At 46.9% G+C, this 52,577-nt stretch overlaps 1 protein-coding gene across 1 annotated transcript; it reads right to left on the reverse strand.

The window, feature by feature from the left end:
- Positions 1 to 39,693: 39,693 nt before the first annotated feature.
- Positions 39,694 to 46,634, reverse strand: LOC125347963 (cytochrome P450 4F3-like). The gene is made up of 12 exons (XM_048340897.1): positions 46,437 to 46,634; positions 44,818 to 44,962; positions 43,740 to 43,793; positions 43,527 to 43,654; positions 43,029 to 43,150; positions 42,274 to 42,544; positions 41,846 to 41,912; positions 41,553 to 41,682; positions 40,901 to 41,034; positions 40,757 to 40,821; positions 40,556 to 40,638; positions 39,694 to 39,912 (listed from the first exon to the last, which is right to left on the reverse strand). Exons 1-12 carry the CDS (start codon positions 46,632 to 46,634, stop codon positions 39,735 to 39,737), a joined length of 1,575 nt encoding a protein of 524 aa, XP_048196854.1. The 3' UTR covers positions 39,694 to 39,734.
- Between the last annotated feature and the right edge of the window lie 5,943 nt (positions 46,635 to 52,577).

Below are 52,577 nucleotides of genomic sequence, written 5' to 3' on the forward strand. Positions count from 1 at the left end.
GAATCCCTGGGTTTGATTCCTCAGTACCATATATGAACAGAAAAAGCCAGATGTGGCGCTGTGGCTCAAGTGGTAGAGCACCAGCCTTGAGCCAAAAGAAACCCAGGGACAGCACCAAGCCTCGAGTTCAAGATCAACAATTATTTATAAATAAATAAAAGCTGGTAGTGGCCAGTGGTATAAAATGGATGATCATAGGTCACCTGTAATGTTTCATCTGTGTTGAGCCAGCGTCCCTATGTCCTATTTGTGTCCTCCCAGACATGATGGTGATGTGTCAATTAGGGGTCCAGGGGCTCCCAAGGCAGGAGGAGAGCAGGGAGCAGCACACCAACTGAAGTTCAAAAGGCACTCAGCTTAAACTTTTGGGGTCACAGCCAGATGGGGAAAGTCCAGCATGGCAAGAAATCTCCTTAGACATGGAGAATTCTTCCAGGAACAAAACCAACTAAAGTCTGAGTTCAACATCAGGGAAATAGAGTTCATACAAGATCCCAATCTAGTCGTGATTCATCCATCAAAACACAGGGATGAGATGAGAGAAATAAATTCTGATAACGAAAATTCCTTACCCCAAAATTGTTCTCAGGAGCTGGTAATGTGGCCTAGTGGTAGAGTGCTTGCTTAGCATACATGAAGCCCTGGGTTTGATTCCTCAGCACCACATAAACAGGAAAAGCTGGAAGTGGCGCTGTGGCTCAAGTGGTAGAGTGCTGGCCTTGAGCAACAAGAAGCCAGGGACAGCGCTCAGGCCCTGAGTTCAAGCCCCAGGACTGGTACAAAAAAAATTGTGGGCTGGGAATATGGCCTAGTGGCAAGAGTGCTTGCCTCGTATACATGAGGCCCTGGGTTCGATTCCTCAGCACCACATATACAGAAAATGGCCAGAAGTGGCGCTGTGGCTCAAGTGGCAGAGTGCTAGCCTTGAGCAAAAAAGAAGCCAGGGACAGTGCTCAGACCCTGAGTTCATGGCCCAGGACTGGCCAAAAAAAAAAATAAAAATAAAAAAATAAAGAGCAGTCAACAACAATCCTTCCAATAAAAATATTTTTTAAAAAATTGTCCTCAGAAGACAACAGGTCAGATGCCCCCAAATAGTGGCCAACATCCTTGTGAGGGAACTAGGGCCAGATTTAACAAGGCAAAGAACAAGCAAAGAAAGGAGTACGTTTTTGTGCTCTCATAAGCCCATTTTAAAAAAGTGGTGCTGGTTATGGCTCTTAAACTTTGAAATCTAGAACTTTCCTGAGTTTTTTCCCCCTCAGGACTAGTGGTATGTGATGAGCCACAGCAGCATTTCTGCCTTTTTAGTGATTAATTGGATAGAAGAATCTCATGATTTTTTTCTTACCCAATCTGGTGTTTAACCCTAATCATCAGATCTCATCAGATCTCAGCCTCCTGAGTAAGTTGTGTTACAGGCATGAGTCACTGCGACCTTACTGTGATCTCAGTTTTGGAAGTGAGCATCTCCCATATTGAAGAAGAGAAAATTTACCAGGTGGGGAATGGAGATGAGAGTGATAATAAAGTGATGTGAACAGGATTAAATCACTTACATATATCTGTGAGGATATGAAGATGAAACATGTCAGTAAATGTATAAACGTAAAAAGTGAACTGTAATTAGGTAGAAATGACCATGTTCACAGACACACATGGGCACAGTGGAAGACAATGTTGGTAACATTTTAAACAGGTTCTGGATAGTACTGTGAGCCAGAAAATTCCTCCTGGAGAAAAACTGTTGCAAAGTCCTGTGTGTGGAAAGTTCCTCACGGGTCATACATCCCCAGTATGAAAGATGGACATAAATTGTATAAAGGGAGACAATGTGGGGAAACCTCCAGTGACCCCCAAATCATGTGAGAAGTATAAAACAACTCACACTGGAGATAGACACCATGTGTGTAAACACTGGTGATCCTTTCGCTTATCCCAGCTTGCTTCTGGGTCCCAGAAGAACTCACTCTGGGGAGCATCCCTCGGCCCGTGAGCATTGTGAGAAAACCTTTGGTATTTTGAGTAATCTTCAAAAGCATGGCGCAGCTCCCACTGGATAGAAATGCCATGCTAGTGAGGAACGTGATGGAACCTCTGTCACCTCAGTGTCCCACAGAGACAATGAGGCCCTACCGGAGGAAAGACCCACAGATGTGGGAAATGCGGGGAAGCTTCTACTTGCACTGATTTTCAGCAATGTGAATGATCTCACACTTGAGGCTGCGGACAGACATGAGAAATGTTGCAAACGTTGCTTCGGATCCAATCACCTTGAGCAGCACAGAAGAATCCACCCTCGGGAGAATCCCCATGTGTGGGAGCTGTGCAGTTAGGTGCACTCCAATAACAGCTCTCCGTGCCACATAGGGGCTGACACTGCCGAGAATGCCTGTGTTCATAAGAAACACGGAACAGCCTTTCCCTCCATGAGTAGTGAACACACACTGGAGAGAATCCTGTGAGGGTAAGAACTGGGAAAGCTGTCTATGGCACTGTCACTACCATAAAAACATGCTGGGATGAAACCGTGTGTGTGCGCACATAATAACCTCCAAAAACTTGAATGAACTCACACTGGAGAGAAACCCTATGATGAGAGTTAGAGACATTAGGAGAGCCTTTTCTTCTTCCAGTGACATCCAAAAACATGGAGAGATATTTCTCTGGTGAGAAGTGTTATGTTTGCAAGCAACGGGGGAAAGTTTTTTTACTTATTTTGCTTCTTTTAAAAACATGAAAGTGAGCCAGGTGCTGGTGGCTCACACCTGTAATTCTAGCTGCTCAGGACGCTGAGGTCTGAGGATTGAGATTCAAAGCCAGCCTAGGCAGGAAGAGTCCATGACACTATTTATTTGTTGGTCATGGGGCCTGAACTCTGGGCCTGGGCGCTGTCCCTGAGCTCTTCAGCTCAAAGATAGCCCTCTTCCACTTGAGCCAAAGTACCTCTTCAGGTTTTCTGGTGGTTCATTGGAGATAAGACTCTCAAGGACCTTCCTGCCTGGGCTGGCTTTGAATTGCAATCCTCAGATCTCAGGCTCCAGAGTAAGTAGGACTACAGGTGTGAGCCATTGGTGCCCAAGAAGAAGACTTAACAACCATAAGCTACTCAGAGAAAGCTAGAAGTGATACTGTGGCTCAAGTGGTAGAGTGCTAGCCTTGCATACAGAGGCTCAGGAACAGTGCCCAGGCCCAGAGTTCAAGTTCAAGCCCCAGAAGAGGAAAACAAAGAAACATGAATGTGGCCAGGTGAAAATGGCTCGTGCTTCTAATCCTAGCTATTCTGGAGGCTGAGGTCTGACTCATCAAAACAAAATTACAACAGAAGAGCTCACTGAAAAGAATTCTTTTGCCAGGGAGGGAGGGTGCCAGTCCTAGAGCCGGAACTCAGGGTTTGGGCACTGTCCCAAAGCTTTTTACTCTAGAGCTCTACAACTTGAGCCATATCTCTACTTCCAGCTTCTTGGTTATTAACTAGAGATAAAGAGTCTCATGGACTTCCCCCTCAGTCTGACTTCGAACTGTGCTCCTTAGTTCTCAGTCTCCTGAATAGGATTCAGGTGAGAGCCACCCAAACCTGGCTTTTACCAGCAATAAAAGAAAACCCCTTCAGTTTCTGACTACACTGCCTTTTGTTTGGGGGACCAATAGCTAGTAAATATAGTGGAAATGTACTCCCCTCAGCTAGATACAATAATGAAGGAATTTTTATCTTTCAGAATCCTGAGCTCTTGAAAGCTCTAACACAGGAAATGGAAACATAATTCAGAATAGTGCCATTCTGTCCTTTCAATAAGAGAATTTGCTTTCTCTTTTTTAAATACATTACTGGGGCTTAATCTCAGGGCTTTGTACACTTGCTTGCTTTTCTCATTCAAGGATGGTTTTCTACCACTTGAGTCACACATCCATTTCTATCTTTTGCTAGGTAATTGGTAATAATTGATAGCAGTTTCTGGAACTATTCTACTCTGGCCTGCTTTGGACCAATTAATCACCAAAAAAAGGCCAGAAGTGGAGCTACGGTTCAACCGGTAGGGAAGTAGCTTTAAACACAAGAAAGCTTAGGGGGGCTGGGAATATGGCCTAGTGGCAAGACTGCTTGCCTCGTATACATGAAGCCCTGGGTTTGATTCCCCAGCACCACATATATAGAAAACGGCCAGAAGTGGCGTTGTGGCTCAAGTGGTAGAGTGCTAGCCTTGAGCAAAAAGAAGCCAGGGACAGTGCTCCAGCCCTGAGTCCAAGGCCCAGGGCTGGCAAAAAGAAGAAAAAGAAGGAGAACCCTGGTCTACAAAAAGAGGACCCACCCCCAAGGTGCTAATCAATAAAAGGCTCCAGGAAACCCACATCGGCCTTCCCCAACCCCAGGTACTTGAAGCAGTGGCAGAAACTGTGGTCGGCTTCTTTGCTCACCAAGTTTCCTTTCTGTACTCCTAACAAACCCTTGTCTCTCCTATTCTCTCGTCTAGTTAAATTACTTTACCTACTAGAGTCGTGGATGCCACAGAGGGAGCCTCAGCAGCGGAAGTCTGTAACTCCTGTCAGCTGCAATAATGACGGGCTCGTCTGTCATTCAGCTCAATGGGGAGGGATAATTCTAATGTTAGCCAATCAGTCGCCGCGGGCTGTCCGCCTGTCCAATCAAGAGTGAGTTTGGGGGTGGGTCCGCGTGTCACCGGGAAAAGTTGCTTTCTGGCCTTACCTTTATTACGTCACAGACGCGACGAGGCCTTGGTCTCCGGGCGACCGGTGAGTGCCAGCCCGCCGCCACTGTTGAGGGGAGCGACTCCCGGGAACCCTAACATGGTGAGGGGAGCGCGACGCCCCGGAACCCCGACATGGGGAGGGTGCGTGTCGGAGACGGGCGACGCTGCCTCCTTAGCGCCGTGTTCCCCGCCGTACCCTTGCCCCAGCTAGGGAGGCCCGGTCGGGGCTGGCGGGCGAAGCCGTGCACGGGGTCCTCAGGCCCCCTCCACCTCCTGAGGGAATCCGGAGCGCCCCTCTGCCGGCAGTGAATGCCTGGGGCCCCGCACGGACGCCCTGCGGGGAGAGGGTATTACATACCAGATACCCATGTGGGCCTCGAACCCACAAAAATAGTCACCAGCACTCAGACAATCGGGCTAGGAGTCTTAGCTGTGCACAGCATCTGCTTCCCATTCTCGGGATGGTGACAAACAGCGCTGGGGCTACGTAGGGCCGGGCTTTTGAAGATAGTCATCATAGTTACCACACACAAGCAGGTGGTCCAGGAGGAAGAATCACATTTACCACATGTAGGTGGTCTGGCAGGTTAGGTAAAGCAACGAAGCAGAATTACTCTTAGCGATTACAATCCCTGTAAACCCCAGCAATCAAAGTAATACAATTCCTGGTCTGTCACTACTTAGCCTTAGGCTTTCTCTTCCTAAAACTTCCCCTAAACGGAATGGTCTTCCTCATTCCTTTCTTTCTTTCTTTCTTTCTTTCTTTCTTTTTTTTTTTTTTTTTTGCCAGTCCTGGGCCTTGGACTCAGGGCGTGAGCACTTTCCCTGGCTTCTTTTTGCTCAAGGCTAGCACTCTACCACTTGAGCCACAGCGCCACTTCTGGCCATTTTCTATATGTGTGGTGTTGGGGAATCAAACCTAGGTCTTCTTGTATATGAGGCAAGCACTCTTGCCACTAGGCCATATTCCCAGCCCTCATTCCTTTCTTTTGCCTATGCCTGGGCTCCTGTTATTCTGCTTAGGTTTTCCCCTCCCCAGGCCCACTACTTTGTCTAAGCCTAAAGGAGGGGATTCCCCTACACTTAGTTTCCACAGAGGGGTTCCCATGGTCACTCTGGTATTCGGAGTAGAGATGCATAGCTCTGACTTACTGGCCCTGACGTGTGTTGGCCTTGCTTTGAAAAAAAACAAAAGGAGGGCTGGGAATGTGGCTTAGTGGTAGAGTGCTTGCCTAGTATGCATGAAGCCCTGGCTTCCATTCCCCGGTACTACATATATAGAAAAAGGCAGAAGTGGCACTCTGGCTTAAGTGGTAGAGTTCAAGCCCCTGAACTGGCCTTAAAAAAAAAAAAAAAAAGAAAGAAAGAAAAAAGGGTTTCCTTGGTTTTTCCCTCTAGATGCAGATCAGGTGTTCACAGTATTCAGGACAGTCCCCTAATGCTGCGGCTGAGGCATGTTTTTCTGTAGAAATTCTCTTTAATTTGGTGCAGTATTCTTTGTCAATTCTTCCTCCCATTCTCTGGGAATCTGGAGTCCTCTTCAGAGAAGAATTTACCTGTGCTAATATCTTCCAGTCTTCTTTCCTACATCTTTTTTTTTTTTTTTTTTTGCCATCCCTGGAGCTTGCCTCAGGGCCTGAGCACTGTCCCTGGCTTCGTTTTACTCAAGGCTAGCACTCTGCCACTTGAGCCACAGTGCCACTTCTGGCCGTTTTCTATATATGTGGTGCTGGGGAATCGAACCCGGGTCTTCATGTATACAAGGCAAGCACTCTTGCCACTAGGCCATATTCCCAGCCCCTCTTTCCTACATCTTCCTCTAGTAGATTTAAAGCTTCAGCTCTTACATTGAGGTTTTCTCAACCAATGAAAGCTAATTTCTGTACACGGTGAGAGAAATTTTGTGTTGTTTAGTCTTTGCTTTTCTAGCATTGACCACGGGTTTGTTTTTTGCAGTGGGCAAAAGGGTCATTTGCCAAAGAATTTAAAAAACACTTAGGGCTGATTTTCTTTCTCTTTCTTCCTTCTTTCCTTCTTTCCTTCTTTCCTTCCTTCCTTCTTTCCTTCCTTCCTTCCTTCCTTCCTTCCTTCCTTCCTTCCTTCCTTCCTCCCTTCCTCCCTTCCTCTTTTTTTTTTTCAATCATGGGGCTTGAACTCAGGGCCTGAACCCTGTTCCTGAGCTTCTCTCAAGGTTATCACTCTACCACTTTGAGCCACAGCATCACTTCCAGTTTCCTGGTGGCTAACTGGAGGTAAGAGTCTCCCAGACTTTCCTGCTTGGTCTGGCTTCAAATCAAGATCCTCAGACCTCAGCCTCCTGAGTAGCTAGGATTATAGGTATGAGCCACTGGTGCCCAGAAGTGTGTAGTCTTATTTGTGGATCTAAGACTAATAATGTGCCATTATTCCTCTTCTCAGTTTTTGTGCCAATACCATGCTATTTTTGTTACTCTGGCTGTATAATTTTAGGTGTACTGCGAAACCTCCTGCAGTACTCTTTATTACATAGGAATGCTTTTGCTCTTTGAGTTGTTTTTTTTAAGCTCCATATGAACTTTGCCACACTCCCAGCCTTGGCTTCAAACTTTCAATCTTCCAACCTCTGATTCTCAAACATCTGGGATTTCAGGTGTGCACCACCATGCATCTCCTTGAGTATTGGTTTGTTTTTGTTGTTATGTTTTTGTTTTGGATCAGTTGTGGTTGTTGAACTTGGGGTCTGGGCACTGTCCCTGAACTTTTTTGCTCAAAACTAGTGCTCTACCACTTTGAGCCTCAGCTCACTTCTGGCTGTTTGGTGGTTAGTTGCAGATATCTCATGGACTTTTCTGTATCAGCTGACTTTGAACCACAGTCCTCAGATTTCAGCATCCTAAGTAGCTAGGATTACAGGTGTGAGCCCCCAGCACTTGGCCTGTGTATGTTTTTTAGGTATTACTAATGTCCTTTTTGGTTGTTTGTGGGGTTTCAACTCTGGGCCTGGGCAATGTCCCTGAACTCTTGCTCAAGGATAGTGCTCTACCACTTGAGGCACAGCTCTTCGGCTTTTTGATGGTTAACTGAACATAATCTCACAGCCTTTTCTGCCAGATTGCTTAGGACCATAATCCTCACATCTCAGCTTCCTGAGTAGCTAGGAATACAGTGTAATGAATTCCAAGGCGGGGTGGGGGGGGGGAGAATCCCCATCCCTGCAAGAGTCCACCACTCAGAGACAGTCTCAAGTAAAAAGATGGATTTATTGGGGCAGCAAAAAGCGAACTGACTGGCCAGAGTCATGGCCAGGCTAGGGAGCTGGGACCACAACTCTATAAAGGCAGGCTGGTGGGCCAGGGCCACAGCTCAGACTTGGAAGCTGGGACCTCGCACCCTGGGCTGTGCTCGGGGTCGGGTTATAAAGGCAAATACCACATGGTCAAGCCTGCCACATGCAGGTAGCCAATGAGGTTACAATACTTACAGAGCATGCCAGGTCATGTGCAGTGAAGGGGAACTTCCCTGGATAGGGCAGGGGAGATCTTAGTGAAGATGGAGTCAGCTTCTGCTCTCTTTAACTAATTTGAGATGGAGTCAATCTGAGACCCCTCAATAGGCAATGATTCTGCTGGCCAGATCTGACCCCATCGCCAGAGGCAACCCAAACCTGGGAACTATTTCTTCTTAAAACCCTTTTACCACCACCCCAGCTGTCTCATGTTTAGAGGGAAATGCTTCCACCCAACCTACAAACACCAGCAAGGTCATTTCTGTGAAATCCACTTCCCAGTAAACTCCCAGTTCCCTGCCTCTCTCCTTTTCTCTTCCCATCCTAAATCCTCCTACATTTGCTGCCTGGCACTGGACACGGACACGCCCCTCCACTTCATCCTGAACCATCCTGCCAAGTTTATGAATGTGGTACCCATAAGTCCCTTACTGGCTTTTGCAGGCTGGCACCGCACTGGATTTCAAAACAGCTTTAGGCAATGGCTATAGTAATCAGATATTTCCAATAAGGCTAGAATTTTCTAGGCTGACATAGTGTAACCATCTCTCACAAGTGCAGTCTCCACTTTTGTGCACTTATTACTACTGTTTTCCATGTCTCTAATAAGTTATCCTTCCTCATCCTTTAAAATGACTCTGGTCCCTTAATCTGATGAGTGAAGATCATCCATCTTCTGTAACTTCTTCAGGCTGTCCCAGGGGTGCTAACCCTGCCTAGCCAGAAACCTATGGAACCTTAGCCTACTTTACCAAGGGGTTGCTAGGACTAGATGTTACTAGGAACTTTCCTCCAAACTGGAAATTACAATAGTTAACTTTTAACAACTGCACAGACCTCTTCTTGGGCTACAACATGGTAGTCTTTTAGCACTCTGGTTTGCAAAAGCATTTTCCTGACTGGCTGGGGAACTGATCTCTGATGCCCTAACAATGCCTAAATTACCTTTGCAGGCCTTAGATCTCAGTAAAGACACAAGCTCAGGTCCACAAGTTGTTGTTTTTTTCCCCTGAACAGATATGCCAGCTCAGAATTCTCACTGCCAGTTAGGGCTTTGAGCAGATGTAGGCGCCGGGATTTTTAAACTATCCTCCCATTTAACAACTTAGCTTTACTACCCACTATCACAGATGACTAGCAAGTTCCTGCCTAGTAGACAGACATGGGCATTAGAAAGGCATGCTTACATCTACTACAAGGCCATCATAACAAAACCAGCATGGTATTGGTATAAAAACAGATCAGAAGACCAATGGATTAGAACTGAAGACCCAGAAATAAAACCGCACTCTTACAGCCAACTGATATTCGACAAAGGAGTTAGAGACATACAATGGAATAAACATAGCCTCTTCAACTACTGGTGCTGGGAGAACTGGGCAGCCATATGCAGAAAACTCAAAGTAGACCCAAGCCTATCACCATGCACCAAGATCAACTCAAAATGGATCAAGGACCTCAATATCAGACCTGAATCCTTGAAACTACTGAAGGACAGAGTAGGAAAGACACTAGAACTTATAGGCACAGGAAGGAAGTTCCTGAATTGAGTCCCAGGGGCACAACAAATAGGGGAAAGACTCGACAAATGGGACTACTACAAATTAAAAAGTTTCTGCACAGCTAAGGACATAGCCACCAAAATAGAAAGACAGCCAACGATATGGGAAAAGATATTTACCAGCACAGCAACAGACAAAGGCCTGATATCTGTCATCTACAGAGAACTCAAAAAACTAAGCCCCTCCAAGCCCAATAAACCTATTAGGAAATGAGCAAAAGAGCTAAAGAGAGACTTCACAAGAGAAGATATAAAAATGGCAAAGAAACACATGAGGAAATGCTCAACATCCCTGGTAGTAAAGGAAATGCAAATAAAAACAACCCTGAGATACCACCTCACCCCAGTTAGAATGGCCTATACTCTGAACTCAGGCAACAACAAATGCTGGAGGGGATGCGGGGAAAGAGGAACCCTTCTCCATTGTTGGTGGGAGTGCAAATTAGTACAACCACTTTGGAGAACAGTATGGAGGTTTCTCAAAAAGTTCAATATAGACCTACCCTATGACCCAGCCATACCACTCCTAGGCATCTATCCTAAACAGCAAAACCTAAGATATCAAAAAGACATTTGTACTTCCATGTTTATCGCGGCACAATTCACAATAGCCAAAATATGGAAACAACCCAGATGCCCCTCCACAGACGAATGGATCCAAAAAATATGGTACTTATACACAATGGAATACTACATAGCGATTAGGAATGGTGAAATATTGTTATTCTCAGGGAAATGGTCAGAACTTGAACAAATAATGTTGAGTGAGACAAGCCTAGAACACAGAAAACAAAGAGGCATGATCTCCCTGATATATGACTGTTAACAAAGGGAGACGGAGAGACAGTAGAGACCAAGCCTGTGAATACTATATATGTTCTTGATACATTGTATATTGTATATATGTCTACCTGACCTAGAGAAGGGATAGAAAAACAGGACGTAAGATATCACAAGAAATGTACACACTGCCCTACTATGTAACTGTACCCTTTTTGCACAACACCTTGTAAAAAAAAAATTGTGTTCAATTAATAAATAAAAAAAGAAATATGCAAAGGAAACAAAAAAAAAAAAAGAAAGGCATGCTTACAAACTATTCTTCTAGGACCTCCCGGCTCTGATTAACTTTTTTTGTTGTTGTTGTTTTGGGTTGTTTTTTTTTTTTTGCCAGTCCTGGGGCTTGAACTCAGGGCCTGAGCACTGTCCCTGGCTTCTTTTTGCTCAAGGCTAGCACTCTGCCACTAGAGCCACAGTGCCACTTCCGGCCTTTTCTATATACGTGGTGCTGAGGAATCGAACCCAGGGCTTCATGTATACCAGACGAGCATTTTACCACTAGGCCATATTCCCAGCCCTCTGATTAACTTTTGAAGGGCCAAATACACATGACTCTAGGATCTGACACCATCTCTGCTATCCAATCAGTGGTTTACTGCCTCTGGAAACTCCCATCACTTTTATCCCAAGAATGACTTTTCCATGCTAGTATAAATGCACCTTTGGCATTTCTCTTGGTCACTCGTTGGACTTGGACTCAGGGCCTGAGTGGTATTCCTCAGCTCCAGCTCAAGGCTAGCACTCTGCCACTTTGAGTTCCAACACAACTCCATTCCCAGCACTCTACCGACGGATTAGAGATGACGACTCTCACAGGGACCTTTCTCTCCCCGGGCTGCTTCTAACGAAAGGCCCCTTTACTCCAATTAAAAGCAGCAAGGTTGTCCACATAGAAGTAGTTTTTAAGCATGCTCTAACCTGGAATTTATTAAGGGCCAAAGTTACACCTGACAGACTTGTAGGAATCATCTGTCCTTCTCTGTGAACCTGTCTACAATTTTTACAGAAAACCTGTAAGGCGGGCTGGGAATATAGCCTAGTGGCAAGAGTGCTTGCCTCATATACATGAAGCCCTGGGTTCGATTCCCCAGCACCACATATAGAAAAAACGGCCAGAAGTGGCGCCGTGGCTCAAGTGGCAGAGTGCTAGCCTTGAGCACAGAGAAGCCAGGGACAATGCTCAGGCCCCTGAGTCCAAGGCCTAGGACTGGCAAAAAAAGAAAGAAAGAAAGAAAGAAAGAAAGAAAACTTGCAAGGCAAACTGGAGTAGCAATCAATCATTTTGGTAGCCATAATTTTCTTTTATCCAATTTAAAATAAACATTTAGGACAAGTTTTATTTCCAAATCTCATACCTAGAAATCCATTTTTGATCTCTAACGTCTATTATTAACCTCTGTTTTAATCATTTACACTTTAGCTTTCAATTGTATTTGAAAAACTCCGAAATCTGGAGGTACTGGTCACAGTCCACTGCCTCAGGGTGGCTCGTTAAAAAAGGCCATTTTTTTTCAGTCTGAGTTACTGCATGAAGACCTTTGAACTCAAATGATAATTTTCTTAGTGCAAAAATTACAATCACTAAAAGGAAATACCCACTCAGCTTTCCAATAAATAAGTGAAAACCTTAGCTCATTCTGCCATTTCTTTCTGTTTTTTGTTTTGTTTTGTTTTGTTTTGTTTTTGCCAGTCCTGGGGCGTGGACTCAGGGCCTGAGCACTGTTCCTCGATTCTTTTTGCTCAAGGCTAGCACTCTGCCACTTGAGCCACAATGCCACTCCTGGCCGTTTTCTATATATGTGGTGCTGGGGAATCAAACCCAGGGCTTCATGGATAGGAGGCAAGCACTCTTGCCACTAGGCCATATTCCCAGCCCCTCTGCCATTTATTTCTACATACTGAGAGTTAATGAAAATTGTTTACTTCTATCCCCATTAGTTTAATATATATACTTTAAAATATTTGCCTGATTATATGTAACTCGAGAGTTATAAAGTCTTACTATTACATCATAGTATACACTTATAATATTCAGTACCTAGATCATTAATACCCAAAATAATTTGCAGCAAGAGTATATTTAACACTGTTCACCAAAATTAAAACACAAGAAATCCAGACTTAGCATCTTTGCTTTTTTAATACATTCAAATTGCACAATAGCACAAAAATCAAATTACATCAGGTAAATAAACTTTTAACTCTCCTTTAAGACTTTTCTAATTTTAATCCATTTTAAGGGGCAGTTTTAAAAAAATACCAGTCAGGGGCTGGGGATATGGCCTAGTGGCAAGAGTGCCTGCCTCATATACATGAGGCCCTGGGTTCGATTCCCCAGCACCACATATACAGAAAATGGCCAGAAGTGGCGCTGTGGCTCAAGTGGCAGAGTGCTAGCCTTGAGCAAAAAGAAGCCAGGGACAGTGCTCAGGCCCTGAGTCCAAGGCCCAGGACTGGCCAAAAAAAAAAAAAAAATACCAGTCAAATTATTCATTTTTACCATCTAGTTTTCATTGTACATCAGCAAGGAAAAGACAAATATGGGGCTCCATTGGCCCGTCTTACAGAATAAGCATATGCCCATCTTACTCCTTGGGGCTTGATGAATTGTCTCTGTGCCAGCTTACTCTTTTCCACCATGTGGACCCCCCCCCACCAGGCCTGTCCCATCACGTGGACTGGCCAAACTGCACCTTTGCCAGATCACCACTCATTCCTGAGGATAGGCACACAGGCCTGTCCTAAGTTTTCCTATCTCTTTGTTTTTTTCATCTCTGACTGAGAAACCCAAGCAATTTTTTAACAGTGATAAACCTTTACATCCAAATTTCTAACATTTAGCACCCAAATTTTTAATGGTGGAGGGAAACAAATTTCACATTCCCAATGTCTTTTGCTAAACCAAATAACTTGATTATGGTGCAAATAGTTTTATGCATTAAGATACCCAATTCTTTCAACCACAAATTAAAGAAATATTTTTAACTATAGTTGCTCATTAAAACAATGCAATAATCCTTTAAAACATTTGGTAACGCCCAAACTTGATGACCTTTTGGAGTTTAAACTTAAACTAACCCATTTTTACACCACTCAGTTTTTAAAATATTTTTATTTATTAAATTTTTTGATAAGGTGTTGTGCAAAAGGGATACAGTTACATAACAGGGCAGTGTGTACATTTCTTGTGATATCTTACACCCTCGTTTTTCTTTCCCTTCCCTAGATCAGGTAGGCATATATACAATACCCAGTGTACAAAAACATATACAGTAACCACGTGGCATACGCCAAAGGAAATTCACCTAGAACTTTAAATATAACGTCAACAATGGAGTTTGCATATCCTTGTCTTATATGATCATACATATATAGCTTTTGAGCTATTGTGATCCACTGAGAGGTCTATTTTAGACCTTTTCATGTTTAATAGTTGTTTGGTTTTAGATACATAATGTAAGGTCGCTGACCCAAACCTGTGAGAAACACAATTTGACAAGAAGTTTTTTGTTTCGCAGACCTGATCTCTAGTCCCCCCGCCACCTTAACAGTCATATATCAAGGATATCATGTCCCTTTGTTTTCTGTGTTCTAGGCTTGTCTCGCTCAACATTATTTGTTCAAGTTCTTACCATTTCCCTGCGAATACCAATATTTTATCATTTCTAATCACTATGTAGTATTTCATTGTGTACAGGTACCACATTTTTTGGATCCATTCATCTGTAGAGGGGCATCTGGGTTGTTTCCATATTTTGGCTATTGTGAATTGTGCCACGATAAACATGGATGTGCAGATGTCTTTTTGATATCCTGAGACCTGTTGTTCAGGATAGATGCCTAGGAGTGGTATGGCTGGGTCATAGGGTAGGTCTATGTTGAGCTTTTTGAGGAACCTCCATACTGTTCTCCAAAGTGGTTGTACTAATTTGCACTCCCACCAACAGAGAAGGGTTCCTCTTTCCCCTCATCCCCTCCAGCATTTGTTGTTGCCTGAGTTCAGAGTATAGGCCATTCTAACTGGAGTGAGGTGGTATCTCAGGGTTGTTTTTATTTGCATTTCCTTTACTGCCAGGGATGTTGAACATTTCCTCATATGTTTCTTTGCCATTTTTATTTCTTCTCCTGTGAAGTCTCTCTTTAGCTCCTTTGGGCTTGGAGGGGGTTAGTTTTTTGAGTTCTCTGTAGATGACTACACTACTCAGTTTTAATCTTTAACATATTCACACCCACAAGCATGCACACACTTACACACATACATACACACTTATTCATGCAAAAGATATTAAAGCACCTAAAATAAATATCAGCCGTACGTTTTCCAGTGGCAGGAGGTATTTTTGCCAAGCTTACTCCCGCAATACCCAAAATTTAAGACAAAACTTTGAACAAATGGTTTTAGCATTCTCCAGCCTCATTTACCAGGGCTTGATAGTTTTAGCAAGACATTTTAGGACACCAAATACTTTTCTGCTAAAGAAAGCTGGGTGGAGGTCCCCAGAGCTAAACTCAGCCCACCCAGTACTTGACTCTAATCTCAGCTCAATTTTGACTAGAGCACTTTACAGATCAATTGACCTTTGAATACCTTCCGTTGGAAGTAAGTGGTTACGTGACACTAATCTCTCTTCCCCTCAGTCCTCCAGATCCTGGGGGACCTGGGGAGGCTCTTTGGAACTTAATATTTTTCCCTTTCTGCCCCATTTTCTCATACACAGCAAACGACATAAGAATTAGCAAAAAGACAAGACAAAGACAACCACAGACATAGTGGCCCTTCCTAGACAAAGAAGTCTAAAAACATATAAGATATATTCCCAACTCAAAAATACAGTCTGCTGCTGCTGGGGATTTTCTCGGTCCCCTGACCGCCTCAAAGCGATTTTCTCGGTCCTCCTGCAATTGGAGGGATAGAGCACCCCTGCACCCACTCTAGCCCTGAAAGTTGTACTGCGTCCAGTTTCTCCCTGGTGGGCCAAATCAGACAGATCCAACAGAAAAACCAGCTTAGCAAAAGAGCAACACAGCTTAACAAAAAGAGCACAGCTACACAGCTTACCTCCAGAGGCTTTTTAAAATTTCTGTTGCTGGCTCAGTTCTCAACCTTTGTTCCTGGCCAATGCACCATATGTTAAGTCCATGAACAAAGGAATGAATCTGATAAAATGCAAAAGTTAAGCAAAGCTTTATTGTGTCCCAAGCATCAGGAAAGAATTGACCGGCCTCTCTGAACAAGAGCACCCGACTCAATCTTACAGGCTAATTTTATAGGGAAAAACCACAAACCACAGGGCTATGCCTGGCCTTTGATCACAATTGGCTCATACTATGGGAATTTCACCATGGCTCTGTTGTTGTCACTTAGTTGATTGTTAATTATTTTAGAAAGTACCTGTTGTGACTCCGCTGCCGAAAGCCAGCCCAGGTGTCGGGAAATGATTGTCACTCCCTTTTGGGGCAGTTCTGCACGCTTGGTTTTCTGTGTTAAATTCCTGTAAAGCTACATCAGCCAGGGTCACTCCGAGTTCATTCTGAGTTGGGGTCAAAATGGAGTCGCCTGGGCTTTTAAACTGGCCCCTTCAAATCACTGTGTCACCGCAGTTCAACTGCAATAGCAAAAAGTTTTCTTAAAAACTAGTTGTTTCTGCCCGGCACTGGTGGCTCATGCCTGTAATCCTAGATACTCAGGAGGCTGAGATCTGAGGATCAAGATTCAGAGCCAGCTGGGGCAGGAAAGTTTGTGAAACTCATCTCCAATTAACCACCAAAAAGCCAGCCTAGGCTGGGAAGGGTTGAAAGGCTGGGACTCTGGGAAATGACTTCTCTGGTCAATTAGAATGGAAGGGCGTGTCTTCATCACATAGCCAATCAGGTGTCGGGGGGGGTAGGGGGCGTGCCCAAGGATAATGGCCACTGTGTTCCCATGGGCTGAGGTGCTGAGGCGTATTCCGGAATCGTGACCTGCCCTCACCCATGGGGACTTGTCGGAAAGGGAGACGGAGGTGCAGCAGGAAGCGAGATGACAGACCCCGGTGTCCCATCCCCCGTGTCCCCAGCCTCTCATCCCCCTGGTCAGCAGAGAGGCAGAAGGGGTGCCCATGTCCGGGGAGTTGTCCTGGAGTGGACGCGTGTGGCCCTCCCCCTGGCGGTGTTTCCAGTCTCCACACTGTTTCTCACAACATTGTGAGGCGTAGAATGTGGAATGGGGCCCGAGGTCGCGTGGTAGACTGCATGGCGGGCAACTCTCTAGGGAAGGCGCGGTACATGGCTGGAATATTCCCACAGGCAGGCGCTCTGGCGGTAGCCCCCTGGGCTGGAACAGAAATGGCCGTGTTTATGGAGAGTAGATGGAGAGGAGGGGAAACTGGGGCAGCTTGGGTCCTGTCAGCCAGACCTGAAGCTGACACTGAAGGAGGGTGTCCCAGCTCAGGCTGAAGGTGGTCGGTCAGAGCCCTCAGGCATCAACTTAAAGAAATTTATTTTTGCCAGTCTAGGCCTTGGACTCAGCACTGTCCCTGGCTTCTTTTTTCTTAAGGCTGGCACTCTGCCACTTGAGCCACAGCACCACTTCTGGCCATTTTCTATATATGTGGTTCTGGGGAATCGAACCCAGGGCTTCATGTATATGAGGTAAGCACTCTGCCACTAGGCCATATTCCCAGCCCGAGAAGCTTATAAATCCATTTAACAAGTGTTTTACTTTGCAAGGTAATTTGTTTCTGGCCTTGTCTTGGGTTAAAAATTGGGGGTGTAGGGCTGGGAATATGGCCTAGTGGCAACAGTGCTTGCCTCGTATACCTGAAGCCCTGGGTTCGATTCCCCAGCACCACGTATAGAAAAAACGGCCAGAAGTGGCGCTGTTGCTCAAGTGGCAGAGTGCTAGCCTTGAGCAAAAAAGAAGCCAGGGACAGTGCTCAGGCCCTGAGTCCAAGCCCAGGACTGGCCAAAAAAAAAAAAAAAAAATTGGGGGTGTAATGATGAAAGGTTCTAGGAGGGGAGAGAGCACAGGGAGAGAAGTAGAGGTGATTGAAAGAGAGTTTATTGGGGTACGCTCCCGGGCGCCCCTCTGGTCAGGATCAGAGAGGTTGCACCTAGGCCTGGCCCAGGCAGGGTTTATATGGCAGGGGCTAAAGGCAGTTTGGTCAGCAGGTTGTAGTTAGCAGGGTAGTTAGCACATGGCTTGTTCTGCAAGCCTGGGTGGCTCCAGTTGGTCTCAGGATCCTGCTTCTAGGAATGGTTGGTGCAGATGGTGTTTCCCGATAGGAAGGTGGTTTATTCCCGGCACCTGTGAGCTCTCCAGCGGCCTGACATCTGGTGGTTTGTTCTTGGCACCTGTGAGCCCTCCAGAGGCCTGACACCTATTATCTCAATGCAGCAGGAATGTGTTTCTTTGCATTTGGCTAGTACCCAAACGATGAGACTGATACTCTCTTAAGGTGGGTGGTCAAGAATAAAACGTAGCTTCCTCCCTCCATGCTTCTTTCAGCAATGCGCTGGGACTGGCTAGGAGTGAAAGCCTAGAGGAGCACTGTCTTGGGATGATGGCGTCCCCGGCATTTCCATTCCACATGGCAAAGATGGCTGTCTTTACATACAACAAGTCACCGGTAAGGTCCACGTAACCCCGTCAGTGGAACCTCTGAACATTGAAGATGTAACTGTGAAGTTCACCCCCAAAGAGTGGGACCTGATGAACTCAGCACAGAGGAAGCTGTGGAGAGATGTGATGTCAGAGGTTGCCTGTCTGCTGGAGTCCATCGGCATTTCCATTCTACATGGCAAAGATGGCAGTCTTTACGTGCAATAAGTCGGCAGTAAGGTCCACGTAACCCTGTCAGTGGTAAGTTACACAGATGTGACTCCTGTCGTGACACGTAAAGACCTGGCAGTGGAAAGAGTAGCTGGTAAAGCAAGTGCCTGCCTCATAGTTGAGCAGAAATCTCTTTATCTGCAAATCTGACAGGAATGACTCGACAAAAACAAAGACTCAGAGGTCTCAGAAGACATCTCCTGTGTTAGCCTACACCAAGGAGAGAACCACCATGAATATTCACGTACTCCAGTACACCTGGAAAACAAAGAAATTGATCATCTAAATGGCAATGGCATTATGAAGAATTCGTTAGACATTAGACATCGCAGTGCGTCTCTCGAGGAAAACAGACAGTGTGACTGTGGTCTATGTGCTAAAGTCTTTGTTGAGAGCAATGAATGCTGTAAACACAATGTAACACACTGGAGGGAAATCACATGCTTGTAGTTTGTGTAGGACAGCCTTTGTTCCTTCAAAGTTCAGTCACCATACAACTGCACATGATGGAGACAAAGCGTGCGAGGATAGTGACCTGGGGCATGTACTGGGTCAACCCAGGGAGCTCAGTTGGCAGGATGGAGGAGACACTAGCCAGGAAGTTGATGACAGCCACCTGTGTACTGCCCCCTCCATTAAGCCAAGTCACTTCCAGCAGCAGGAGGACATGCCCACTGGAGGAGGGGCAGATGAAGGTCCCCTCTGTGTGTGGGAAACGGTCACTCGGCCGTCTCATTCTGGAAAACAGGAAGGAGCACATGCCGGAGAGAAAGCACAGGCGTGTCCTCCTAATGGGGAAGCCTCCCAAAGGCCAAGTGACCTTAAGACACATAAAAGAACACACACTGAAGATAAACGGCATGATTGTCACATCTGTGGGAAAGCCTTCAAATGGCCATGTAACCTTAAGACACATAGCATAGTGCACACTGGAGAGAAACCCTATGAATGCTGCACCTGTGGGAAAGCCTTCACTCAGCCATCTCACCGTGCTGCACATGAGAGAATACACACTGGAGAGAAGCCCTTTGAGTGTCACTTCTGTGGGAAAGCCTTCACTACACCATCTTATCATGCTGCACATGTGAGAATACACAATGGAGAGAAGCCCTATGAATATCGCACCTGTGGGAAAGCCTTCACTCTGCAATCTTCTCATGCCTCATATGAGAGAATACACACTGGAGAGAAACCCTATGAATGTTGCACTTGTGGGAAAGGCTTCACTACGCCATCTCAACGTGCCATACATGAGAGGATACACAGTGGACAGAAGCCCTATGAGTGTCACTTCTGTGGGAAAGTTTTCTGTTTGGCCTCCACCCTTTGTCACCATATGGAAGTACACACTAGAGAAAAAAATGATGCGTGTCATCCGTGAATGAAATAATTCAGTATCTCATTTAAACCTTGCCAGGACAAGAAATAAGAGCAATCACACAAATGCAACCTGTGTGTGGAAGGTTTTGGTACACCCTGTAACCTTAGAAAGTAAGGGAGGAAAGATGGCGCCGATAGAATAGGGAGGCACCCCGACTCGCTCCAACGGAATAGTGAGCTGGGAACTCCAACACCCAACACCCCATCAAGAACCCAGCAAAGGGCTGGGGATATAGCCTAGTGGCAAGAGTGCCTGCCTCGGATACACGAGGCCCTGGGTTCGATTCCCCAGCACCACATATACAGAAAAACGGCCAGAAGCGGCGCTGTGGCTCAAGTGGCAGAGTGCTAGCCTTGAGCGGGAAGAAGCCAGGGACAGTGCTCAGGCCCTGAGTCCAAGGCCCGGGACTGGCCAAAAAAAAAAAAAAAAAAAAAGAACCCAGCAAAACCAGCAGCCAGAAGCAGTGGAGAAACGCAGGAAAACAAAAAGGAGCAAAAAAGAAGAACCAAAAACCTACACGGAGCCGGAGATTCACCGGGGCACCCTCCCCCCACCAGCCGACCCTGGCCCAAACAGGGTTAGGCTGGGAAAGGGGAACCCGGCGATCGGCAGACAGGCTGCCAGGAGCGCAGAATTCATATAGTGGGAGACCCCACGGACACAAGGCAGGGTGCGGACCAAGACACACACCGGCAGCGACGAGAAGTTCGGGTTCACACCGGGTTCGGACAAGGGAACCCAGCGGGGCAGAAATCGGGAACCAGGGAAGCCACCACGACACTTAGCCAACCCCTGGAGGGCCAACGGCTGCGTGGGACACACACACAAAGCAGCAAAAGTGAGTGCTCCATTATCCCCTCCCCCAACGGGAGGCCAGCTACCTGAGACCCAAGCCCGACAAAGAAGCTAGATCTCCCTCCCTCCCCCTCCCCCACCCCTGAGGGAACAAAGAACCCCCAAATCAAGCGGGGAAGCTCCCATCAGGCGCTGGGAAGTCAGTTTAGCAGGGGAAGGGCGCAGCAGCACCAACACCCCACAGGTTCCTGAACCGGCAGAACCGGCCCCGACCCCTTCCCAACAGGGGCCGGGAGACGGCCGGTTGTGCAAACCCCACCCGAGGTGCCTGGACCTCGCAGACTCTTACAACTAAAACCACAGGTGCTGGTGGGCAATACCAGCCCAGCAGGGTCACTTGAGCCTGATCACGTCCCCCCTCCTCACAGCGGAGGTGAGGTCTAAAGGTGCCAAGCCACACCCGGACAGTCGATCCCACTGGGCCCAACACATACTGCCCCCCCCCCCCAAACGGACTCGCAGGAGGGCGCAAGCACAACCCAACAACCTGGGACTTGCTCTGGGAGGCATATCCCGCCGAAGTGCCTGTTGAAGTGGACGTACAGCGCACAGGAGGGCGGGGCCCCCGGCGACAGCGCCCGCTCTGGTAGGTGTACCCTGCACTGGTGGGCGGGGACACAGCGGCAGCACCTGCTGCCGTAGTCACGCCCACAAAGGAGGAAGGGAAGAGCTACAAACCAAACCTAAGAAGCCATCTAGATCTCCAGATGCACAAATCACAAAGAAACATAACTCAGTTCATCAAAGGGCAAGCCAACTCGCCAGCTCCAAAAAGCAGCACGACTGAAGAGGAGATGGAGACTAAAAAAGCAAATGAGGCCATGTTAACAGGAATGATCAAAAGCGTCAGAAATGAAATCAGAAAACAATTCCAGGAATTTAGAGCGGAAATCTGGAAGGACACCCAGGAAGCCAAGAAAGAAATGGAAGCAAAACTGGATACAATGCAAACCTGCTTTAAAGAAATGGAAGCAAAAATGGATACAATGCAAGCTGCCTTTAAAGAAAATCTCCACATCCTGAGAATTGAAATGCATGAAAAAATAGATTTAAAATACAACTCTTTAAAGGAAGAAATCTCCATGATCAGAGCTGATATGACAACCATGAATAGCTCTCTGACATCCATAAACTCCGCAATTGAAACCATAACACAAAGAGTGGACCATATAGAATCCAGAATCTCTCGCCTGGATGATGAAGCAGATGACAACAACCAGAAAATGACCAAACTCCAAGAAAAGGTGAAGCTTCAGGGAAGACTAATCCAGGAACTAATGGACAAAGACAAGAGATATAATCTGCGCATAATTGGAATAGAAGAAGGAGCCGAATACCAGAGCAGAGGGCTTAATCATGTTCTCAATAAAGTTATTGCAGAAAACTTCCCCAATCTCACAGGGGACCCCATCCAGGTAACGGAAGCCTATAGGACACCTGGCAGGCCAGACCCCAGGAAAGCCACCCCAAGGCACATAATATTCAAGACTACAGACCTCAAGATTAAAGAGCAAATTCTGAATTCAGCCAAAGCGAAGAAGGAAACTTTTTTCAATGGGAAGAGGATTCGAATAACATCCGACTTATCCACACAAACTTACCAAGCTCGAAGTGAGTGGAAGAACACCATCCAAGTACTCCAAAATAACAATTTACAACCTCGGATCAAATATCCAGCAAAATTGGAGTTCACATTCGAAGGGAGAACCAGATCTTTCCACACCAAAGAGGAGCTAAAGGAGTATGTGAATAAAAAACCAGCCCTACAGTGAATATTAAGAGGGGAATCCCACCCAACAGAGATCGTAAAAGACACACAGACAGAATCACAGACACAGACAGAAAGAAACTTCAATAGCCAAAGTCCAGCAGAAACACCAGCTCACTAAAGACAAGAAAAAAAAAAAGAGGAAAAAAACAGCCCACCAAGAAAATGGAAGGAGAAAAAACACCCTTATCCTTGATCTCTTTAAATATAAATGGTTTAAACTCCCCGATAAAGAGGAGCAGACTGGCAGAATGGATTCGCAAACAAAAAGTTGACATCTGCTGTCTACAAGAGACCCACCTTATAGCAAGGGACAAAAACAGGCTTCGAGTGAAAGGATGGAGCAAGATCTACCAAGCAAATGCACCCACCAAAACAGCAGGTGTAGCCATTCTGATCTCAGACAAGCTGGACTTCTCTTTAAAGTCCACTCAAAAAGACAAAGAAGGACACTACATATTAATACAAGGAAAAATCCATAATCAAGAAATCACGGTGATAAATGTATACTCACCAAACAAAAGAGGCCCGACATATGTCAAGCAAATTCTCAAAGAATTACAGAGCAAGATAGATGCAAACACAATCATAGTGGGTGACTTTAATACTCCTCTCTCTCCAAGAGACAGATCCAACACCCAGAGGATTAGTAAGGGAACTGAGGACCTAAATAACACCATTTCCCAAATGGATCTAACAGACCTATATAGAACCTTTCACCCCACAGAGACCCAATACACCTTCTTTTCAGCAGCCCATGGATCATATTCCAAAATAGACCACGTCATAGCCCACACAAAGAACCTCAGCAAATACAAAAGTATTGACGTCATCCCATGTATTATATCTGATCACAGTGGATTAAAGGTAACCCTCAACAACAAAGGATACCACAGAGCCTATACACACTCTTGGAGGCTAAACCCCACGCTGCTATCCAACACTTGGGCCACAGATCAAATTAAAGATGAAATCAACGAATTCATAAGCCACAAAGACAAAACACATCACAAAGAAACCTATGGGACACAGCTAAGGCAGTACTGAGGGGCAAGATCATTGCACTCAGCACCCACATTAAAAGAATGGAAGCAGAGCAGGTGAATACCCTCACAATGAAACTAAAACAACTGGAGAAACAAGAAATGACAGAATCTAAAACGACTAGGAGGGGAGAGATCACAAAGATTAAAGAAGAGATAAATCTGATTGAAAATAGAAAGACCATTCAACAAATAAATAAGACTAAAAGCTGGTTCTTTGAGAAAATAAACAAAATTGACAGACCCCTTGCAAGACTTACAAAAAAAAGAAGAGAAGAGACTCATATTCGTAAAATCAGGGACTCCACAGGAAAAATTACAACAAGTACACACGATATTCAAACAATCATAAGGAGCTATTTCCAAAACCTCTACTCAGCAAAAAACAATAATTTTACAGAAATGGATCAATTCTTAGAGAAGTACAAACTGCCCAAACTGAACCAAGAAGAAATAAATCAACTAAATAAACCAATAACTTACGGTGAGATACAGGAGGTAATCAAGAACCTCCCTACTAAGAAAAGCCCAGGCCCAGATGGATTCACCAATGAATTCTACAAAACCTTTAGTGAGGAGCTAATTCCAATACTCCTCAAACTCTTCCGCGAAATAGAAACGGAGGGAGAAATCCCAAACTCATTCTATGAAGCTAATATCATACTCATTCCCAAACCAGGCAAAGATCCAACAAAAAAAGAGAACTACAGACCAATATCACTAATGAACACAGACGCAAAGCTCCTCAATAAAATATTAGCTAATAGGATCCAGAAACTGATCAAGAATATCATTCATCATGACCAAGTAGGCTTCATCCCTCAGTCACAAGGATGGTTCAACATCCGTAAATCAATCAACGTAATTCACCACATAAACAGAACTAAAATCAAGAATCACATTGTTATCTCAGTCGATGCCCAAAAAGCCTTTGACAAAATACAACATCCATACCTATTAAAAGCTTTGGAGAGGGCTGGGGATATGGCCTAGTGGCAAGAGTGCTCGCCTCGTATACAGGAGGTTCTAGGTTCAATTCCCCAGCACCACATATACAGAAAATGGCCAGAAGTGGCGCTGTGGCTCAAGTGGCAGAGTGCTAGCCTTGAGCAAAAACAAGCCAGGGACAGTGCTCAGTCCCTGAGTCTAAAGCCCAGGACTGGCCAAAAAAAAAAAAAAAAAAAAGAGAGAGAGAGAGAGAAAAAAAAAGCTTTGGAGAGAACAGGAATAGGTGGAACATTCCTCAAAACAATAAAAGCCATATACAACAGACCAACTGCTAATATCATATTAAATGGAGAGAAACTTAAATCATTCCCCCTAAACTCAGGAACAAGACAAGGATGCCCACTCTCCCCACTTCTTTTCAACATAGTGCTGGAATCCCTAGCCATAGCAATAAGGCAAGAGGAGGACATCAAAGGGATCCACACCGGCAAGGAAGAAATCAAGTTATCCCTATTCGCAGATGACCTGATCTTATATATGATGGACCCAAAAAACTCAGTACCCAAACTCCTACACCTAATAAACCAATTTGGCAAAGTAGCAGGATACAAAATCAACCCACAAAAGTCAGCAGCTTTTCTGTACACCAGCAATAGACAAACAGAAAAGGAAATTATGGAAACAATTCCATTTACAGTAGCCAAAAAAAAGAATAAAGTACCTAGGGATCAACTTAACCAAGGACGTGACGGACCTATTCAATGAAAACTACAAAAATCTAATAAGGGAAATCAAAGAAGACACAAGGAGATGGAAAGACCTCCCCTGCTCATGGGTAGGCAGAATCAATATAGTGAAAATGGCCATATTGCCCAAATTGTTATACAAATTCAATGCAATACCTATCAAAATCCCAGCCACATTCTTCACTGAAATAGAGAAACCAATCCATAAATTCATATGGAACAGCAAAAAACCTAGAATAGCCAAAGCAATTCTAGGCAAAAAAAGCACTGCAGGAGGTATCACAATACCAGACTTCAAGCTCTACTACAAGGCCATCATAACAAAACCAGCATGGTATTGGTATAAAAACAGATCGGAAGACCAATGGATTAGAACTGAAGATCCAGAAATAAAACCGCACTCTTACAGCCAACTGATATTCGACAAAGGAGCTAAAGACATAGAATGGAATAAACATAGCCTCTTCAACTACTGGTGCTGGGAGAACTGGGCAGCCATATGCAGAAAACTCAAAGTAGACCCAAGCCTATCACCATGCACCAAGATCAACTCAAAATGGATCAAGGACCTCAACATCAGACCTGAATCCTTGAAACTACTGAAGGACAGAGTAGGAAAGACACTAGAACTTATAGGCACAGGAAGGAACTTCCTGAATTGAGTCCCAGGGGCACAACAAATAGGGGAAAGACTCGACAAATGGGACTACTACAAATTAAAAAGTTTCTGCACAGCTAAGGACATAGCCACCAAAATAGAAAGACAGCCAGCGATATGGGAAAGGATATTTACCAGCACAGTAACAGACAAAGGCCTGATATCGGTCATCTACAGAGAACTCAAAAAACTAAGCCCCTCCAAGCCCAATAAACCTATTAGGAAATGGGCAAAAGAGCTAAAGAGAGACTTCACAAGAGAAGATATAAAAATGACAAAGAAACATATGAGGAAATGCTCAACATCCCTGCTAGTAAAGGAAATGCAAATAAAAACAACCCTGAGATACCACCTCACCCCAGTTAGAATGGCCTATACTCTGAACTCAGGAAACAACAAATGCTGGAGGGGCTGTGGGGAAAGAGGAACTCTTCTCCATTGTTGGTGGGAGTGCAAATTAGTACAACCACTTTGGAGAACAGTATGGAGGTTTCTCAAAAAGCTCAATATAGACCTACCCTATGATCCAGCCATACCACTCCTAGGCATCTATCCTAAACAGCAAAATCCAAGATATCAAAAAGGCATTTGTACTTCCATGTTTATCGCGGCACAATTCACAATAGCCAAAATATGGTTTCTTTCTTTTTTTTTTTTTGGCCAGTCCTGGGCCTTGGACTCAGGGCCTGAGCACTGTCCCTGGCTTCTTCCCGCTCAAGGCTAGCACTCTGCCACTTGAGCCACAGCGCCGCTTCTGGTCGTTTTCTGTATATGTGGTGCTGGGGAATCGAACCTAGGGCCTCGTGTATCCGAGGCAGGCACTCTTGCCACTAGGCTATATCCCCAGCCCCCACAATAGCCAAAATATGGAAACAACCCAGATGCCCCTCCACAGACGAATGGATCCAAAAAATATGGTACTTATACACAATGGAATACTACATAGCGATTAGGAATGGTGAAATACTGTTATTCGCAGGGAAATGGTCAGAACTTGAACAAATAATGTTGAGTGAGACAAGCCTAGAACACAGAAAACAAAGGGGCATGATCTCCCTGATATATGACTGTTAACAAAGGGAGACGGAGAGACAGTAGAGACCAAGTCTGTGAATACTGTATATGTTCTTGATACATTGTATATTGCATATATGTCAACCTGACCTAGACAAGGGATAGAAAAACAGGTCGTAAGATATCACAAGAAATGCACACACTTCCCTACTATGTAACTGCACCCTCTTTGCACAACACCTTGTAAAAAAATTTATGTCCAATTAATAATAAAATAAATAAAATAAAATTTAAAAAAAAGAAAGTAAGAGCAATCCTCCCGGAGGGAGAACTCAGAAGTCTCATCTGTGTGGGAAAGTCTTCAGTCAATCAACTCATCTAAGACAACACCAGAGGACATATACTAGACAGAAACCACCGATAGAAACCATCTTTGTGAGAGGCTTCAGGCCTGACTATCCACGGGTGAGAAAGCCTATGAACATCACAGCTCTGGGAAAGCCTTCAGTCATCATGGAGGGTTGGCTCCCTCAAAGAACAAAAATAAGAACATTTTTCATGTGAGGAATCCTTCTGTCTATAGTCAGCCATTTAATGTCATGTGGGAATACAAAAAGGAAAGAATATACCTGTGTGGGGTATTATATCTGGCTTGTATATTATGCACATAAGAACTATGAGTATGACTCAACCTTTAGTATAAATATAAATATGATGAACTAGAACAAGAAAAGCCATCTAGAGATGCAAACTCAGTTTGGCTAGTCAGTCCCTATGCACAAACACATTTAAAGATGTATGTGTGTAATCTGCTTGGATTCTAGCGCATATAGGAGTCTGTAGTTACAATGTTAGTTTCAAATACCCTAAGGGCCTTAGTGGGAAGGAAACTCCTAATCCATCCTTAATGGAGAAATCTTTTCATCTATGATGTTTTTGTGTGTGTTTTAGTTCTTTGTTGGTTGGTCTTCTGGCTTTAACTTGGTGTGAGGGCTGTCAACTATCCTTTAGCTCTTTTTTCTCTAGGCTAGCACTCTATCATTTGAGCCACACCCCAATTCTGGCTTTCTAGGTTAACTGGAGAACTTACCTGGCCCGGCTGGCTTTCAATTTTGATCCTTAGATAATCAGCCTCATGAGTTGCTAGGATTACAGGCATGAGTCACCAGCACTGGGATACAATGTATTTGTAAGTAATAGGAGAGCATGTCTCTTGATATACCTCATTTGTCTTAATTTTTTGAACAAATATTCATCTAAGCACCAGGTATGGCATGCAAGAAACCCTGAAGTAACAAGTTCTAAAAACACTAAATATTCCATCTAAATGAATGATGAACTTTTATAATTGATAACTTTTTTATTTAACAGCCAAGTTTGTGGTATATGTAATGTTCCATATTGTATATGATGTTTAGTGTCGTGAGTGATGAAAATCTCTGAGTGGATAACGATGTATTTTTCAACCATAAGATTCACTGAGGAAGCTTTATCTTAAAAAGAAAGTGGAGTCATTTCTCATTTATTGGACGTCAACGTATCTTTAAACAATATATATATGTGTGTATGAATATATATGTACAATAGTGAGATTGCATAAAATTAATAAGAGGAATCATCACATGTAGATTTGGATGACATGCAATCCAAACTAAAGGTCAACCAGACAGAACCTAATTTGCAGATAGAATTAGGAATACAGATTTCAAATAATTGAGAGACTAGTTTGAGAAGATCTGACATTTATTTTGTTCTACTTTTTATTATGAAGTTTAAACATTGGATCTGAACTCTTTGATAGGTGGGAAATTATTCAGCCCATACTTTGGGGATCCCTTCCTTCAATATCCTTTCAACTGAGATAATTTCCAACTTCCTCACATTAGCAGAAATCCCCAATGTGGTGAGAAACACAGCACAGGGTTTTCTTTCCTTCCCATGTGTCTAGGAGGGCTGGGGATATGGCCTAGTGGCAAGAGTGCTTGCCTCGTATGCATGAGGCCCTGGGTTCAATTCCCCAGCACCAGCACCACATATACAGAAAATGGCCAAAAGTGGAGCTGTGGCTCAAGTGGCAGAGTGCTAGCCTTGAGAAAAAAGAAGCCAGGGACAGTGCTCAGGCCCTGAGTCCAAGGCCCAGGGCTAGCCAAAAAAAACAAAAAAAAAAGTGTTTAGGAATGCCAGGACTATGTCAAAGGTGAATGCCTGGGTATGCAGTCTAAGGCATTTGGGGCTCCTTGGTCCTCCTCAGTACATGGGTGTTACCATGTCTGTTGGTCAGGCCCTCAGAATACTCCTGATGTTTGTCCTTAACCATCTCCTTTGGGCAGAGTAATGGTGGGAGCTCCTCTACGTCAAATCATCATGACAGCGCTGAGATAACTAACATAAAAAAATGGAAACATATCATTCACATCAAAAGTGCCTGGCCCTAATGTGTCAGATATATAATGCCAGCTTGTCAGGAGGCAGAGCACAGATTATTTTTTGAAGCCAGCCCAGGCAGGAAGTCTATGAGACTTTTACTGACTGCCCCAATGTCAGCTGTGGAAACGATGGCTCAAGGGGTAGAGTGGTAGCTTTGAGCAAAGAAGCTCATGCCCAACACACAGACCCTGAGCTTAAGCCCAAGGAATCAACAGAAGAAAAGAAACAAAATGATAAGCTCTTTAATGAAAGAGTTTACCGATTTTATGTAAGTAGTCAATGGTGTAACATTTGCAATAATGTGGAAAAAGTGTGTTTTTCAATATACCTTCTCAAATTACCTATATTCAGGGTACTGATGAGTATATCTTTACAAGTAACAGAAGGTGGGCTGGGAATATGGCCTAGTGGCAAGAGTGCTTGCCTTATATACATGAGGCCCTAGGTTCAATTCCCCAGCACCACATATACAGAAAGTGGCCAGAAGTGGTGCTGTGGCTCAAGCAGCAGAATGCTAGCTTTGAGCAAAAAGAAGCCAGGGGGCTGGGGATATGGCCTAGTGGCAAGAGTGCCTGCCTCGGATACACGAGGCCCTAGGTTCGATTCCCCAGCACCACATATACAGAAAACGGCCAGAAGCGGCGCTGTGGCTCAAGTGGCAGAGTGCTAGCCTTGAGCGGGAAGAAGCCAGGGACAGTGCTCAGGCCCTGAGTCCAAGGCCCAGGACTGGCCAAAAAAAAAAAAAAAAAACATGAAAAAAAAAAAAAAAAAAAAAAGAAGCCAGGGACAGTGCTCAGGCCCTGAGTCCAAGCCCCAGGACTGGCCAAAAAAAAAAAAAAGGTAACAGAAGGTGCTTAGAAAGTATATTAAATAGCATTATAGTTTGCTGTAAGATGCATGTATATTTTTAAAGTTAGAAATAAATGACCAAATGTCAAGATACCGAGCATTTTCAAAAACATTTCACATATGCCTGTGTATCTAGTGTGTTTTTAATTTGCTTAATAGAATATATTCATGTTTTTGTGTTTTGATAATGCAATATTCCCAGTAGACTCCTGCTTTTAAAACTTTGTCCCCAGTGGACTGGGCTGTTGTGGAACACTTGTAGACTTCTGGGTGGAGGAAACAGGTCATTTTGGGTATGTCCTTGAAGGCTCTACAACGAATCTCTTCTGAATCCTTTGTAGTAATGAATCAAAATAAAACTTTGTCCCTGAAAAAAAAGAATAAGGGGCTGGGGATATGGCCTAGTGGCAAGAGCGCTTGCCTTGTATACATGAAGCCCTCGGTTCGATTCCCCAGCACCACATATACAGAAAATGGCCAGAAGTGGCGCTGTGGCTCAAGTGGCAGAGTGCTAGCTTTGAGCAAAAAGAAGCCAGGGACAGTGCTCAAGCCCTGAGTCCAAGGCCCAGGACTGGCCAAAAAAAAAAAAAAAAAAAAAAAAAAAGAATAAAACGTAAAGACAAAATAATTGAAAATAAAAACAAGTAAAATAGTAAACTTCAGTGGGTTTAGTACATTCACAACATGGATGGTGTCAGAATACAAATTGTAGGCTGGGAAAGGGGAACCCGGCGATCGGCAGACAGGCTGCCAGGAGCGCAGAATTCATATAGGGGGAGACCCCACGGACACAAGGCAGGGTGCGGACCAAGACACACCGGCAGCGACGAGAAGTTCGGGTCCACACCGGGTTTGGACAAGGGAACCCAGCGCGGCAGAAATCGGGAACCAGGGAAGCCACCACGACACTTAGCCAACCCCTGGAGGGCCAACGGCTGCGCGGGACACACACACAAAGCAGCAAAAGTGAGTGCCCTCCCTCCCCCCTCCCCCACCCCTGAGGGAACAAAGATCCCACAAATCAGGCGGGGAAGCTCCCATCAGGCGCTGGGAAGTCAGTTTAGCAGGGGAAGGGCTCAGCAGCACCAACACCCCACAGGTTCCTGAACTGGCAGAACCGGCCCCGTCCCCTTCCCAACAGGGGCCGGGAGACAGCCGGTTGTGCAAACCCCACCTGAGGCGCCTGGACCTCGCAGACTCTTACAACTAAAACCACAGGCGCTGGTGGGCAATACCAGCCCAGCAGGGTCACTTGAGCCTGATCACGTCCCCCCTCCTCACAGCGGAGGTGAGGTCTGAAGGTGCCAAGCCACACCCGGACAGTCGATCCCACTGGGCCCCACACGTACCCCCCCCCCCCAACGGACAACGGACTCGTGGAGGGCGCAAGCACAACCCAACAACCCAGGACTTGCTCTGGGAGGCATATCCCGCCGAAGTGCCTGTTGCAATGGACGCACAGCGCACAGGAGGGCGGGGTCCCCGGCGACAGCGCCCGCTCTGGTAGGTGTACCCTGCACTGGTGGGCGGGGACACAGCGACAGCACCTGCTGCCGTAGACACGTCTACACAGAAGGGAGGGAGGAGCTACAAACCAAACCTGAGAAGCCATCCAGATCTCCAGATGCGCAAATCACAAAGAAACATAACTCAGTTCATCAAAGGGCAAGCCAACTCGCCAGCTCCAAAAAGCAGCACGACTGAAGAGGAGATGGAGACTAAAAAAGCAAATGAGGCTATGTTAACAGGAATGATCGAAAGCGTCAGAAATGAAATCAGAAAACAATTCCAGGAATTTAGAGCGGAAATCTGGAAGGACACCCAGGAAGCCAAGAAAGAAATGGAAGCAAAACTGGATACAATGCAAACCTGCTTTAAAGAAATGGAAGCAAAAATGGATACAATGCAAGCTGCCTTTAAAGAAAATCTCCACATCCTAAGAATTGAAATGCATGAAAAAATAGATTTAAAATACAACTCTTTAAAGGAAGAAATCTCCACGATCAGAGCTGATATGACAACCATGAATAGCTCTCTGACATCCATAAACTCCGCAATTGAAACCATGACACAAAGAGTAGACCATATATAATCCAGAATCTCTCGCCTGGACGATGAAGCAGCTGACAACAACCAGAAAATGACCAAACTCCAAGAAAAGGTGAAGCTTCAGGGAAGACTAATCCAGGAACTAATGGACAAAGACAAGAGATATAATCTGCGCATAATTGGAATAGAAGAAGGAGCCGAATACCAGAGCAGAGGGCTTAATCATGTTCTCAATAAAGTTATTGCAGAAAACTTCCCCAATCTCACAGGGGACCCCATCCAGGTAACGGAAGCCTATAGGACACCTGGCAGGCCAGACCCCAGGAAAGCCACCCCAAGGCACATAATATTCAAGACTACAGACCTCAAGATTAAAGAGCAAATTCTGAATTCAGCCAAAGCGAAGAAGGAAACTTTTTTCAATGGGAAGAGGATTCGAATAACATCCGACTTATCCACACAAACTTACCAAGCTCGAAGCGAGTGGAAGAACACCATACAAGTACTCCAGAATAACAATTTACAACCTCGGATCAAATATCCAGCGAAATTGGAGTTCACATTCGAAGGGAGAACCAGATCTTTCCACACCAAAGAGGAGCTAAAGGAGTATGTGAATAAAAAACCAGCCCTACAGCGAATATTAAGAGGGGAACCCCACCCAACAGAGATCGTAAAAGACACACAGACAGAATCAGAAAGAAACTTCAATAGCCAAAGTCCAGCAGAAACACAAGCTCACTAAAGACAAGAAAAAAAAAAAAAAAAGAAGAAAAAACAGCCCACCAAGAAAATGGAAGGAGAAAAAACACCCTTATCCTTGATCTCTTTAAATATAAATGGTTTAAGCTCCCCGATAAAGAGGAGCAGACTGGCAGAATGGATTCGCAAACAAAAAGTTGACATCTGCTGTCTACAAGAGACCCACCTTACAGCAAGGGACAAAAACAGGCTTCGAGTGAAAGGATGGAGCAAGATCTACCAAGCAAATGCATCCACCAAAACGGCAGGTGTAGCCATCCTGATTTCAGACCAGCTTGACTTCTCTTTAAAGTCCACTCAAAAAGACAAAGAAGGACACTACATATTAATACAAGGAAAAATACAGAATCAAGAAATCACGGTGATAAATGTATACTCACCAAACAAAAGAGGCCCGACATATGTCAAGCAAATTCTCAAAGAATTACAGAGCAAGATAGACGCAAACACAATCATAGTGGGTGACTTTAATACTCCTCTCTCTCCAAGAGACAGATCCAACACCCAGAGGATTAGTAAGGGAGCTGAGGACCTAAATAACACCATTTCCCAAATGGATCTAACAGACCTATATAGAACCTTTCACCCCACAGAGACCCAATACACCTTCTTTTCAGCAGCCCATGGATCACATTCCAAAATAGACCACGTCATAGCCCACACAAAGAACCTCAGCAAATACAAAAGTATTGACGTCATCCCATGTATTATATCTGATCACAGTGGATTAAAGGTAACCCTCAACAACAAAGGATACCACAGAGCCTATACACACTCTTGGAGGCTAAACCCCACGCTGCTATCCAACACTTGGGCCACAGATCAAATTAAAGATGAAATCAACGAATTCATAAGCCACAATGACAAAGAAAACACATCACAAAGAAACCTATGGGACACAGCTAAGGCAGTACTGAGGGGCAAGATCATTGCACTCAGCACCCATATTAAAAGAATGGAAGCAGAGCAGGTGAATACCCTCACGATGAAACTAAAACAACTGGAGAAACAAGAAATGACAGAATCTAAAACGACTAGGAGGGGAGAGATCACAAAGATTAAAGAAGAGATAAATCTGATTGAAAATAGAAAGACCATTCAACAAATAAATAAGACTAAAAGCTGTTTCTTTGAGAAAATAAACAAAATTGACAGACCCCTTGCAAGACTTACAAAAAAAAGAAGAGAAGAGACTCATATTCGTAAAATCAGGGACTCCACAGGAAAAATTACAACAAGTACACACGATATTCAAACAATCATAAGGAGCTATTTCCAAAACCTCTACTCAGCAAAAAACAATAATTTTACAGAAATGGATCAATTCTTAGAGAAGTACAAACTGCCCAAACTGAACCAAGAAGAAATAAATCAGCTAAATAAACCAATAACTTACGGTGAGATACAGGAGGTAATCAAGAACCTCCCTACTAAGAAAAGCCCAGGCCCAGATGGATTCACCAACGAATTCTACAAAACCTTTAGTGAGGAGCTAATTCCAATACTCCTCAAACTCTTCCGCGAAATAGAAATGGAGGGAGAAATCCCAAACTCATTCTACGATGCTAATATCATACTAATTCCCAAACCAGGCAAAGACCCAACAAAAAAAGAGAACTACAGACCAATATCACTAATGAACACAGATGCAAAGCTCCTCAATAAAATATTAGCTAATAGGATCCAGAAAGTGATCAAGAATATCATACATCATGACCAAGTAGGCTTCATCCCTCAGTCACAAGGATGGTTCAACATCCGTAAATCAATCAACGTAATTCACCACATAAACAGAACTAAAATCAAGAATCACATTGTTATCTCAGTCGATGCCCAAAAAGCCTTTGACAAAATACAACATCCATACCTATTAAAAGCTTTGGAGAGAACAGGAATAGATGGAACATTCCTCAAAACAATAAAAGCCATATACAACAGACCAACTGCTAATATCATATTAAATGGAGAGAAACTTAAGTCATTCCCCCTAAACTCAGGAACAAGACAAGGATGCCCACTCTCCCCACTTCTGTTCAACATAGTGCTGGAATCCCTAGCCATAGCAATAAGGCAAGAGGAGGACATCAAAGGGATCCACATCGGCAAGGAAGAAATCAAGTTATCCCTATTCGCAGACGACATGATCTTGTACCTGAAGGACCCAAAAACCTCAGTACCCAAACTCCTACACCTAATAAACCAATTTGGCAAAGTAGCAGGATACAAAATCAACCCACAAAAGTCAGCAGCTTTTCTGTACACCAGCAATAGACAAACAGAAAAGGAAATTATGGAAACAATTCCATTTACAGTAGCCAAAAAAAGAATAAAGTACCTAGGGATCAACTTAACCAAGGACGTGACGGACCTATTCAATGAAAACTACAAAAATCTAATAAGGGAAATCAAAGAAGACACAAGGAGATGGAAAGACCTCCCATGCTCATGGGTAGGCAGAATCAATATAGTGAAAATGGCCATATTGCCCAAATTGTTATACAAATTCAATGCAATACCTATCAAAATCCCAGCCACATTCTTCACTGAAATAGAGAAACCAATCCATAAATTCATATGGAACAGCAAAAAACCTAGAATAGCCAAAGCAATTCTAGGCAAAAAAAGCAATGCAGGAGGTATCACAATACCTGACTTCAAGATCTACTACAAGGCCATCATAACAAAAACAGCATGGTATTGGTATAAAAACAGATCGGAAGACCAATGGATTAGAACTGAAGACCCAGAAATAAAACCGCACTCTTACAGCCAACTGATATTCGACAAAGGAGCTAAAGACATAGAATGGAATAAACATAGCCTCTTCAACTACTGGTGCTGGGAGAACTGGGCAGCCATATGCAGAAAACTCAAAGTAGACCCAAGCCTATCACCATGCACCAAGATCAACTCAAAATGGATCAAGGACCTCAACATCAGACCTGAATCCTTGAAACTACTGAAGGACAGAGTAGGAAAGACACTAGAACTTATAGGCACAGGAAGGAACTTCCTGAATAGAGTCCCAGGGGCACAACAAATAGGAGAAAGACTCGACAAATGGGACTACTACAAATTAAAAAGTTTCTGCACAGCTAAGGACATAGCCACCAAAATAGAAAGACAGCCAACGATATGGGAAAGGATATTTACCAGCACAGCAACAGACAAAGGCCTGATATCGGTCATCTACAGAGAACTCAAAAAACTAAGCCCCTCCAAGCCCAATAAACCTATTAGGAAATGGGCAAAAGAGCTAAAGAGAGACTTCACAAGAGAAGATATAAAAATGGCAAAGAAACATATGAGGAAATGCTCAACATCCCTGCTAGTAAAGGAAATGCAAATAAAAACAACCCTGAGATACCACCTCACCCCAGTTAGAATGGCCTATACTCTGAACTCAGGAAACAACAAATGCTGGAGGGGCTGTGGGGAAAGAGGAACCCTTCTCCATTGTTGGTGGGAGTGCAAATTAGTACAACCACTTTGGAGAACAGTATGGAGGTTTCTCAAAAAGCTCAATATAGACCTACCCTATGACCCAGCCATACCACTCCTAGGCATCTATCCTAAACAGCAAAATCCAAGATATCAAAAAGGCATTTGTACTACCATGTTTATCGCGGCACAATTCACAATAGCTAAAATATGGAAACAACCCAGATGCCCCTCCACAGACGAATGGATCCAAAAAATATGGTACCTATACACAATGGAATACTACATAGCGATTAGGAATGGTGAAATATTGTTATTTGCAGGGAAATGGTCGGAACTCGAACAAATAATGTTGAGTGAGACAAGCCTAGAACACAGAAAACAAAGGGGCATGATCTCCCTGATATATGACTGTTAACAAAGGGAGACGGAGAGACAGTAGAGACCAAGTCTGTGAATGCTGTATATGTTCTTGATACATTGTATATTGCATATATGTCAACCTGACCTAGACAAGGGATAGAAAAACAGGTTGTAAGATATCATAAGAAATGTACACACTGCCCTACTATGTAACTGCACCCTCACCCTCTTTGCACATCACCTTGTAAAAAAATTTATGTCCAATTAATAAAAAAAAAAAAATTAAAAAAAAAATTCCAAAAAAAAAAAAAAAAAAAAAAGAATACAAATTGTGTCAGTTGAGAATCTGATGCAAAGATGCTTTGGATTTTGCCTAGTCGAAAAGTTACCTATGGGGCTGGGGATATGGCCTAGTGGCAAGAGCGCTTGCCTCTATACGTGAGGCCCTGGGTTCAATTCCCCAGCACCACATATACAGAAAATGGCCAGAAGTGGCGCTGTGGTTCAAGCGGCACAGTGCTAGCCTTGAGCAAAAAGAAGCCAAGGACAGTGCTCAGACCCTGAGTCCAAGCCCCAGGACTGGCCAAAAAAAAAAAAAAGAAAAGTTACCTATGAAATTTATGGATCTGTGGTATAATATAAAATATATTTTATCTCTTTGCCTAGTTTCTGGTACAGATGTCTTTCCAGAAGTCTGAGTAATAAGATTGTCTTTATCACAAGAGCCTTTTTAGTAATTTTTTGTTTGTATGTTTGTAGTTGTTTAGATGAGTTTTATTCATTTATTAATTGCCAGTCTTGAGTGTTGAACTTAGAGCCTTGGGTCTGTCCTTGGGCCTCTCAGTGCTCAAGGCTAGCACTCTACCACTTGAGCCACAGCACCATTTCTGGCTTTTTCTGTGTATGTGGTACTGAGGAATCGACCCCAGGGCTTCATACATGCTAGGCAAGCACTGTACCACAAAGTCACATTCCCAGCCCTATGAATTTTAAAAATTATTTATTTTTGGTCAGTCCTGAGGTTTTAACTCTGGGCATGGGTGCTGTCCCTGAGCTCTTCAGCTCAAGCCTAGCACTCTATCACTTGAGCCACAGTGCCACTTCCAGTTTTCTGGTGGTTAATTGGAGTTAAGAGTCTCACAGACTTTCCTGCCCAGGCTGGCTTTGAACTGGGATCCTTAGATCTCAGCCTCCTGAGTAGCTAGGATTACAGGCGGCTCTATTTATTTTTATTTTGCCAATCCTGAGCCTTGATCTATGGCCCTGGGCACTGCCCCTGAGCTTCTTTTACTCTAGCCCTCTACCTCTTGAGCTACAGCTCCACTTCTAGTATAAGCCATTGATACCCTGCCAATCTCTCTCCAATTTTATACACTCAGCCCTCAGCAATTAATCAACCATATACTTTAAGCTTTTCTACCACTCATTCCAAGAAGCTTCAGAGATCCGTGATGACACTCAGTGGTACGGAGTCTGATAGATTTTTTTTTGCCGGTTCTGGAGCTTGAACTCAGGACCTAGGCTCTATCTCTGAGCCTCTCTGTGCTCAAAGCTAGCACTGTACTACTTGAGCCACAGAGCACCTTCCGACTTTTTCTGTTTATGTGGTACTGAGGAATCGAAACCAGGGCTTCATGCATGCTAGGCAAGCACTCTCCCACTAAGCCACATTCCAAGCCCCAGATGGACTTTTATTGATGTGGATTTTCTAAGTGTGATTCAGGTGCTGGTGGCTGATTCCTGTAATCCTAGCAACTCAAGAGGCTGAAATCTGAGGATCGCAGTTTGAAAACAGCCTGGGCAGGAGAGTCCATAAGTCTTTTATCTCCAATAAACTACTCAGAAAAAAAGTCAGAAGTCGAGCTGTGGCTCAAGTGGAAGAGCACTAGCCTGGAGCAAAAGAAGCTCAGGGACAGTGCCCAGGCCCATAGTTCAAGCCCCAGGAACCCCCTCAGTCCTCCCCCCCCAAAAAAAAAGTGTGGAATAGCCTTCCGATATTCTAGCTCCTTATAGGAATACAGGACTCACAGTGGAGAAAAGCCTATGCTGATGTGCCTGGTAAAGTCCCGCCATTTCTATTCCTAGCACACCAAAGAGTGTAATGTCATACTGAAACTGGATTTAAGCAGAGTTTGGAAATATTTCCTCCCAGTTCCTTTCCAGAGCATGGAGGACTCTCACTGGGGCTGAATTCTGCATGAGGAGTGTGTGCGAGCTTCCTCACCCAGCCTGGCAAGCAAGGAAGGTCTGATGTGAGGAAAGCTAGCACACGCAGTGGGGAAAGCTTCCAGTCCTCCAAGCTCAATATGGAGCCTGCAAAGAAGACAGGGTGAATTCCAACCGTGGAAAAGTCTCCATTTGACCGGCAGCATGTAAGAAAGGCACATTGCAGTACCAGGCACTGGTGGCTCATGCCTGTAGTCCTAGCTCCTCGGGAGGCTGAGATGGAAGGATCACAGTTCAAAGCCAGCCCAGGCAGAAAAGTCCCTGTGAGACTCCTATCTCTAATTAACAACTCAAAACCACAGTGGTGCTGTGGCTCAAGTGGTACAGTAGCAGCATTTTGCAAAAAATGTTAAGGGTCACCGCCTAGGCCCTGAGATCCAGATCTAGTGCTCATGTGGGTACACACACACACACACACTTCCTCATTGAGGTCAGGCCCATTCAGCACATGGCCTCTGGATCTGCTGTTTGATAAGAAGTGGGAGCCCTTGCACAAGCTGCTTCCTGTGATAAAGAGCAGGACGGAGGACTCAGCCTGAGTGTCATGGGCCATCTCTCTCCCAGAGGAGGCAGCCCCAGCTCAGCTGTGTCACGTGGCCAGGGGGTGGGGACAACACTATCCCAAGCTGGGAGGACAAGCATGTGCAATACCCTCCGACCCCGCCCACCGCGCGCCCAACCCATGGCTCCCGACCCCGCCCACCGCGCACCCAACCCCTGGCTCCCATCCCGCCCACCCTGTAGTCAGAGAGGTGGGGACACGGTAGGCTCAGTTTTATTGGTTCCGGGTGGGGGCAGGGTCAGCACAGGGGCTGCGCGCGCAGCCAGAGGCCGCCCTCAGCGCGCAGAATCAGCTCTGGCTTCCGGCGTGGCTCCGGGTCCGCTGCGCCCCCTGCAGGCAGCATGCGGAAGCGCAGCAGCGTCAGCGCCAGCGCCACCTTCATCTCGCTCAGGGCGAAGGTCTGCCCGATGCAGTTCCTGCAGGGAGCGGGGAGTGGGGGGTCCCAGCCGAGTCGGGGGATGGTGGGGAGTGGGGGTCCGGGCAAGGTAGGGTGACGGGGGGGAGTGGGGGTCTGGGCGGAGTCGGGTGATGGGGGGAGTGGGGGTCTGGGCGGAGTCTGGGGATGGGGGAGTGGGGGTCTGGGCGAAGTCTGGGGATGGGAGAGTGGGGGTCTGGGCGGAGTCTGGGGATGGGAGAGTGGGGGTCTGGGCGGAGTCTGGGGATGGGAGAGTGGGGGGTCTGGGCGGAGTCTGGGGATGGGGGGAGTGGGGGTCTGGGCGGAGTCGGGGGATGGGAGAGTGGGGGTCTGGGCGGAGTCGGGGGATGGTGGGAGTGGGGGTCCGGGCAAGGTCGGGTGACGAGGGGGAAGTGGGGGTCTGGGTGGAGTCGGGGGATGGGGGGTAGTGGGGGTCTGGGCGGAGTCCCGGGCTGGAATGGGTGCTGGAGGCCCCGGCTGGGCTGGGGGGCGGGGAAGAGCACCCCGGCGGGGCTGGGAGGACGAGGTGAAGACGACCCCCGCGAGCTAAGGGGTTCCGGCCCCCAGTTCAGGCTGGCTCGCAAGTGGGGAGCCCCAAGCGCCGCGCCCGAATCTCTGCCACCCCACGCCCCACCCGGCCTCACCTGGGCCCCGCAGAGAAGGGGATGAAGGCCAGCGGGGACCGGCCCTTCCCCTGCTCCAAGTCGAAGCGGAAGGGGTCGAAGACCTGCGGGACAGAGAGGACGGGGCGCTGGCGGCAGGTAGGAGCCCAGCCCGGGGACACAGACGCGCCTGACCCCCATCCAGGCCACGACCCCCGACCCGGGGAACCCGGGGCGCAGCACCTCGGGGTCCGGCCACACCGCTGGGTTGTGATGAGTCCCGAAAATACTAACGTGGCAGACGACACCTGCGGGAGGGGACATGGTGACGGGCGGGCCGCGTGGCGGCCACACTCCCTGCCCCAGAGGCCCCCGCCGCGGCCGCACCTTTGGGGATGACTCGGCCGTCGGGCAGCAAGATGTCTCGGGCACAGCAGCGGGAGACCGAGGTGGCAGGCGGGTGCAGCCTCAGGCTCTCCTTGATGCACATGGTCAGGAAGGGCAGCCGGGCCAGGTCGTCCCTGAGGGCCGTGCCCCCCCCCTTTCCCATTATCCACTAAAGGCCGGCACTGTGGGTCACACCCTTATCCCAGGTACTCAAGAGGCTGAGATTTGCAGATCTTGGTTCAAAGCCAGCAGGGGGGAGGGAGGGCTCTTATCTCCAATGAACCAGCAAAAAGCCAGAAGTGGAGCTGTGGCTCAAGTGGTAGAGGACCAGGCTTAGACCCACAAAAACTCAGAAACAATGCCTAGGCCTTAAATTCAAGCCCCAGGACCAGCACACACAAAAATCCAGGGAACAAAAATCAAGAATCTTTCCACTCCTATGTTGCCTAGGGCCAGGGATGCAATTAGGGGAGGCTGTGGAATGAGGCTTGCCTAGGGGCCTTCCACCCCAGATGGCCCCGAAAATGGCATTTGATTTGAGACATCTGACCTTCAGCAGGCAGGAAGGAGACAATCCGGAAGTCGGGCCCCCCTTTCCCCTCCTGGGGGGTGGAGTTGAGGAGAGGGACCTAGACCCTGGGCCTGCGCTCACCACTCCATCTCCTTGGGCTCACGGTCCCACAGGAGCTCCTGCACCTCCTGCCGGCAGCGCTCCTGGTGCTCCGGGTGCTTGGCCAGGTTGTAGAGGACCCAGGAGAGCCCGCTGGCTGCAGTGTCGTGGCCTGAGGAGCAACAGGGCAGGCGTGGGTCACTGGGCTGCTTCAGCACCGGGAATCGTGGACAGCGCCCAGGCAGTGCCGGGGAAGGGGCATATGCACAGAACCGCAACCTCCAAGGACAGGCCGCCATGTCCCCAGGATGCAGGGGCCCACCCATGACCCTCACCCCCAAACATGAAAGTGTCGGCCTCTGCTCGGATGTCCTCATCTGACAGTGCCTTCCCGTCTTCATCCTGGAAAAGAAAGTCATCTCTGAACATCCATCTTCCAACCAAAAACTCAGGAACCGCCCTGTCACCAGGGCCTGAGGCCCCACGCCACAGGCTCCTAGCCTGGGTCCTTGTCTCCTAGCCACAACTCTACTTCTGGCTTCTTCATGATTAGCTGAAGATAGAGTTTCCTGCCTGGGCTGGCTTTGAACCATGGTCCTCAGATCTCAGCCTCCCAAGTAGCTGGGATAACAGGCCTGAGCCATCAGCGCCCAACCCACAATCTACTTGCAGATTTTTCCCTTTGTGCTGGAGAGAACGTATTGATTCTCCCAACACAGCTCCCTCCCTTTCTCCCCTCACCAGCTATCCCTGCCGAGCCCACCTTGGCCAGCAGAAGCACATCAATGAAGTCCAGGGTCTTGGCCTTGGCCTTGGCCTGGAGGAAGTCATCCAGGCCCTGATGGGGGAGGGTGCGGCGCCGCTCTTGGATAACAGCATCCGTGAAGTCGTGCACAAGGTCGCAGGCCTTCCGGAAGCGGCGCCCGTCAGAGGTCAGCTGGTACAGGAAGTCCAGGTGCAGAAGCGGCTGCTGGTGTCTCTTGGCCACCAGGGCGCTGAGCTCCAAGATGGCAGCGATGTATTCGCTGGGCTTCCTGCAGGATGAGCCCAGAAGGAAGGCAATCCCTGAGCCTCCCTGACCCCTCAGGAATGGCTGGCAGCTCACCCTACAGTGCCCAGGGATGGGTGATCCCCAGATGCAGCCGCCCTGAGGCCTGACTCTCCACCTCTCTTCTCCCTGTACTGGGTCTGTGCCCCTGGGAACCCAGAGTCCTAGGGCACAGCAGTGGCCTCATAGCTCAGACCTCATCCTCTTTGTGTCTCCATGACCTCCAGTGTACCACCATCAGCTCCGCCATCGCCGGGGAGTGATATCATACTAAAGTCCTTAGTTGCTAGCCTGTGGAAGGGAGGTCTCACCTGGGCCTTTGGGGCATGGCCTCACTCTCTTTGTTTCCCAGCCTCTTTCCTTCCTGGGCTGGCCTTGAACCATGATCCTCAGATCTCAGCCTCCTGCATAGTTAGGACTCCTCTCTCAGCCCCATGGCCCAGGCGCCCAGGCCAGGGACAGGGACTCACTCCTGGCAGTTGCTGTCAAAGCTGAAGACACATTTCAGCAGACTGTCCAAGGTCATGAGGCTGATGTGCTCAAACATGTCCAGACGCTCGATGCCCTCAGAGATCAGACGCTGCCACTTGGCCTGGCCAGAGAAGGGGACAGGGTGACAGGGTGGGGCCCTGAGTGGCCAAGACCAAGCTCCTCCCACTTGAGCCACAGCACTACTTCCGGTTTTCTGGTGGTTTATCGGAGGTAAGAGTCTCATGGACTTTCCTGCCCAGGCTGACATCAAACTACAATCCTCAATCTCAACCTCATGAGTAGCTGGGATTACAGGTGTAAACTACCAGTGCTGGGCTTCACAGTAGATTCTTTTCTTTTCTTTTTGCAAAAGAGGAAGCCATGGCTCAAAAGCACACAGCAATTGCCTCAGAGTGACCCCTCTGAGCCAGGCCTATAGGCTGGCTTTGTGTGAAGCTCCCCGAGCCCTCCTGGGGCCCTGTGTGCCAGCCACTCACATGCATGGCATTCACGCTCTTGTTGAAAATCTTCATGTATTGCTTCAGGATGTTGAAGTGGAAGGCAGGGGTCAGCATGTGACGGTGGCGAACCCATTTTTCCCCGGCACTCAGCAAGAGTCCATCCCCTGGGGGACAGCGTGGGCAGTGGGTGAGGGCAGTGCCCCTGCTTGTCCTGGGGCTGTCCCCCATCCCTGTCCTGCAGCCACTCACCCAGCCAGGGCCTCAGGAATCGGTAGAAGAGGGCATCCTTGGGTGAGATGGCAGCTGACATAGGGGAGAGCCAGGGGGTGCTGTGGAACCAGGATTCCCATCCAGGGTCCCCACTGCCCTCCCAAGCCCAGAAGGAAGGGGGGAGGGGGAGGGGGAGGCCACACAGCTGGCTGCAGCAGCAGCAGAACAGAGGCCCAGCCTGATGCATCTGGCACACATCTGCACCCCTCATTGTGAGTCTGCAGGGTCCCAAGTGTCTGCCCCACTAGGCAAGGGCAAGCACAGGACGGAGCTTTACTGCAGCATATGAGAGGAAGGAGTCTGTGCAAGTCCTTGCACTTACTAGGCAGGTGTGTTCTTGCTGAGCCATACCTCCAGCCCTGACTTTTGCTGTTTTCTTACGCCAGTTCTAGGACTTGAACTCAGGGCCTGGGCACTGTCCCTGAGCTTTTTCACACAAGACTGGCACTCTACTACTTGAGCCATAGCCCCACTTCCTGTCTGCAGAACTTTCCAGAGATCTGGACACCCTGCCCACCCTGCTCCCCAGCACCCTGCCAGTGCCTGGGACAGCCCTGAGCTGGGACCCACAGGGCGCCCATGAGACTCAGCTCCAATGAACCATCAGAAGTGGCACTGTGGCTCAAAGTGGTAGAGTGCCAGCCTTGAGCAAAAGAGCTAAGGGACAGCACCCAGGCCCCGAGTTCAAGTCCTACAACCAACAAAGACTAAGTCTCCATTGTTTCTCAGAGGGGACCTGGGGTCCCAGAGCTCAGATTAGACATGCCACCTCCCCCCCTTACCCCCCCCCCCGGCATAACAGGAGAGGACCATGCCCAGCCCCCACCAGACAAGAACCAAACAGCCTGGAGTGGCCCAGAGGACCCTGGCGTTCATGAAATCACAGGAGGTGCCACCAGCTCATGGTACTCATGGCCTCCAGGTGGCCATAACCACACCAAAGCCACCACACAGTATTTTGGAATTGCTGGAACCCTGTGGACCTGGCCACAGCTCCCCCCCTGCACCACACCATGTGGCCAGTTGGGGGCAGCCCATCTGCCTGGGTAGGATTTACCTGGGGCCAGGAGCACAGGCTTTATGAAGTCAGGGTGGAAGAGGCGCACCACGGGCTGCCATGGCCCCACCCACCAGAGGCACACGGTTTCAAACTTCCATGCCAGGGCCTGTATGTACTGCAGACCTTCCTCTGAGCTCTGGACCTGTGGAAGGGGAAGGGGGAGGGGACACTAGGGGAAGGCGGGGAGGAGCTTGGCCTCTCTGGCTTGAGCCCCAGGATTTCTGATCAGCCCCTCATCCTTTATCCTTCTCCCCCGCCCCCAACCATCTGGGCCCTTGATCCACCTATTGAAAAATAATAATAAGGGGCTGGGAATATGGCCTAGTGGCAAGAGCGCTTGCCTAGTATACTTGAAGCCCTGGGTTCGATTCCTCAGCACCACATATATGGGAAACGGCCAGAAGTGGCGCTGTGGCTCAAGTGGCAGAGTGCTAGCCTTGAGCAAAAGGAAGCCAGGGACAGTGCTCAGGCCCTGAGTCCAAGCACCAGGACTGGCAAAAAAAGGAAAATAAAATAAAAAAATTAATTAATTAATTAATTAAAAAAAATAATAAAGGGCTTGGGGGCATGACTTGAGTGGGAGAGCCCCTGTCTAGTTAAGTCCAAGACCCTGTGCTCAAACATCACAGGACCAAGCTGGGTGCCAAGGCTGATGCCTGTCATCCCAGCTACTCAGGAGGCTGAGATCTGAGGATCATGGTTCAAAGCCAGACTGGGCAGGTAAGCCTGTGAGACTCTTCTGGTAATTACTCAGTGAAAAGCCAAAGTGGGGTGGTGACTCAAGTCATAGAGCACCAGCCTTTAGCCAAAAAAAGAAGCCCAGGGCCCTGTTGTGGCCCCAGGACCTGTCCCTTTATGCTTGTCCTTTCTCATCCTGTCTAGTCCGCCCGCTGTGGGAGACAGGGTGGCACTGGGGGCCTGGGCTCTCCAGGCCCCCAGGATTGCTCAGGCCCGCCCTCAGGCAGAGCCCCGTCCAGCTCACCTGGCTTGCACCTGACCCAGGCCCTGCCCAGTGGAATTGACCAAAATAGGAAGCAGATCTAGGGCAGAGTGGGGTGTGGGGCGGGGGGGGGGGGGTCCGGATGGGTGGCTTCCCCAAGGGGAAGTGGGTGGCCAGCTTGGACTGAGGTTGGGCAATGGGGCTCATTGCACATCTCAGAGAAGAGAGAGAGAGGAGGGTGAGTGGCCCAGGGCAGCCAAGCCTGTGCTGCTCTGTGTGCACAGCCGTGTGTGTGTGTGTGTGTGTGTGTGTGTGTGCGCGCACGCGTGCGCGTGCATATATATGTCTGGGGATCAACCACAATGAGCTCAAGTCCCAGACACAAACTGAAAAAGGCAGCGGGCCAGTCAGGAAGCAGATACTGTGCAACACCTGAGGGGGCTGGGGTCCAGAAGCAGAGCCAGGGAGCCCGGGGCCCTCCCCAGAGGCCTCTCACAGCCCCCAGTATGAGAGCACAGGCCAGGGGTGACCCTGGGCAGACAGGGTCTGGGAGACAGGACAGGGGGCCCGGCTGGGGTGGCACCCTTCTCTCCCACCCTCCAACCCTGGCCCCAGCTCCCCCATCACCTCCTGGTGCCCAGGGCACCCACTCTGACACCCCATCCATGGCACTCACCAGGCCCAGGTGCCCCAGGAGCCAGTTCCGCCTTGGGGGCTGGGGGAAGCATCGCAGGCGGCGAGCGTTTGCACTGAAGGTGCAGATGTGGGTGAGGACTCGAGCCAGGAGCCAGCATGCCCCGGCCAGCAGCAGCAGCAGCCATGGGGAGGGGACCGAGGGCCCCAGGCCTGGCCAGGACAGGCTCAGCCACTGCATCCCTCAGGACGCTGGGTGGGGCAGGCACTGGGGGCACAGGGGGGACTGCAATAAGAGGGAAGGAGGGGAGGGAGGGACTGACTAGAGAGCTCCCTGGGGCCAAAGCACCCAGCCCCCCATCTGACCTCAGCCCCTCAGGAGTTCCCGGGTCAGATTCCAGGGGTAAAGGACCATCCTTGGGCTGCACCCCCAGAAGAGGCTGGGGGGCTCCTGACATTCTAGAGGGGGGCAGGCAGGGAGGACGGGGAGCCAGGCCACCCAACCACAGTCCTCTATCCCCGTCTTTCTCCCCACTGGGTTCTGCCTTCCCGGGTGGGAAGTGGGGTGAGGGCCATGGTGGGGGACAGAGGTCTCTGTAGCAATGAACCTCAAAAAAGAGAGAGGGAAGGGGCCTGGGTAAGGAAAGGGGAGCAGGGAGGGGACCGAGTAGCCCTAACCGACCTTAGAGATGAAAAGTGGCCACGGCCTCTGTCCCCCTTGTGTGGATGTGGGCAGCAGAGTTCCTACCCCCAAGACCTCAGGGTAGCTGTTCCACAGTGACCCACAGTCCCTGTCAGCTGCAGGAGGAAGAAGGAAACCACCTTGGGCTTGAGGGAGGGGCCCTCAGGGCTCACCTCCCCTTCCCCCCCCCCCCCCCCCCCCCGTCCCTCTCCCTCCCCCTCCCTCTCCTCCTGTCTGCCATTGATTGAAAACACTCTTGTCTCCAGTGTGTGCTTTGGGCTCCTTTGTATCAGCTGGCTTGTGATTTTACTCCTGGTCTTCACCTTGGTCTCTGAGGGGCCCATGCTGTGTGTGGGAATGGCTCTGCAGTGTGGCTTTGAAGTCGGTTATTTCCATACCTCCCCACAGGGCTAATTTACCTGCTGAGCCAGCCGGCAGTTTTTGTTTTGTTTTTAAGTTTTACCAATACATAGACATAGACATACATACACACACAGACAAGGTGCACATGTTTTGGGGCACGCTTAGAATTGTTCTTTAATTGGCCATGTACGTTTTTCTGGAATTCCAGTGGCAAATGATATTATTTTGCCTATATTCTAGAACCACGTGGTTAGATAGTAAACAAAAAAAAAAAACCTTTTCAGCAAACCAAAATTTTCAGATCACTCGAGAAGCCAAATTTTGAGAAACCAGTTTAGCTCACAATGGGAGCATATGGGAGACAGGATATGAACACAGACAGTGAGCTCACAGTAAGACACCTTCATCTTGCAGCATTTGAATTGTAAGGCACCTTTGAAATGCAAGGCCACAGGACTCCAAGTCCCTGCCCAGCCTCCAGGAATTTGGCATGCTTGTCACCTGGGGGATGGGCAGGCTTTCACTCCAACCAGTCCTATTGTCTACCATGTGCTCAATGCTAGAGAAAGCTTATGATTTAGCCAAACAAGCAGAATTTAACTGAGTCTCGAAAACTTAAACATCAATAACAAGAATAGAAAAACTTTCTTCGAGTCTTTTAAAGCAGATATTAAACAAATATCGATACCCATCCTATGTCACAGGCAGGCAGGCAGAGTTTAGAGGGAGGCAGAAAAAGAGACAAAGAGAACTTCATCTGCCTGAGCGCTCATAGAAGTTAGGTAAGTCCTGCAAAATATTCCAAATATATATAAGATTGGGCTCAAACTTGAGCAGCTTTCCTGAAACAATTTAGACTTGAGGAGCAACCAGCTGAGCTGAACTAGAGATCAGTTATCTCCAAACACCCACAATTGCTGATCTCCTTGACCTAGCCCAGTGGATTTATGGAAAAATGTAAGCTCCAGGCTAATGGTCACTCACCCTGTTTGGGGTTTCAAATCTGTCGTGGTGGATGGAAATAGAGCGCTTGGTCAGGAGAAGTTACCTCGGTGGTGTTAACATTTCCCTAGTCTCAGGTCCCTTCCCCCTGCTAGCAGCCTGCACCTAGGAGAGCTGTAAGTCTGCCAGGACTCCCTTTAAAGGAGTTTGTTGTTCTGGATGAAGCTGTGATAATAGAGCTATACTGATTTCAACATATTCTCAATATAGGTTAATCTATCTTTAGTAGGCTCATTGCATAATTTCTCCTCAGTGTCTGAGCCATCTGAGTCTTCCTTAATGTCTAGCTCAGTGGGTTCAGGTCTTGTTAATTTTCTCAGCTCTTCCCAGGCAGCAGCATCCGCTCCCTGAGCTGGGCAACACTCATCAGGTCCCCGTTCAGTTTCTCCAATCGACTGATCGAATTTAATCTATTCATGTCTAAGATCTAAGCAATCTTGGACCAGATACCAAAGAATAATAGCATCCACTGAGGTTTTCTCAGGGCCAGTTGCATCATAATGTTCCCTTTTTTTTTTTCTTCTTCAATTTTCTAGCAAGTTACTAAGTTATTGGTTCCTTCCTCCAGGAACTGGGGGCATGCTTCCTCAATTAAGTAAAAGAAACGGCCTAAGTTACTTTGGCCAACTTTCACTGCCCGGGCATTAAGCATGCCTTTGGGGGCCTGCACGTATAGCATGCAGCCTATACTTTATCCCATAATTTCTTACTCCCGACAATACTCTCTCCTCCCGCTCTCCTTCCCAAGTAATCGGATGTCCTTACCTGAGCGGGGGTCCTCCACCGTCGATCCCAGGCCTTCAAGTTCCTGTTCCAGGTGCCAAACCTGCCGAGCCAGCCGGCAGTGAATGGGAATCCTGACTGAGGGCGGCGAGGATTAAGGAAAAGGAAAAATACAAGACAAGAGAAAAAAGACAAGAGGCAAAGATGGGGTACAGGAGGGCTGCATCTCGAGATTGAGACTCAAGACTGCAGCAACAGTTTATTCTCAACTCCCAGCTTATATGCACTTTTGGAACCAGGGAATAGCATAGGGTTGTTAAAATTCCAGAACACAAAGAGGCTTTGAAGTTTACAACATTTGATTACAGTAAACACAAGGTAACAAAGCAATTCCGGACAGTGGCTGTGGACTTTGCCTTTAGCATATCCTGGCAGTAACAGCACAGCCAGAGGTGATAATGAACCTAGCTGCAGGTTTGGCTCCCGACATCTTGGCGACATTGGCACAGCCAGAGGTCAGGATAAGCTTAGCTGCTAGCTCGGCTCCCGACAATTTACTCAGCCTTGATGTTGCTATGTAGGGTCTCCTATGCCTCCATGTGCATTTCTGGATTTTCCTAGCATGAAGAATGACGCTGGGATTGGGAAGGCACTGCTGTTTTAGGATTGCTTCCAAAAGCAGTTGTGGCCAAGGTTTGCTGCTATCAATCCATTACAGTATCCTGGCCACCCAGGATTTGCACCCACGACAAGAAAGTCACAGGCACTAAGTCAATTGGGATAAAGAACAGCAATGAGTCACCACAGGGCTGGGGGGGGGTGGTTGTTTGTTTTTATCAGTCCTGGGGTTTAGACTAGGGCCTGAGTACTGTCCCTGGCTTGGTTTTGCTCAAAGCTAGCACTCTACCTCTTGAGCCACAGTGCCACTTCTGGCTTTTTCTGTTGATGTGGTGCTGAGGAATCGAACCCAGGGCTTCATGCATGCTAGGCAAGCACTCTACCTCTAAGCCACATTCCCAGCCCAGGGCTGGGTTTTTTAAGGTAAAAGCTATGCATTCTACAGCCGGTGGTCGGTGGTCACATAGCACAGACACAGAGGGTCAATGCAGGGGGTTAGAGCAAGTCACAAACAGGTTAAGCAAGCCATTTACAGAAGCAGGATTTCGCAGTCAGGCTGATCTAATATCAACTTTATTTTAACAATTGTTACCATGTTCCCCTAATATCACTAAGCAAGCATGAGCGGGCTAAAACAATCCAGGACTCAATCATAAGTGGACCAACCTGACAGTCACCATGGCATTTCTGTAACTACTACTATGGTTATTCTATAATCTATTACTCTGATCACTTTTACAATCCGTTACTATGGTTGCTACCCAGATACAGAGAGGAACAAGGGCTACATATATTTTTAAATGTCAAACTACAAGGAACTAGTCTCACGGGCAGGGGTGCAGCCCTCTAGCATGGAGTCACCAAAACGGAGTTATAGAAGCTAAGAGTAAACTCTAAGACAGTGAAATTTTACAAGCCCTGTGGTTTCTAGGAGCTGGGGGCGGGGGTGTGCTACACTCTTCCTTGTTTTTCACACCCATGAACATGGGGTGTCTTTTCACTTTCTGATTTCTTCTTCAGTCACTTTTTTCAAGGCTTTTTTAAAAAAATTATTGCTACTATTAAGGTGATGTACAGAGGGGCTACAGTTACATAAGTCAGGTGAAAAGTAAGTTTTGTTTATTTTTGCCAGTCCTGGGGCTTGAACTCAGGGCCTGGGCACTGTCCCTGAGCTTCTTTTTGCTCACAGCTAACACTCTACCACTTGAGCCACTGCATCATTTCTGGATTTTTTTTTTTTGTCTATGTGGTACTGAGTAATCAAACCCAGGGCTGCATGATAGGCAAGCATTCTACCATTAAGTCATATTCCCAGCCCCTAGATTTATTTTTGGGTAATGTCACCTCTCTCTCTCCTAGTTTCTTCCTCCTGTCCCCACCCACAAGTTGTATATTCATTTTCAGCATCGTGTCCAGTGAGGATCATTACTGCATCTGCTTACCCTTTGCCCCTCAATTTCTGTGCTCTTCAAGGTTTTAATGTGATAAGAAAAAATAAAGAAGGAATTGGATGGACTTAAAATGTAATTACAATAATATTAAAATGTAATATAAAAATGTAATTACAATTGTACTATTGTACAATGTTCCACCTTTGCACGTGGAAAAGACTTGGTTGATAACTAACAAGCTGTTTTAGCTTCTGTAACTCTGCTTCTGCGCCCTCCTGATTAACACAGGCCTGTGCCCTCCAGCCTCCTGCCTATTCTAAGGCAATCCCTAGGCAGAAAACCTGTGCCAAAAAGCTTACACAAAAAAGTGACTTCTACAGAACTTGAACAAATAATGTTGAGTGACACAAGCCAAGAACACAGAGAACAAAGGGGCATGATTTCCTTGATATATGACTGTTAGTGAGGGAGGAGGACAGTAGAGACCAGGTCTGAAACAACAAACTTCTTTTCAAATGGTATTTCCACATGTTTGGGTCAGCGACTTTACATTATGTATCTAAAACCAAACAACTACTAAACATAAAAAGGTCTAGAATAAACCTATCAGTGGATCACAATAGCTCAACAGCTATGTACACATGATCATATATGATGAGGATAAGCAAAAGCAACTCCAAGAGGACAACACAAGAGGATTCTACTGTTGACGTTATCTTTAAAGTTCTAGGTGAATTTCCTGTGGTGTACGCTACATGGTTACTGTATATGATTTTGGTACACTGGATAGTGTATATATGCCTACCTGATCTAGGGAAGGGAAAGAAAAATGAGGGTGTAAGATATCACGAGATATCATGAGAAATGTATGCACTGCCTTATGTAACTGTACTCCCTTTGCACAACAACTTGTCAATAAAATTTAATTTTAAAAAAGCTACTTCTAAAACAACTGTTGACTAAAACAAACAAAGAGCCTCAGGGCTCAGGCTGTGTCTCCCACCCACCCCTTCTCCTGGGCCTCACAGGAAAGCTTAGAAGTCAACACTGATGGCTGACCAGTACCCAAGCATCCCCTGAGATCCTGGCCTCAGGAGCAGACCTGGCAGGTCAGTGCCTTCTCGCTCAAAAAAACTGAAGTTTAAAAAAAATTTTCTAATCTGATTGGTCCCATTGATCATCAATTTCCAGACCCCACAAGATATTAGAGTTTGCATTGAGGTGTCTTACCTGTCTTTTATTTATTTATTTATTGCCAGTCCTGGGCCTTGGACTCAGGGCCTTAGCACTGTCCCTGGCTTCTTCCCGCTCAAGACCAGCACTCTGCCACCTGAGCCACAGCGCCCCTTCTGGCCATTTTCTATATATGTGGTGCTAGGGAATCAAACTAAGAGCTTCATGTGTA

This window comes from Perognathus longimembris, chromosome 3, assembly GCF_023159225.1.
Source record: "Perognathus longimembris pacificus isolate PPM17 chromosome 3, ASM2315922v1, whole genome shotgun sequence".
Lineage (NCBI taxonomy): Eukaryota > Metazoa > Chordata > Mammalia > Rodentia > Heteromyidae > Perognathus > Perognathus longimembris.

What these genes read in the sequence shown, in the direction of transcription:
- LOC125347963 (XM_048340897.1), bottom strand. Translation starts at nt 46,634, where the DNA reads ATGCAGTGGCTGAGCCTGTCCTGGCCAGGCCTGGGGCCCTCGGTCCCC. An exon ending in TCCTGGGGCACCTGGGCCTG is followed by an intron (nt 44,963 to 46,436) that starts GTGAGTGCCATG and finishes CCCCTTCCACAG; the next exon opens with GTCCAGAGCTCAGAGGAAGG. An exon ending in ATTCCTGAGGCCCTGGCTGG is followed by an intron (nt 43,655 to 43,739) that starts GTGAGTGGCTGC and finishes GCTGTCCCCCAG; the next exon opens with GGGATGGACTCTTGCTGAGT.